This window comes from Acomys minous (assembly GCF_964271855.1).
Source record: "Acomys minous genome assembly, chromosome: 16".
Taxonomy (NCBI): domain Eukaryota; kingdom Metazoa; phylum Chordata; class Mammalia; order Rodentia; family Muridae; genus Acomys; species Acomys minous.
In genome coordinates, this window is record NC_140498.1 from 73,801,764 (window position 1) to 73,873,010 (window position 71,247).

Genomic DNA, 71,247 nt, shown 5'->3' on the forward strand with positions numbered 1-71,247 from the left:
ACCCCGTGTTGGTTTTTGACACCGGGTCTCCTGTAGCCCCGGCTGGTCTCTTAACTCACTCTAGCTGGGGATGACCTTCATCCTCCTGCCTCCAAATCTTGAGTGCTGGGATTATTGGTGTATTGCCACCGTGCCCTGATTAGGTGGTGCTGCGGATGGAACCCAAAGTTTCATGCATCCCAGGCGAGCATTCTGTCCGTCGAGCCATATCATATCCTCAGGCCTGAAACTAGCTAGGTCTTTATTGAGCCGCCCTCGCCAGGACTTGGGTGCCGCCATGCCAATGCCCTTGAGGGGGATTTGTGGAGTTTGCAGCCTACCGTCCCATTTGGTCCTTTAGGCAAACACAACACATACGGGGGCTGTCCGTCCCTCGGATGATTGCTTGTGGCAGGTCACCAGGAGACCTGAGGCCCAGCCCCTGCTGTGAGGGTCAGCTCAGAACTCTGGCCAGAGCTTCTGATAGTGTACTTTTTCAGGACCACAGAGGGTGACAAGACTGGGAACAGGTATGGTGCAGTCAGAAGGCTAAATTTGTCTTCCTGAGTATAAGTCTAAGAAGTCCAGGGCTCTATAGGACATACTTCTGGGGACCCGCTGCCCCAAGAGAGTTGCCTAGCTCCACCCTACTGCCCCTATATGTAGTGTATGTGGTAACTAATCTTGGTTGTTCACTAGATGAGACTGAGGGTCTCGGGTCCTGGGCCAGCAAGATGGTGCGGCTGGTAAAGGTACTTGACACCATGACTGACGGCTGGAGTTCAGTCCCTGGGGCAGGTATTGGAGAGGGAGAAAAGGAACTCCCTTAAATCATCTGTTGACCCCCACATGTTCTCTCCCCCCCCCTCTATTTCTTTCTCTGACACACACTGCATGCACATGCGCACACACACACACACACACACACACGGAGGTAAAGGCAGAATTATCTCTGAGTTTGAAGGCAGCCTAGACTACATATTAAGTTCAAGGTCAACCAGGGCTACATACCGAGACCCTGCCTCTAAATAAATAAATAATAGACTCATGAAAGTGTTTTCAGAGATATTTAACTAGGGAGAGAAGGCCTACCCTGAATATGGGCAGTAATATTTCATGGGCTAGGGTCTCAGATTGACATAAAAACAAACAAGGTCAGGTGGTGGTGGTGGTGGTGGTGGTGGCGCACGCCTTTAATCTCAGCACTTGGGAGGCAGAGACAGGTAGATGTCTGTGAGTTCAAGGCCATCCTGGTCTACAGAGCTAGTTCCAGGACAACCAGGGCTACACAGAGAAGCCCTGTCTCAAACAAACAAACAAAGAAGAGAAAATGGCCTGGGGATGGAACTCAGTGGTGTGCAGGCCTTGTGTGCACAGAGCCCTGCGTTCCACACAGACTGGCCGTGGTGAGACGAGCCTGTGATCATCTCAGCAGGCAGGAGGTGGAGGCAGAAGGATCAGGAGTTACAGGCATTAGAGGATAGCCCAAGCTACACGCGATGCTGTTTCAAAAGATAAAAACAAAGTTATACCCAGTGACTTTCCTCCAACTGGGTCCCACCCTACTTTTGGCAATCTTCTATAATGGCACAGTATGAATGCATTAAATTATTAATCCATTGAGTAGTTCAGCGCCCTCAGGATCTTTCTCTGGAGGCGCCTCACAGACACTCCCAGAGGGATGCTTAACTAACCCGTAGGTTTTCTTTTATTCTCCCCTCCCCGCCCTTTAAAGATTTGTTTTATAGCTAGGTGTGGTTGGGCACATCTTTAATTCCAGCACTCCGGAGGGAGAGACAGGTTTATCTCTTGCGTTCCAAGCCAGGACAGCCAGGTCCACAGAGAGAAATTTTGTCTCAAAACACAAACAACAACAAAGATGTCTTTATTTTATTTGTGTGTGTGTGTGTGTGTGTGCATCTGTGTGCAAGTATCCACAGAGGCCAGAAGGGGGCAGCAAATTCCCCCAGAGCTGGAGTTAGAGGTATTTGAGCCATCTCCTGTGGATGCTGAGATGCAGACCCCAGAACTCTGATAGAGTAGCCATGAGCCTCTCTACTCTTTTCTTACCCGTTACTTTGCTTAATCATTTCCTCCTTTCCTAAATTTTCTATTTATCTAATTTATTATTGTGTGTGTACATATATGTGTGGGTGTGAGTGTGCCATGGCACAAAAGTGAAGGTCAGAGGACAACTTTTTGGAATCTGTCCTATCCTTTTACCAACATGTGGGCCCCAGGGTTTGAACTCAGGTTGTCAAGACGTCCACAGGCAAGAGCTTTTTATCTGATGAGCTATCTCTCCAGCCATGTTGCATGACAAAGTGTCTCGTGTAGCCCAGGCTGGCCTTAAGCCCACTGTGTAGCCAAAGATGACCTCAAATCCCTATTTCTCTGGCCTCTGCCTCCTGAGTGCTAGGATTACAAGGCATGTACCACCATGCTGTGTTTCTGTGACCCTGGAACGGAGCTCAGGGCTTCGTGCATGCTAGGCAAGCACTCTGCCCACTGAGCCACCACCTAGGCCCATCATTTCAGTGCAAAAAAGGAAAGCAAAGGAGACAAAGGTGAAGAGATGTAGGGTGGGTGTGGTCGTGCACACCTGTAACCCCAGCACTCTGGAGGCAGGTCAGGGGCTGGAGAGATGATGGCTCTGTGTTTAACAGCAATGGCTGCTCTCCTAGAGGATCTGGGTTCGATTCTCAGCATCCACATGGAGGCTCACAGGTACAGATAAACCAATAAGGGAAAGATACTAAAAGCAAATCTATGGATCTCTGGCCCATCCATTTATCCCCAGGTTCCATGGTCACCCTCTGTAACTCTGATCAGCAAATATCCATGTAGTCATAACAGTACGTTCTGCCCCAGCCTACCAGATGCTCATAGGGATTGAATGAGATAATAGTTCAGAAGGCATTTTGTAAACACCCACAGCCCTGTAGAGAGCCTTGTTCTTAAATACAAGAGCATAACAACTAAGTCTACCAGCCCTTTGACAAGGAGGATTGTTTGATTCCTAATAAGTAACCTTATTACTAGGAATTACTGAAGTCTAATCGCTATAACACAAGCTGGGCGTGGTGGCGCACGCCTTTAATCCCAGCACTCGGGAGGCAGAGGCAGGTGGATCGCTGTGAGTTTGAGGCCAACCTGGTCTACAAAGCGAGTTCAGGACAGCCAAGGCAACACAGGGAAACTCTGTCTCAAAAAACCAAAAAAAAAAATAGAAATAGAATCCTGTCTTCTCACAGCTCTGGAGGCCAGAAACTGGAAATTTATGTTACTAGGTCACAATCAAAGGTGTTTGGATGAAAAAAAAAAATTGAAATGAAAAGGAAATGACATGACTGCTCCTAGGTGTGGAGGAGGAGAAAATTTATTGTAGATAAAAGAGAGAACATAGCCAGGGGCAGACACATCTGGGAGAGTCCAGAGCGGACATGACCCTGGACCATGTTGAGGAGAGAGGGGAAGGGAAGGGAAGGGAGAAGGAAGAGAGGGGAACCAGCTGCAGTAATTAGGAGGCTCAAAAAGAGCAGCAGATCCAGAGACCAGGTGACCAAAATGGTTGGATTATATAGGCAAGGGTAGCCCAGTGCCTCGGGCTGGAGACTTCAGGGGCAGAGGGCAGGATGCAGGGAGAATCGGATGGCCAGTGTTAAAGAGTCCAGTCACCTCAACCATCTGTCCCAGGTTTGAACAGTGTTGGCAAGGGCTAAAGAAATGGCTCTGCGGGTTAAGAGCGTTTGTTCTTCAAGCATGAGGATGTAAGTTCCAATCCCCAGTGCTTTTTTTTTTTTTTAAAGGTATTGATGCGTACACAGCACTCTGGGGTGCTTGGCAGGGGATTGCTGTGAGTTCAAGGCCAACCTGGGCCATATAAAGTGAGTTCCCAGGAAGAGGAGGAGATAGTAAGACCTTGTCTTTAAAAAGCAGACCCCCAGGGGCTGGAGAGAGGGCACTGTCTGCTCTTCCAGAGGACCTGAGTTCAATTCCCAGCAATCACATGGTGGCTCATAACCATCTTTAATGAGATCTGGTGCCCTCTTCTGGCAGGCAGGCACACATGCAGGCAGAGCATTGTATACATAATAAATAAATAAATCTTTAAAAAGATGGGGAGGCGGGAAGCAGACGCCAGCTGGGTATGGTGGTACACACCTATAATCCCAGTTCCAGGCCAAGGTCTAGGCAATATAGTGCCTGTCTCAAAAAGAAATAAAAATTTAAAAGCATCACCTAAAGTAGGGGTATTTACAGCTGGACACAAAAACATACGCCTTTAATTTCAGCACTCTGGAGGCAGAGGCAGGTGGATCAAGGAGAGTTCCAGACCAGCGTGGTCCGAATAGGAAGTTCCAGGCCAGCCAGGTGTTAATAATAATCTCAGCATTTGTAAGGGAGAGACAGGAGAAACAGAAATACTACATAGAGTATTGTTTTTAAAAAGACTTTGTTTTTTTAAAACAAACAAACAAACAAATGCTGGGCAGAAGCTGCACAGACTTTTAAGATCCTAGCACTAGGGAGGCAGAGGCAGGTGGATCTTTGTGAGTTCAAGGCCAGCCTAGTCTCTAAAGCAAGTCCAGGATAGCCAAGGCTACACAGAGAAGCCCTGTTTAAAAACAAAACCAAAACAACCCAACAACAACAACAAAACCAGAAGCCCACACTCAAAAAAAAAAAAATCTGTTGGGAATCCTTGGACTGTCGACCAATTTCAGGCTTAATGGTTCGCAAGCTTTGTTACCGTTTTCGAGGCAGCATCTTGCGGCTTCCGGCTACATAGCCCAGGCTAACTCTGGATAGCCTGATCCTCCTGCATTAGTGCTGAAATTGCTCACAGGAGCCACCACACCTAGCTCCCTGCACATAACTTCCCCATATAGATTACTCTGATTGAATGCTCTCGCCCCCACCCACCGAAAACCAGCCCCAGCTTTACAGATTAGAGCTCTGATTGCAGCTGGGTGTGGTGGCACACGCCTGTAATCCCAGCACTCCCCGGTGGCCAAGGCAGGTGGATATCTATGAGTTCGAGGCCAGCCTGGCCTACAAAGTGAGTCCAGGACAGGCAGAACTACAAGAGAAACTCAGTCTCGAAAAACAAACAACAACAACAACAAAAGGAATTTTGATGGCGGGGGGGGGGGGGGGGGTGGGGGGGGGTGGGGGGGGGTGGGGAGGGAGGGGCTGCAAGCCTGCTCAGCAGGCTCCTTCCTGTAGGTACGAAGAGGCCCAGGGTCTGCTTACTTCCTGGTAGTGGGCGGGGCCTATCCTTCCTTTTGAAGGGCTTGTCAAACTCATCTTCAGCTACACAGAAAGCTCCATGAGACCGGTCTCAAAAAAAAAAAAAAAAAAAAAAAAGAGGCTACTGCAGGTCCCAGCCCTAGGGAGGTAGAGGCAAGCGGAACTCTATGGATTTAGGGCCTAGTTTATACAGAGTTCCAGGCCAGTTAGGGCTACATAGTGAGGTCATCTCAAAACAAACAAACAAAAAAACCTGTAAACAAAGCCAGGGGCTGGGGAGATGGTTCAGTGGCTGCTCTCGCAGAGAACCTGGGTTCAGTTTCTAGAACCCACACGGCGGTTCACAATCAACTGTAAATCACTCAAGGGAATCCTGTGTAGTCTTCTGACCCCCACAGGCACCAGGCCTGCACATGGTACACGTCAATAAGCAAAGTGCTCACATACACAAAACAACAAACTATTAAATGGGGTGTGGGGGGTGCAGGGAGATGGCGCAGTCAGTGAAGAGCTTGCCGTGGGAGCAGGAGCACTTGAACTCATGTCCTCGGAACCTGTGTGAAAAGCTGGGCATAGTGTTGAGGAAGTGAAGACCAATGTATTCCTGGCACTCACTGTCCAGTCAGCCCAGCCAGATGAGGGACAGACCCTATCTCAAAAAAAAAAGAAAAGGCGGCAAGAAGGCACCTGCTGCCAGGCAAGCCTCACCATCGGCGTCTGTTACCCGAAGAAGGAGAGAGTGGACTCTCTGTAGTTGCCCTCTGACCCCACCACACTAGCGCTGACACCTGCCTGCGCATGTGCACAAACAATCAAACAACAAACAAAACCCCTGGAGGATTCAACAAGACAAGTGCCCTCTGGCTTCCATCTCGCCTCCCTCCCCATGCAGCGCACAGATAAAATTGGCAAAGGTTTTCAAAGCAGGGTGCTCCAACTGCGGAGCGTCTACGGAAGTCCTTTGGGGCTTGGGTGGCATCGTTGGTATTGAGGTTTATTACCAGGGGGCCCAATTCCCTCTCCTCTGGGCCTCGATTTCCTTCCTGTATAACGAAGAGTTGTCCTAAATGGACTGTCAGCTCCCTGGTGTCTTAAATACAGGGCGAACCTTGCTGCCTCTGATTTGGGAGGAGTGAAGGCCAGCTTTTGTCTCCTGGGAAACCTTACACCAAAGGAGCCTAGGCACCAGCTGTGGCTTCTGGAGCCAGGAGGCAGCCAAGGGATTCTCCTAAAGGGTGGCAAGTTGGTGGGGAGCGGCGTTTGGCTGTAAAGGTAGAGGTTCTCAGAGGGTGTAGGCCCCCCAATTTAGAAGCCAATCCATTCAATCTCTCCTCCAGAAAGGAGATGGGGTGGGGGGGGCAGGGGGGGGACAAGCTTTTGGCGATTTCGGAGCCGGAGCCTGTCCTTTGAACGCTGGTATCTTCATTTCCACTTGACCATCTGTTTAGAGCCCCCAGCCTCTTATTGGAAGGCCTCTGGGGATTAGCTTCAGGAGGCCAACCCCAGTCTCTGAATTACCTCTTTGTCCACGGGGGGTGGGGTGGGGTAGCCAAGTGGAGAGGGGACAAGGGGGTGGACCCCTGCCCTCGCTGGAATGTGCCTGCTGGTGGTAGTTGAGGGGGCATCTCTCCCGCCCCTTCTACCACCTCCCCCGCGCATTTCCTGAGCCCCACTGAGCCCTCCACGGAAACACGCGCGCGCCATACATGCACAAACACACACACACACACACACACACACACACACACACATATTTCCTGGCGGCCTCCAGCTCCTGGCTCGCCTGTGATCCTGTCCCATCAGCCTGGACAGCTGCGGAAAGAGACCTTTTGTTATTCAAATCACACCCTCCTCTCTGAGCTCCCAGGGACCTCAGGGTCCCGGAATCCATCGCGGGGTGTCCTCACCTCTTGCGGCGGATCTCGGGGTTTCCCGGGCCCTCCCCTCCACAGCACATTCTCCAGCCCCACCGAGGGACCGCGCCTCCCCCGCCAGCGCCCTTCCCCTCCGGTCCCCTCCCCTTCCATCCCCTTCCCTCTCTGCCCCGCCCCCGCCGTCCTCAGTCCAGCCGCGGTGCCGCCGGCCACCACCAGGGCCCCCGTCGGCTGCCGTTGCCAGCAAGCAGCATGGCACCCCCAGGGCTGCAGTAGCCACCACCAGCTTTCTGTGGAGGGTACCCGGGATCTCTCGGGGAGTGGGAAGAACACCCTACCGCTTCGGTCATGGATGTGAACAAGATGGTAAGTGAGAGCTTTGAGGCTCTGTCCCCGAGCTCCCCGCCCCCACCCGCCTCGCATCCCATCTCTCCCCCTCCCCCCTGGTCTGCAGCGTGATCCATTGAAAGTTTTCTGGATTGTTGGTTCTCCTGCCTGTTGGCCCCGCTCCGCAGAGCGCTGGGAGAAAGGGAGAACCCGGCCAAGGATCTGGAGGCGGCTAGCCCGCGGGGCTGAGGCTCCCAGTTTCCCGCCGCGCCAGCTGCCAGGGCTGCCCTGGGCCGGGCTCACTTTCCTAAATTAGTCAACCTGCGAGGCGGGGGGAGGGAGGGCAGCACTGCAGGAAGGGGCTTCTTGCTGTCTCTTCGGTGCCCCCTACTAACACAGGGCTGGGGGCGGGGGGCGGTCTACTTGGAAGGTTTGTGGGCTGGAAGGTACAGGTGTTCCCGGAGGGTGAGTGAGGAAAACCCTGGCTTTGGCCAAAGTAAGGGGGCAGGAACCAGACGACCCTCACTCTCAGACCCGCGCGCGGGCTCTCGGAGGGGCCGTGTGCTAGACTGGTCAGATGTAAGCCTCAGCTTTGGTGGGCCTGGGGAGCAGCGGCCCCTTTCTTGGCCGGTTAAAATATCTAATCTATTGGTTCCTTTAGAACGGAGGGGTCTGCGCCCTGCCCCCAGAGCAGCCCCGCCCCCACGCCAGATACTGCGGGAGATGCCAAGATTGTTGCTCATTGATTGAGACCCACGAGCAACTCTGAGGGGTGTCATTTTGGGGGATTCTAGAGGGATGGAGGGAGTATCTCAGGAGGGTTTCCCCAGGGAGACCACTACCACTCCGGCTGACTTTAGACGGCGATTTTCCATCTTTGGCGCTCCCCCCTCCCCCACCCCCCAATGGTGGGTTCCGACTTTGAGCGTCCCAAGAATGCAGAGGAAGGAAATAGATTTGGAATCTGTGTGTGACTGCAGGCGACTTGGGGACCTGTAGCTTATAGAGGAGAAGGTTTGAGGTTAATTTTCTCCAGAGGGTTCATTTTCAGGGTGCAGATGTACCCTAGAGAAGGCAAGTCGGTTCTGGTCCCTGCATACATAACCTTTGGCACTCTTATCTTGGTTCCGGATCAAAAGTGGGTGACAGGTGTGAATTCTCTTTCCCTTGGCAGGAGGCTCATTTCCAAGAGGCTGAGTGTCTGCACCCCTGTGAGGTGGTGAGGGCTGTGGGAGGGGGTGGGGGGAGGGCGGGCGTCTCCTGAACTCTGGTTTTCCTGTGAAGACAAAGTTTGTCTGTGGTGGGACAATCCCAAGGGGACTAGACCTTGCCCTCATTCCCTGTGTTTGTACTTTCGAAAACTTAGAACCCTAAAAAAGAAAAAAAAAAAAAAAAAAGAACCTTCCTGAGGGCTAGAGAGATAACTCAAGTTTGTAACGTGAAGGCATAAGAAATAGAGATGAAGCCCTTGAGCCCTGTGAAAACAGACCCAGGTGTGGCGGCACACACTTGCAATCCCAGCTCTGGGGAGGTGGGGCTGGAGGATCCCTCTGGGCTCGCTGATCACCCAACCTAGTTTCGTTTGCAAGTTCCAGGCTGAGGAAAAGGTCTTGTGTCACCAAAACAAAAACAAACAAACAAAACTTACGTGATGGCACCCGCGATCTGGCTGTCTGACTTGCGCCCACGCATCTCCCCCCCCCCCATACACATGCGCAAAAAGAAAGGGGGAAAGCGGGCGAGGTGGCGCTTGCCTGTAATCTCAGCACGCTAGGAGGTGGGGGTGGGGGTGGGGGGAGGGCAGGGAGGGAATCTCTATGAGTTCAAGGCCAGCCTGGTCCACAAAGTGAGTCTGGGCCAGCCAAAGCTACACAGAGAAACCCTGTCTTTTAAAACCGCCCAAAAGAAGAGGAGGAGGGGGCAGATGAAGAGGGTTGATGAGGTGGCCCATCCTGTAAAGCACTCGCCATGCAAGTCTGACAACCTGAGTTCAATCCCCACAACCCCTATGAAGGTGGAAGGAGAGAACCAGCTCCATAAGGTTGTCATCTTGCCTTGACACAGCACTCACCTGCTGCTGCTGCTGCTGCTGCTGCTGCTAAAAACTGAGGAGTGATGAAGATGGCTCAGTGGGTAGAAACACTTGCTGCCAAACTTGATGGCTTGAGTTTGGTCCCTGGGACCCACGTGGTAGAAAGAGAGAACTGACTCCCTCAAGTTGTCCTCTCTCCCGCTAGAGAGGTGGCCCGGTGGGAAACTGGACTGGCTGGTCCTTTCCTGCAGGTGTCATGGCAACACTAAAGAGCCACCTGTCTGAGCTGTAGTTTAGGGTGCCATGGCTGCTACTCCAGGTGGACCTAAGCTTCTAACTGCTTTCATTCAAATTCCTCCCAATTTGCTGGAGTTAGGGACTTCTGCCTTTTAAAAAAATCATATTTATTTGCATGTATGTTTATATGTATGTGTGTGCGTGTATTTATGCATATACCATGGACCATGCGTGGCACTTGCAGGACAGTTTACAGGAGATGGTTCCCTATCTTTTATCTAACGTTCTATCAATGTAGACTCCGGGGATTGAACTCAGGTCTTTAGGCTTGGCGGCAGGCACCCGTACCAATGCGCCATCTTGCCAACCGGCCCTAGTCATATTGCTTCTTCTTTCTTCTATCCCTTCTGAATCTCATGGTATTTATTTATTTCCTATCATTGTTGTACCAACTGTTGGGGTCACAGGCACAAAGAAATAGAGCCCAAGGCTTCCTGCTCCCTGGGGCAGTCAGGCCAGGCAGCAGGTGGCTCTGCAGGCTCTGAGCGGAAGATATGAAGGGCCACAGAGACTCAAATGTAGAGTTCAGATCCTGTGTGGGAAATAGACTGGGGGAAAGTTGGTTTGGAGTGATGAACAATTGTAATCCAAGCACTGGGGGGGGGGGGGGACACGGGACGGGACAGGCAGATCCCTGGGACTTTCTGGCTAGGCTAGCTGAATCAGGGGGGTTCCTGTAGTGAGAAGTCATAAGATGGAAGTTTGGGGGCAGTTCAGTGGGTAAAAGTACTAGCTACACAGCATGAGCACTCAAGCTTGGATCCCCACCAGTCACATAAAAGCTGGGCATGGTGGCATATGTCTGTCACCATGAGGCAGACAGGTCCTAGGAGCTTGCTGGCTAGCCAGTTCACCTAGTCAGTAGGTAGGCACTGGTTGCAGTGAGAGATCACGTTTCAAAAAATAATGTAGAGCCAGATGTGATCATGCAGCCTTAAATCCCAGCCCTGGGAGGCGGAGGCAAGTGGAACTCTCTAAGTTCGACACTAGCCGGTCTCTACATAGTGAGACGCTACTTTTAAAAAACAAAAAGTAGAGTTAGGCATGGTGGTACATGCCTTTAATCCCAGCACTCGGAGGCAGAGGCAGGTGGATCACTGTGAGTTCAGGGCCAGCCTGGTCTACAAAGCGAGTCAAGGATACACAGAGAAGCATTGTCTCGAAAAACCAAAAACAACAACAAAACCACAAAAAGCAGCAAAGTGACTGAAGAATGTCCTAATGTCAATCAACCTCTAGCCTTCGAATGCATCCACATGGATGGGCATACACACTAAAACACATACGTTTATCACACACCACGCACGCACGCACGCACGCATGCACGCACGCAAACTGGATGGCTTCTGAGGACCAGCATCAAAGGTGGCCTTCACACGCACATGCACCCAGTAATAAAATAAAAGGGTCATGGCTGCCTGTGTCTGGAGGGCTGGGTGGAATTGGCTATTGTAGTGGAGTCAAGGATATTGGTCATTGGCAGAGGAATGGGCAGAGCCCACTGGGTGAGGCTGGGCACAGAGATTGTAGATCAGGAAATGGCTGGCTGGTTGGTTGTGGCCGGGCCAGGAAGGCCTTAAATGCCAGCCATGGCTCTCGGCCTGTAGGGGCTGGCAATGCTCTTGGGAACTGTAAGTGCAGAGGCTGTGTATTGATGGCCTCTCTCCCCTTTTAGCCTGGAGTCTAAACAAAAGTGATATTTGATTCTCATTAATCATTGAGCAGCCCAGTGCCCAGCCCAGAAGCCATTGTCCCCGATTCTTTGTGAGGAACACAGATCCTGGACTGTGTCGCTAAGAGAACCTTCCCAACCCCGGGCACTTGGCGCCCGCCTCCCATTCCCGCAGGAGGCCTGGGTTGCTTTCTATTCTGACCTTTTCCTACACACACACACACACACACACCCTCGTTCCCGTCTTTGGTTTGACTCCTCACAGTGGTAGTCTAGAGTTTTAGGGTTGACCCCCCCCAAACCCATTATTCCAACCACATACCTGACAGAACCCATCATTACTAGCCTTGAGGGTTTCAAACCCCGGGGTGGTCTTTGTTGAAAAAGCCAGGTTAAAGTTCACCTGACTCCCTGCATGATACTAAGTGATGATGATGATGATGATGATGATGATATTTACATATATGAATATGTATGCACATAAACATATATATGGGGGTAACAACCCGCAGGAGTCAGTTACCCCTCTCCTTCCACCATGTGGGTCCCATGTAGACTCGGGTTTCAGGCCTAGAGGCAAGCACCTTTGTATATGATCTTATGAATTGTACTTGGGTTGTGTCCTGGTTAGGGTCACTCTTGATGCGATGAAACACTATGACCAAAGCAGCTTGGCATTTATTTGGCTTACACGTCCATATCACTGCTCACCATTAAAGGAAGTCAGGACAGGAACTCAAGCAGTGCAGGAACCTGGAGGCAGGAACAAATAGAGAGGCCATAGTGTGTGTGTGTGTGTGTGTGTGTGTGTGTGTGTGTGTGTGTGTGTACACACACGTGTGTGTATGCGCGCACGCGGCTTGCTCAGCCTGCTTTCTTATAGAACCCAGGACCACCAGCCCAGGGATGGCACTGCCCACAATGGGGTGTGCCCTCCCCCATCCATCACTAATTAAGAGAATGCCCTGCAGGGGCCGGGCGTGGTGGCGCACGCCTTTAATCCCAGCACTCGGGAGGCAGAGGCAGGCGGATCGCTGTGAGTTCAAGGCCAGCCTGGTCTACAAAGTGAGTCCAGGACAGCCAAGGCTACACAGAGAGACTCTGTCTCGAAAAAAAAAAAAAAAAAAAAAAGAGAATGCCCTGCAGCCTGATCTTATGAAGGCGTTTTCTCAATTGAGGCTCCCTCCTCTCTGATGACCCTAGCTTGTGCCAAGTTGACATAAAACTAGCCAGCACAGATTGCTTCTGAAACTTTTTTTTTTTTAAAGAAACAGGTCCCTGGATATGGCGGTGCACTAGGCACCCTAGCACTAACTAGGGAGGCAAAGCAGGCAGATCTCTGTGAGTTCAAAGCCAGCCTGGTCCTATATAGTGAGTTCTCAGACAGCCAGAGCTACATAGCAAGAGCTTGTCTCAAACAAAACAAAGGCAAATAAGAAAAACAAAACGTAACAAAAATAAACAGCTGGCCGTCACCGGAAATCATTCTCTTGGTTCACTTTTTGCTGTGCTGGGGGATGGAACTCAGAACCTTGCAAGTGTTAAACAAATGTACCTTGGAGCCATGTTCCTCGGCTCCCTCATTGGGGGATTCTAGGCATGTGCTCTACCACTGAGTCGTGCACTAGGGAATTTCTGGGCAAGTGCTCTACTACTGAGCTATGCCTTCAATCTTTTTTTTTTTTTTAAATTCAGATCAATTCTCACCTTATAGTTGAGAATGTCCTGGAACTCCCAATCCTTCCCTGGCTTCCCAAGTGCTGGGATTACAGGCATGTGCCACCGTGCCCAGCTACACCTGAAATAGGAAATATTTTTTTATACGCTGGTTATTGTGACGACGTGATACCCAAAGCCTCGCCGGAGCCTGAGGTGACTGAGTCTCCCCGCAACCCTTTAGTCCCCCAATTGGGCTGAAGAGCAGAGTCTCATCTGTGTTTCAGTCGACAGCTCTGGGAAACCGATTTTCCCAGGTCTCGTTATCTCTCTGATTGAGGGTACAAATGAGCGGGGGACAGCAGATTCGCCAGCTGATGCCACTGGTGAATATTTGATGACATCAGATGTCTGCCCATGGGGGGAACCATCAAAGGCTGAGCTTGGGGCTGAAGTACATGATTTATTATTATTGTGTGGGGGAAATGGTTCCTTGTGGAGTGGAGGTTCTCAACCTGTGGGTCTCGACCCCTTTGGGGGTCAGATAACCCTTTCACAGGGGTCACCTAAGACCCATTGGAAATATCAGATATTTACAGTATGAGTCATAGCAGTGGTGAAATGGCAGTTAAGAAGTAGCAAAGAAAATAGTTTTATGGCTGGAGGGTCACCACAGCATGAGGAGTTGTGTAAAAGGGTGGCAGCATTAGGACGGTTGACAACCATTGGTGTGGAGGGTGTGCATGCCTTGGTGTGCATGTGGAGGCCAGAGGGCAACTCCGTGACGTTGGCTCTCTGTCCCAGTCCACCTTTTTCATGGGTTCCAGGGATTAAACTCACGTCATCAGGTGGCCCAGCAAGCACGTTCACCTGCTGGGCCGCCATCTTGCTGGCCCTCGTTTCTCTGAGTTTTTTTTTTTTTTGTTGTTTTTTGTTTTTTGTTTTTGTTTTTCGAGACAGGGTTTCTCTGTGTAGCCTTGGCTGTCCTGGACTCGTTCTGTAGACCAGGCTGGCCTCGAACTCACAGCGATCCACCTGCCACTGCTTTCTGAGTGCTGGGATTAAAGGTGTGCGCCACCACGCCTGGCTTGTTTCTGTGTTTTTGAGGAGTCTGTTGTGTGGCCCAGGCTGGCCTCGAACTCACTGTATAGCCAAGGATACTGTGAACTCTTAGTCTCCTGCCTGTAATTCTCAAGTGCTGGGGCCTTCCCTGCGGTGGTTACAGAACCTTCCAGGACGGATGAATCTGCTCACCAGAGTCTGTAAAGTCATTTAGACCAATGCCTGGCACAAAGCAGGGACTTGGTGACAAGTCAGGGAGGGCTGTAGTATATCCAGCGGGGCTGACGTGACGTCATTCTATCCTGAGTCTTCTGTGAACGTGGGTCCCACTATTGCTTTGAGGTCTTTGTGCATATATCAAAGACAAGTGTGTGTCCATTTACTGCTTCTTAAGATAGGGTCTCACGGTATAGCTCAGACTAGCATCAAACTAGAAATCCTCCTGCCTCAGCCTCCCGAGTGTTGGAATTATAGATATGTGATACCATGTACAGCTAAAATTCACTTCTTTATTTTATATATATATATATTTTTTTTTTTGAGACAGTGTTTCTCTGTGTAGCCTTGGCTGTCCTGGACTTGCTTTGTAGACCAGGCTGGCTTCGAACTCACAGAGATCCACCTGCCACTGCCTCCCTAGTGCGGGGATTAAAGGCGTGGGCCACCACGCCTGGCCCCACTTCTTTATATTTTAAGGACTTGGGCCATAATGCTTCAGCTTGTGCGTGCGTGCGTGTATCTCTGTGCCTGTGCATTCAAGGACAGCCAAGGCTACATAGAGAAACTCTCGGAAAAAAACAAAAAAACAAAAAACAAAAGCCAATCAACCAACCAAACAAACAAAAAAATACATGACTATAAAGAAAGAATTGGTTTTATTGATCTCTCGTGAGCTGGGTAGCCGAGGGACAGGAGCAGTCTCCTGTACTTTGCCCTGTAACCTTATAAACTACGTTTTCTAGTTAGTGTTAGTTCATTCCTGCTGCTATGACAATAACACTTCAGGTGGGTTGATTTGTAAGTAATAGAAGGTTTATCTTTCACAGCACCAGAGACTGGTTAAGTCCAGGATCACAGAGGCAGCAGATAGGGCATCTGGTAGGGGCCACTTGTATTATGGCATTTTCTCATGGCATCCCCCAAACACTGGAAAAGAGAGGAGAGATGTTTGCTGTGTCTGAAGAGATGGTAGGACCAGGCTGCTCTCTAAGCCTCCTTGATCAAGGTTTTTATCCCAACCATGAGGGCAGAGTTCACATGACTTCATTACTTCATGGAAGAGCTTGCCTTCCTATCCATATAGTTCAAGGCTAGCCTGGGCTACATGAGATGCTGTCTGAAGAAAAAAAAATAAGGATTTGCAAAGAGTTAAGGAGAGCTAGGTATACAGCGCAGTGGTACAAGACTATCGTTCAAATTCTAGTACTGAAAAAAAAAACTATATTGTCACAAGAGGTAAACAAAACCTTCAATAAAGGGCCTTTGAGAAACGCTGGTCTAAGCCGTAGCACATGCTACTGTTGGAGTAGTGCTCTGCATGTTTGTAAGTGTGCCTTTATTTACTTTGTGCACATGTGTTTGGGTGTGCCAGAATCTAAGTACAACGTGGGGGAGTCAGTTCTCTCTTTCCATCGTGTCGGTCCCGGGGATCGAACTTATGTCATTATGGCTTGGCGTCAATCCCCTTTCCCCAGTGAGCCATCTTGCCAGAACTATGCTTTAGTAAGATAGTTCTGAGCTGAGCATGTAGCTGGGCTAGCATGCTTGAAGCCATGGGTTCTGTTCCCAGCACTTGGAAGGTGTATGGTGAGTTCGAGGCCAACCTGAGCTATGGGAGACCTTGTCAGAAACAAGGAGGGTGTGTGTGGGGGGGGGTGGAAAGAGAGAGAGGTCAAAAGATGAATCTGATGGTGTTGCCACCCTGAGCCAATAACCAGGGGTCCAGGTGGGGGTTGCCCTGCCCTGGCGCTTTGGAGCCTGCTGCCTTGCATCTCACTCCTGACCCTTCTCTTGGCTCCTCCTCCTCCCTCCCCTTAAGGAAGCCTTGCCCTTGGCCCTGGAGACACAGAAGTGAGCGGTCTTTCGTTCTTGACGGCTTTGCTTTCTGAGGAAGTCAAACCTTAGCCCTGCGGCTGATGACATCCACCTCCAAAATTAGCAACTCCCCCCACCCGCCCTCTGCCCCTGCTTACGCCAACACCCTGTGGTCAGAGCAGGGAGGATCCACCCTGCCCCCGGCCTTGTTGGTGTGAAATTTCCTGGCCTGCCGAGGGTGACCATACCCTTTACTACTGGTTTGCTTTGTCTCCTGCTTGTGCGTCTGTGTGTGTGTGTGTGTGTGTGTGTGTGTGTGTGTGTGTGTGTGTAGATATGCTGGCACATGTGTGTGGAAGCCAGAGGACAGCCTTAGATGACGTTTGTTCCTCATCCACCCCATTTCTTTGAGACATGGTCTTTCACTGGGTTGGAGCTCTCCAAACTAACTGGCCAGGGAGGCCCAGGTACCCACCACCTCCATTTCCTCCATGCTCGGATTACAAGTGTATGTCACCATCCTATCCTTTTAAATGGATGCTGAGGACTAAACTTGGGACCTCATGGTTTCCCCGCTGAGCCATCTCCCCAGCCCTTTTTTTCTATGCTCCACCCACCTCCCTTTCCTACCCCGACTCTTGACATACAGGTCTTGAATTCACTGTGTAGCCGAGGGTGGCTTTGAACTCCTGGCACCCCTGCCTCCACCTCCTCAGTGCTGGGATGACAGGCGTGTGCGTCAGTACATCCAGGTACAATTTTAATATCAGTGAGGCCTGCATTTTCTGTTGCCTGGTTATGTTGGGCCCCAAACTGGGGGGCATTGGCATTAGGCAGCATGTTCTCATCTGAGGAAATGACTGTGCCCTCCTTCCCAGGCATCTGGTTTGCTTTCTGTGATGAACACTGTAACCACAGAGCAGCGAGGCTTACCATAGAGGGAAGACAGGAACCCAAGGCAGGAACTTGGAGGCAGGAACTGAAACAAAGGCCACAGAGGAACACTTCTTACTGGCTCGTTCTCCTGGCTTTCTCTTGTTCTTCCTTCTTTTATTTTTAATTTTAAATGTATGGGTGTTTTGGTTATATTTGTAATATGTGTGCCACATCCGTGCTTGCTGCCCAAAGAGAGCCAGGAGGGGGCATTGGATCCCCTGGAACTTGAGTTCGGTGCTGGGAACCAAACTCTGGTGCTCTGGAAGAGCAGCCAGTGCTCTTAACTGCTGAGCCATCCCTTCAGCCCCACTTTCTTGTAAACCCAGGCCCACCTGCCTGGGCCCACCTGCCAACAGTGGGCGGGGCCCTCCCACAGCAATCAAGGAAAAGCACGCCCACAGGCCAATCTGCTGGAGGCATTTCCTCAGCTGACTGAGGCGCCTTCTTCCCAGGTGATTCTAGCTGAACTAAGCTGCAGACAGCCAAGTAGCCAGGAAGGATAGAGGGAGGATCGGATGAACTTGGTGCTCTGTAGAGATCTGGGTTCAAAGTGTGACTGCTGTTCACAAGCTGGGCCATCTCATTAACTTTTGCTGTGACACACTACCTGGCAAAGGTGCTTCGAAATGAATGGTTTGTTTGCACATCACAGCCCATCTTGGTGTGTGGGGTGGGGTAAGTCAGGGTGGAGCAGCTGGTCAGATGACATCCGCAGTCAGGACGCAGGGATGCCGGTGAGGGTTAGGGAGGTGCTGGTGCTCAGCTCACTTTCTCGTTTCTGTTCAGCTGGGAGCCCCAGCCCATGGGCTGGTGTGAACCGAATCCAGGGAGTGTCTTGTCTTCCCACCTTGATTAACCCAATCTATATATTTCCTCACAGACATGCCCGGAACTGTGTTTCATAGTGATTTGAAATCCAGTTGTGATGTTATGTGCCTGGTCTTACTGTAGCTTGTTATGCTTTGTTTGGTGGTGGATCACGGGAGTAGAGGGGAGAGGCTGGGGGAGGGGAGAAAGGGGAAACTGGTCAAGGTGAGGACCCTTGTGCTTCCCTACATCCCTCCCCCCCTCCCGCCCCCTCTCCCGCTCCCCTAGCTTGGTTTCCTCTTTGCCCCTGAAGATGCTGTCCCTGGAAGTTTGCACAGCCCTTACTTTCTGAGCCACCCGTGCCCATCCACTAGACCTGGTGACTTCCAAGTGTACAAACACATTATGAGTGAAACAAGCCAACTCTGACCCACCACGTCTTTCCAGCTAGGTCCCCTTTGCTCTGCCTCAGGAAAGCAGCAAAAATACCGCCGAGCCCTAGGGAGCCACGGGCAGTTCCTTCCTCCTGGTCTTTCACGGCCTCTAAGAGGGACCGTTCTATTTAGTCCTTGAAGGGACCCAAGCAACCCCAGTTGCATTACACGCATTAAAGAAATGTGTGGGTGAATGCAGAAAAGACTTGGCACCGCTTCTCCGAGTTTGAAGGAGACCAAAGACTTGGGGTTGCCCCCTGCAGACTTACTGAGATTGGGATTACTCCTCATCTTGGGTGAGAGTGGTGTTGAGTAGCTGCCTGGGCTGTGCGGGCTCCATAGTTAGAGGCCACATGGGAGGGCAGCTCTTTTTCTGCGCCTTATGTAACAGATGTGGTTTTGTGTAAATCACACTTCTGTAAATGCAACCCAATTTTAAATGTACTAACGGAGATTGCTATTTAAAGGCATGTGATGCAGTCTCTTTTGTAAGGTGAATAAGTACTCTCTTAGTTTTCGCTCGGTGTCAATTCCTATTTTCCATGAAGAAAAGTTACATTTACTTAAAAAAAAAAAAAAGAGGGTGTGCTCATACTTGTTGAGTTTTTTCCCCCTTGAGACAGGGTTTCTCTGTATAGCCCTGGCTGTCTTGGGCCTCACTCCATAGATTAGGCTGGCCTTGAACTCAGAGTTCTGATTAGAGGCTTGCGTCACCACCGCCTGGCTGCTTCTTGTCAGTCTTTAGCTGGGGTCTTTCCTCACGTGTGGAATGTTCTTCTGTGGCATGGGGGTACATGCCTGTAACCCCAGCTAGTTTAGAGGACGAGACAGGAGAATGAAGAGTTCCAGACTGGGCCGGGCGTGGTGGCGCACGCCTTTAATCCCAGCACTTGAGGCAGAGGCAGGCGGATTGCTGTGAGTTCGAGGGCCAGCCTGATCTAAAAAATGAATCTAGGACAGCCAGGGCTACAGAGTTCCAGACTGTGGGGCTGGGAATGTGGTTCAGTTGGCAGAGCGCGTGCATGGTTCTGGGCACGATCTGAAAGGCTGCACTCAACCAAGCATGATGGCGGATGCTAACAATCCCAGCATTCATTCGGGAGGTGGAGGCAACTGGAGGATCAACAGTTTGAGGTCATTCTTGGTTAAGCATAGCAGGTTCCAGGCTAGCCTGAACTACATAGCAGTGTGAAAGCCAGAGAAGAAAAAATAAATAAATAAATAAATAAATAAATAAATAAATGGAGGTGTGACATGTGTGGTGTCCCCTGGACACCCCCTCGTCATAGACTAACGAGACCCCAGGAGCCTCTGCTTTGTTACGTTGTAGAATGTGACTGCTGTGAATGTGGCCGTGGAGGGTGACAAGACTGGATGAGGTGACAAGACTGGATGATGTGACAAGACTGGATGAGGTGTATATGGGAGGGTGGGGGCTCGAGTTTAGGCCTCTGGAATGTTCCCCTCCCAGCGTGTCACCTATCGTGATAATGCCTTAAATGGGAGCCAGGTCATCCAGCTACTACCTGACTTCCTAAAGAGTAGCCTGCAGAGAATGCCACCTCTGTAGGCATCACACTGGGGTGGGTCTGTGTGAGGGCCCGTTCTTACTGAGGGCAGCAGTGCATCCTAGGGGCCTGGCAGATGGTATCTGAGCAGCCAGTACAGACTGTTTCCCTGAAGACAAGAAAGAGGTCAATTTGTTTGGAAGCTGTTCGGGTCTATGTTGTCTTCATTGAGTTCTTGTTCTCGGTTGTCTGACAGGTGTGTCCTTTTGACTCTTGACTGGGTCAAAAATGACCAGACATCTGCTAGTAGGAAGAGTTGAACTCTTCGTTCTTTGTGGTGCTGAGGGTGGAACCCTGGGCTTGGCCCATACTAAGAAAATGCTCTCCAGCTGAGCCACGCCCCAGCCCCTCACTGGGGGATTCTAGGCAGGTGCTCTACCACTGAGCCACACCGCCTGCCCCTCACTGGGGGATTCTAGGCAGGGGCTCTGCCACTGAGCTACACACCCCAGCCCCTCACTGAGGGATTCTAGGCAGGTGCTCTACCACTGAGCCACACCCCAGCCCCTCACTGGGGGATTCTAGGCATCTTTCCTACCAGAAATCTTTTTTTTTCTTAGACAGGGTTTCTCTGTGTAGCCTTGGCTGCTGGAACTCTCTTTGTAGACCAGGTTGGCCTCGAACTCACAGCAATCCACCCGCCTCTGCCTCCCGAGTGCTGGGATTAAAGGTGTGTACCATCACTGCCTAGCTCAATAATTTTGTTGTTGGTGGTGGTGGTTTTTCCAAGACACAGTTTCTCTGCATAGCCCTGGCTGTCCTGGAATTCTCTATAGACCAGGCTAGTCTCGAACTCAGAGATCCACCTGCCTCTGCCTCCTGAGTGCTGGGATTAAAGGCGTGCGCCACCACGCCCGGCGGCAATAATTTTATTTTCATACAGGTGATTTTTCTCCTGCTCCAGTGTTTTCGCCTCACATAACACAAAAGTTTTAGAACTTGATCACTCGCTTGGCCCTTTCTTTCTTTGTCTCCTCCCAGTTCAAAAATGCTTGTCTCTCTTAAGGGCCAGCGTCCTCTTGCCTCTGCGTTAGGCTCAGCACACTCAAGCCTGAGCACTGGCTTCACGTGGTTGTGGACCTCTTTCAAGAAATTGGTTTGGGGCAGGGGTGGGTGGTGGCGGCAGTGGCGGCAACGCAAGCCTTTAATCCCAGCACTCCAGAGGCAGAGGCAGGGGGAATCTCTGTGAGTTCAAGGTCAACCTGGTCTACAAAGTGAGTCCAGGACAGCCAGGGTTACACAGAGAAACCCTGCCCTGAAAAACATTAAAAAAAGAAAAGAAAATGAAAGAAAGAAATTGGTTCTGTCTAGCTATCAGACTCACCTCCCATCTCACCACAGCTTTCCCTCCTCCCCCCACCCCCATTTTATTTTTTATTTTTTTTGGTTTTTTTGAGACAGGGTTTCTCTTTGTAGCCTTGGCTGTCCTAGACTTGCTTTGTAAACCAGGCTGGCCTTGAACTCACAGCGATCCACCTGCCTCTGCCTCCTGAGTGCTGAGATTAAAGGCGCGTGCCACCACGCCTGGCTAGCCACCCCTCCCCCCTTTTTAAAGAGATTAATTTTTACTATTTTATTTATGTGTATATATCTGTGTGTATGTATGCCATATGTTTGCATGTTTGTAGAGCCCAGAAGAAAATGTTGGACCCCCTGGAGCTGAAGTTACAGGTGGTTGGGAGCCTCCCAACAGGGACGCTGGGAGCTGAACTTGTGTCCTCTACAAGAGCAGCACATGTTCTTAACCACTGAGCCATCTCTCTAGTCACTCACCACAGCTGTTCTTATACTGGGTCATTTGTGAGGCTGACACTTGCCACACTTCGTGGAGAAGGTCCTTTGGGCGTTAGGCACCTTGTCCATCTTTGCAATAGAGATACCTGTCGGATAAGAATGGAGAGCCAGTGCCCATGATTGTAGCCTCAAGCAGAACAGGAAAAGCCCCACCCCACTCCCAGTGTCTCACTCTGTAGCCCAGGCTGCCCCTTCAACTTGCTGTAATCCTCCTGCCTCTGCCTCCAAGATATTGTGAGCAGAGGTGTGAGCTACCTCAGACCCAACTGAGAAGCCAAGACTTATGGAGCAAGCCAGATCCCCTGCCCCTATGGCGTTCTGCCTACTGGGGGGCTCAAATGACTCATGACACCTCTGAATCTTACTTCCTTCATGTTCAATAAACATGCTGCCTAACCATAGTGATGTATGCCTGTGATCACACACACACACCAAACACACATACACACACACATATATACACCACACACACATACAAACATATATACACACATATATACCACCCCCCCAAACAATACACACATATAACAAGCACATACACACCACACATATATCACACATTCCACACACTACACAAATACACCATATACACACATATATGTAAAAGAAATCAATTATTCTACATAAATTAATTAAACAGGAAATTATTATTTTTGTTTGTTTGTTTGTTTTGTTTTTTGAGACAGGGTTTCTCTGTGTAGTCTTGGCTGTTCTGGACTCACTTTGTAGACCAGGCTGGCCTTGAACTCACAGTGATCCTCCTGCCTCTGCCTCCCAAGTGCTGGATTAAAGGTGCACGCCACAGAGCCAGGTACATTTGGGTTTTTTATTTAAGATGTATTAATTTTTAGCTGTGTGTGTGTGTGTGCATACACACGTATAACCTGTGTGCACATGCACTTGGGGGCCAGAACAGGGCATCAGATCCTCTGAAAGTGAAGTTACAGGCAGATGTGAGCCACCCAGCACGGACAACCTGCTTTCCACAGAAGCGTGGGGAATCTAGCAATGTCCCCAAGCCCAGAGGAATTTGCTGTTCCCTTCTCCAGCAGCCATCAATTGCCAGTAGCTCCCTAACTAGGGGTGGGGCCTTAGCTCCTCCCCTCTCTATGTTGGAAGGTGAACTGGTGTGACCCAGTCTAGGTAGCCACAACTCCTGTGAGTTTAAAGAGAGCAACGGCCATGTCTTATCTGGAAGTCAGCATTTCACAGCAGTCTTCCTTACACGCCTGCCAGCTCTTAAATTCTTCCTACCTTCTCTTCTGAGATGTTCCCTGAGCTGGGGGGAGGGCGGGCTATGGGGGCGCTGACAGAGATGTTCCATTTCGGGCTGAGCATTCAACAGTCACCTATTTTCAGCACTTGACCGGTTATGATTTTCTGCCTCCTCTGGCCAAGGTCAAGAGCAGCATTGATGCCGGGTGGTGGTGGCGCACACCTTTAATCCCGGCACTCGGGAGGCCACATAAACTATACAGCAAAACCTATGCAACATAATAAACCCTATCCAAAAAAAAAAAAAAATCAAAAGCACCAATGAGAACTGGAGAGATGGCTCCAGGTTGGGAGCAATTGCTGCTCTTCCAGAGGACCCAGGTTCAAGTCCCAGCACCCATATGGCGGCTCACAAGTGGCTGTAACAACTCCAGTTCCAGAGGATCGGACTCCCTCTTCTGTCCTCTGGGACACTGCTTCTTTTTCAGTTTGTATTTTATTGTATTTACTCATTCACAATTCCATACACATATAATGCACTTTGATCACACCCCCACATCATCCTCTTATGCCTCTCCCCTTCCTGCTGAACCCCCTTTTTCCCAATGATGTCCCATCCCACTAAAAATCTAGTTTTAATAACCCCCAAATCTGCTTTATATTATATCATCCTGAAGTTCTTTTCATAAAAATATTTCAGTGCATGTCTGCTGGTGTGGATATGCACCATGTGTGTAGGCATACATGCGTGGGCAGGTACATGAGCACATGTGTGCATATGTGCAGAGGTTGGCAGTGGGTGTCTTTCTCCGATGTCCCACATCTCATGTTAAGGCAGGGTCATTCACTTGAGCCGAGAACTCATTAATTCTGCTAGCCTCGCTGACCGCCACCTCCCAAGGGCTGGGATGACAGACTGGCTGCCAGGCGGCCCAGCATTTATGTGTGTCCTGGAGATTCAAACAGTGGCTTCACACTGGCAAGCATTTTACCCACAGAGCCATCTTCCTAAACAAAAAAAATGTGTGTGTCCACAAACTGTGTACATGTGTGTGGTGTATGTACATGTGTGTGTATGTGCACACAAACTTGTGTACATGTCCATGTGGGGACTATAGGTACGATCTCTCTGTGTGTCTATCTGTCTGTCTGTCTGTCCGCCGCCCCCTCTGTTGATTTTTCGAGACAAAGTTTGTCTGTATATCCGTGGCTGTTGTGGAACTCGTTCTGTAGACCAGGCTGGCCTTGAACTCAGCGAGCCACCTGCCTCTGCCTCCCGGGTGCTGGGATTAGAGATGTGCACCCCCATGCCACCCGTTTAGATGTCTTTCTCAATTGCTCTCCACCTTATTCTTATTTGTTTGTTTGCTTGTTTGTTTGTTTTTTCAAGACAGGGTTTCTCTGTGTAGTCCTGGCTGTCCTGGACTTGCTTTGTAGACCAGGCTAGCCTCGAACTCACAGGGATCTGTCTGCCTCTGCTTCCCAAGCACTGGGATTAGAGGTGTGCGCCACCGCACTGCCCATCTAGATGCCTTTCTCAAATGCTCTCTGCCTTATTCTGGAAGACAGGGTCTGTCACTGAATCTGGAGCTTGCCTATTGGCTAGACCATCTGTCCAGAAACACCCTGGCATCCTCGTTACCCACTTTCCCAGGGATGGGGCCTTACAAGCATGTGCCACCACACATGGCTTTGCTAGGGATCTGACCCCAAGTCCTCTTGGGCCACAGGCATTTCACAAACGGAACCATCTTGCCCAGCCCCTGCAGCAAGGACAAGGATCTGGCTTTACGTGAGTAGAGGTCCCTGAGGAGTAAGGGAGTGCCTCCAGCTGCTGATTGCAGGCTGTGTCCCCTGCTAAGCCACTGCTGACAATCCCACTGCCATGTTCACAGGTGGCTCCTTCAGGAGTGACTAGATGATGTCATTCAGGAGGGGCATACATGACTAAATCCTGGTGAGTCTGTAAGGAGAGAGACAACGTAGTCAGAGGTACATCAGCATTGCCATCAGGCCTGATGAAACCCTTGCCACACCCTGTGCCACGCTGTGTGGATTCCTGGACTGCCAGGATGTGAGCTAAACATGAGCCCTATGAAGGCACCTGACTCAAGCGTTCTCTTGTGAAAGTTTGCTTTTCTCGTTTTTGTGTGTCAGTGCGTGTAAATGCAGGTGCCTGCAGAGGCCAGAGATGTCAGACCCTCCTGGAGCTCACATCTGTCTATAATTCCTGTTCCAAGGGATCTTCCTCCCTCACAAACACAGGCAAAACGTCAATGTATATAACATAGAAAAGAAACAAATTATTTATCTATTTTTAAAGATTTATTTTATTTATTTATTGGTTTGGGTTTGGTTTTTCTTTTTCTTTTTTGGGGGGAGGGGTTTGGTTTTTCAAGAGAAGGTTCCTCTGTGTAACAGCTCTGGCTGTCCTAGACTCCCTTTGTAGACCAGGCTGGCCTCTAACTCACATCAATCTGCGTGCCTCTGCCTCCCAAGTACTGGGATTAAAGGTGTGCGCCACCATGCCTGGCTATTTATTTATTATTATGTATACAGTGTTCGGCCTACATGTATACCTGCATTCCAGAAGAAGGCATTGGATCTCATTACAGATGGTTGTGAGCCACCATGTGGGAATTGAATTCAGGACCTCTGGAGGAGCAATCAGTGCCCTTAGCCTCTGAGCCATCTCTCCAGCCCCCAAATAAATTATTTATTAAAAAAGTTCAAAACTTGTGGTGGTGCATGCCTTTAATCCCAGCACACAGGAGGCAGAGGCACGCAGATTGATATAAGTTCGAGGCCAGCCTGGTCTACAAAGTGAGTCCAGGACTACACAGAGTAGGGTGTAGCCAAAGTTACACAGAGAAATCCTGTCTCGAAAAACAAAAACAAAACAAAAGTTCAAAACTAAACATTTAAAAGATTCATGTGCCCAATAAGGCTGAAGACATGAGGGTCTTGACTTCAGCGATAGCCTAGTCTACCTGGCAAGTTAGGACAGCCTGGGCTGCATATCAGACTCCCCCTTCCAAATTTATTTATTTGTTATTTTATTTATTTATTTTTGGTTTTCTCTGCATAGCCTTGGCTATCCTGGACTAGCTTTGTAGACCAGGCTGGCCTCGTACTCACAGCAATCCGCCTGCCTCTGCCTCCCGAGTGCTGGGATTAAAGGCATGCGCCACCACCGCCCGCCCCCCTCTCCCAAATTTAAAAACAAGCCCAAAAATCTCATGGCTGTGCAGTCTGTAATCCCAATACTCAAGAGGTAGAGACAGGAGGATCAGAAGTTCCAAAGTTGTCCTCAGCTACATAGGGAGCTTGAGGGCAGCCAGGAGAGAGAGAGAGAGAGAGAGAGAGAGAGAGAGAGAGAGAGAGAGAGACGGACGGACGGACGGACGGACGGACAGACAGACACAGAGAGACAGAGACAGACAGACAGAGAGAGAGATAGAGAGAGAGAGACTCAGAGAGACACATACACAGACTGGAGGGGGGCAAGCCTGGCCAACACATTTTAACAAATTACCGATGACAATACCTTCTTTACAGATTAGGGGGCTAAGTTCTCATTCAGAGTCCCCAGAATTCGAGGCTGGAGTGTGTCCTTGCCAGTTCCCACTGTCCAATCCTATGGCTCCCTTTCTCACTCCAAATCCTGTCCAGCCTTCACCATGGTGGCCTCTGGTATGCTTGCCTTCCTGTCCTGGCCCCATAGTCACACTCGGTGCTCTCATTCGGCCGACAGCCGCCCTAGGGCAGACACCTTGGCACGGTCCATTCTCAGGAGGACAGACTGGGAACAGGCCCCCAGGCTCCACGGCCATGCTGAGGGTTTTTTAGGCTGAGACTGCTGGAGTGTGGCCTAGATGTAGGGAAACTGGGTTTGGGACATGAATTTCCCCTTGGCTCTGAGAGGACCTGAGGTCAGGGCAAGAAACTGTTCATGTCCTGGGATGGGCTCCACAAAGCCACAGGCACAAGGAGGAACTGGGAGGGGGGTGACACAGAAATCGTGTTACTCGCCTAGAATCCTCCCACATAAGTACACATGTACACACACACATATACACACACACACACGCGCACGCACACACACGCGCGCACACACACGTGCATGCATCCACTTCCTTGCACTCAGATTGGTCTAACAAAGTAGCTTTTCACATCCAGCTCCCAGCTCCTGTGTGACTCTCCCTGTCTTGAGCAGTTGCTTAGGGGTCTCTGCATCTCTCCCCCAGAACTTCTATCCAGCCCGTGTCCACTGAAGGGACATTATTGCTGGTCACTGTAGAGGATGGACCAGGCCTGGGAGGAGGACGAGATCCCTCTTGTACCCCAGCAGCCCGGCTGAGTGGTCTGGAGCCAGGGCTAGCGCTCTGCCATCCGAATTCCATCCCCACTGCAGTGTGTTGCTTTTTGTTTTGTTTTGTTTTGGGGTTTTTTTTTTTTTTTTTGGTTTTTTGTTTTGTTTTGTTTCACTTGTGAGACAAGACACTTTCTTTCACTATGTCATGGCTTTTAATTTATGTTCCTCTCAGGTGCTGAGATTACAGGCTTTGTGCCACCACACTCCACCATTTCTCTGTGTAACAGTCCTGGCTATCCTGGACTCACTTTTGTAGACCAGGCTGGCCTTGAACTCACAGCAATTCCCTTGCCTCTGCCTCCTGAGTGCTGGGGTTAAAGGTGTGCGCCATCATACCAGGCACACCACACTCCATTTTTATCATACCTCCACTTACCCCCAATATTAAGGATTGTATCTAGGACCTTGAGCATGTTAGGCTAGTCAGCTCTACCACTGAGCCACACCTCAGCTCCTCACTGGGGGATTCTAGGCAGGAGCTCTACCACTGAGCCACACACCCCAGCCCCTCACTGGGGGATTCTAGGCAGGGGCTCTACCACTGAGCCACACCCTGGCTCCTCACTGGGGGATTCTAGGCAGGTGCTCTACCACTGAGCCACATCCCAGCCCCTCACTGGGGGATTCTAAGCAGGGGCTCTACCACTGAGCCACACCCCAGCCCCTCACTGGGGGATTCTAGGCAGGTGCTCTACCACTGAGCCACACACCCCAGCCCCTCACTGGGGGATTCTAGGCAGGTGCTCTACCACTGAGCCACACCCTGGCTCCTCACTGGGGGATTCTAGGCAGGTGCTCTACCACTGAGCCACATCCCAGCCCCTCACTGGGGGATTCTAAGCAGGTGCTCTACCACTGAGCCACACCCCAGCCCCTCACTGGGGGATCCTAGGCAGGTGCTCTACCACTGAGCCACACACCCCAGCCCCTCACTGGGGGATTCTAGGCAGGTGCTCTACCACTGAGCCACACCCCAGCCCCTCACTGGGGGATCCTAGGCAGGTGCTCTACCACTGAGCCACACACCCCAGCCCCTCACTGGGGGATTCTAGGCAGGTGCTCTACCACTGAGCCACACCCCAGCCCCTCACTGGGGGATTCTAGGCAGGTGTTCCACCACTGAAAATATCACAGAAAATTTTTCACTTTTTATTTTGAGACAGGGCCTCACTGAGTTGTCCAAACTGGCTTTACACTTGTGGTCCTCCCTGTTTCAGTCTTCCCAGTGCTGAGATCACAAGGGTGAGCCGCTATGCCCAGCTTAATCCTCACTGTGTGTGTGTATGTGTATTTTGTGTGTTTGCATGATGCATGTGCATGTGTGTGTCCTATGCACATGTGTGGAGGCCTGGGGAGGCCATCAGGTGTCCTTCCCTATCACTGTCCACCCTGTTCCTTCAAGACAGGGTCTCTCACTGAGCCTGAAGCTAGGTTGGTGGTCAGCAAGCCCCAGAGATCTGTCTGTCTTTTGTTTGTTTGTTTGTTTTTTCGAGACAGAGTCTCACTGTGTTAGCCTTGGCTGTCCCGGACTCACTTTGTAGACCAGGCTGGCCTCGAACTCACAGGGATCCACCTGCCTCTGCCTCCCAAGTGCTGGGATTAAAGGTGTGTGCCACCACGCCCGGCTCTGTCTGTCTTTTTGTTTGTTTTCTTTTTTTGAGACAAGGTTTCTCTGTGTAGCCTTGACTGTCGTGGACTCACTTTGTAGGCCAGGCTGGCCTCGAACTCACAGCAATCCACCTGCTCTGCCTCCTGAGTGCTGGGATTGAAAGTGTGCGCCACACCATGCCCAGCCATCGGCCTGTCTTAACCCTTTAGTTCTAATTCTGGGTCGACATGAAGGCAGAACACTCGTAAATAAGTAAATCTTAAAAGAAAGAGCCAGAGCCGTGCTAGACACTGGGAATTAAGATATGAATGAATTAAAGGCACTGGTAACACAGATGGTCCCTTTGTGTGTGTGTGAAAAGAATTAACAAAGGTGTTAGGAGGAGGCAAATGCTAGGAGAAATAAAAGAAAGCGGGTGTGGTAACACACACCTGTAATCCTAGCACTTGGAAGACTGAGGCAGGGGAATCTCAAGTTTGAGACAACAAGGCACACCTTGTCTTAAAATCAGATGAATGTGGACACTGCGAGGGCTAAGCGGGCAAAGGGGCATGTGGTCAAATTGCGTTCTTTCTATATTCTGTCTACAGAATGGTACCGCCTACAGGATGGTACCGCCCACTTTAGGGTGGGTCTTCCCACCTCAGTAAACTCAATCTAGTCAAACCCTCACAGAGGTGCCCAGAGGTGAGTCAAAATTAAGTATCATGGAAGGCATCTCTGTTGAAGGTACAATTAAGCTAAGAGCTGAAGGAGCCAAGGGTGTGAGCCCTGCAGACACTGCAAAAGCCTCTGGGCAGGACGAGTCGCATGTGCAAAGGTCCGGAGGATAAAGCCCGCTCCTCTCCGGCTTCGCCTGAACCCTGGCTTCAGGAGCCCACCAGGAAAGATCCAGGTTTCTCTGCAGCCAAGGAGCTGGTTCCTCTCACTTTTCTCCTTATATAACGGCCCCTCGTCTATCTGGATGCGACAGCTCACCTTCCCTCCTGGGTACTCGGGAATGGTGTTGGCTGGCTTTCTCAGGTGTCTGACTCTCAGAGAGGGGTTGGAAGGCGAGGACTCAGTGTACCTGCCATCAGTGACAAAGCTGGAAAACAAGGAAGCCAGAGGACGCCCCGTCACAGGCCACTGGGGTTGCCAGCCTTCATCCTGGCCCCAGGAGCCAATACAGTAACCCCATCCACTGCAGAGAAGTCACTGGGACTTCCTCTCTCCCAGGCTAGAATCCAGAGGGCTCCTCCCGAGGACACAGAAGGTTGCGGGGTGGGCAAGCTGCGGCTCTCTGTCTGCAGACGGGAATGGGCCCCTCACTCCCCGGTGCCAACTCAAAACCACAGACTTCACCTCAAAAAGGGCAAGAGATTATTTACTCCAGAGCCCAAATGTGAGGGGGCTGGGAACACATTCTTTTTTGTTGTTGTTTTGTTTTGTTTTTCAAAATAGAGTTTCTCTGTGTAGCCTTAGCTGTCCTACACTTGCTTTGTAGACCAGGCTGGCCTCGAACTCACAGCGATCCGCCTGCCTCTGCCTCCCTGAGCGCTGGGATTAAATGTGTGTGCCACCACTGTCTGGTAATTGAAATTTTTAAAACAAATAAACAAACAAAACCCTCTCCTTTTCTTTTGGCCAGGATGGACATTGAACGTAGGTTCTCACACGTACTAGTCACGCACATGACCACGGAGTTGCCGCCACCTTGGACTCCCTTTTCTGAGGCTCGAGAGGAGGAAGGGCACCGTCCGGCTCTGGAAGGCCTGCTCTGTTATCCAAACCCAGAGCTTCCCAGGCTGAGCTGCCACTTGAGCTCCAGGCCTCTCTCTCTCTTGCAACCTGACTCTCAAGTCCTTGGTTCTCAGGAAACCAGAGCCTGTCCCAGGTGCAGAGCTCCTGGCCAAGAAGCTGGGCTTTTATCCTGCCTTGGGCTGCTGGCAGACAGGTTTGCCCCCGGCATCCTGCACTCAGTATGCTGGGCCACATTGGGCAGAGGGTCCAGGCTGAACTAGGGTTAAAGCCATGTTGATTTTCTCTGTTGGAGGAGGGCTGGTAACAAATTTTTCCCCCTTGGGACCCTGGCTAAGCCTGCCCTGGGAGGGCTCTTTATTGCAGAAATATTTTCTTTCTTTCTTTCTTTCTTTTTAAACAAATTTTAAGAATTGCATTGTGCGTGTGTGCATGTACACATGCGCGCACACATATGCCCATACGTGCCACAGCATGTGTGTGCAGGTCATAGGACAACTTCTGCCATGTGGGTCCCTGGAACTGAACACAGGTAATCAAATGTAGCAGTCTGCACCGGGTGAACTGGTCTGGTCCCTGCCAATGTAAGACTTGGCACTGTGAACTGAAGTTTCCAGGAGAAAGAAAGGGAGGGAGGGAGGAAAGGAAGGAATGAAGACAAAGGAAGCCTGCCATCTCACTGGCTCCAGAAATGATTTCTAGCCTAGCTTGTTGACGCAGGCCTGTCATCCCAGCTACTTAGGAGGCTGAGTCAATAGGATCACAGGTTCAAGGCCAGCTTGGGTTACAGAGTGAGATCAGGGATAGCCTGGGCAACTCAGTGAGACCCTGTTTTAAGATTAAAAGTGAAGCAGGCATGGTGGTGTACACTTTTAATCCCAGCACTTGGGAGGCAGAGGCAGGTGGATAGCTGTGAGTTCGAGGTCACCCTGGTCTACAAAGCGAGTCTAGGACAGCCAAGGCTACACAGAGAGACCCTGTCTCAGAAAAAAAAAAAAAAGATTAAAAGTGAAGCCAGGCAGTGGTGGTGCACATCTTTGATCTCAGGTGGATTTCTGTGAGTCTGAGAGCAGCCTGGTCTACAAAGTGAGTTCCAGAACAGCACAGCCAGGGCTACACAGAGAAACTGTGTGTGTGTGTGCGTGTGTGTGTGTGTGTTGGGCATGGAAAAAGAAAGAAAACAACAACAACAACAGCAACAACAAAAACATATGCAGCCCCAGGACAGGGGAGAGAGGGAGAGAGAGGAGAGATAGGGCTTTGTTTCTTTGGCATTGGCCACATACTATTGTCAGCCCCCCCATGGCACACACTGAGCACGACATAGTTTATACCCACACTCTCTCCTTAGCATTCCTGGAATCTCCTGGAAGGTTGAATGGGACCTCTTTTTTTTTTTTTTCAAGACAGGGTTTCTCTGTGTAGACTTGGCTGTCCTGGACTCACTTTGTAGACCAGGCTGGCCTTGAACTCACAGCCATCCACCTGCCTCTGCCTCCCAAGTGCTGAGATTAAAGGCGTGTACCAACACGCCCAGCCCTGACTGGGACCTCTTATTAAGTCTTTGCTCCCTCTCTTCCAGTCTCCCCTGGAAAGTTCCAGAGCCTTCCCTTCTCCCTCCTTCCATCTCTGCCACCAGGTAAGGAGAGGGGTACACACGGGCAGGTTGCATGCCCATGGCCCAGAAGACTGGCAGGGAAGACAAGACACAGGCTCCATGTCCCCAGCACGGGACTCAGGAGAGAGCTGTGCTTCTCCAGCAGGAACCTCAGGAAGCTGGGACTGGAGACAAACTCTTGGTTTGTTTGTTTTTTGAGGCAGGGTTTCTCTGTGTAGCCTTGGCATGAACTCACAGAGATTTGTCTGCCTCTGCCTCTCGGAGTTTTGGGATTAGAGGTGTGCCCCCACCATGCCTGGCCCCAAACCGTGTTTCTTGAGAGAGGGGTGGTATGTATCCCCTGAAGTCTGTCCTTCGTGGCCTCTACTGGAAGGCTACCTTTTATCCGCACCTGGCGCTTTGGGAGGGAGCTGATGGGTCACAGCTGGGTGTGGGAGGCAGGGACGAACAAACAGGAGGCATAAAAGCCTTGCCAACCACAGGAATGCCTCTGGTCATTCACCAGGGCAAAGGAGTGGCTTTGTCACATGGTAAGCACACCGCGCAGGAGGCCAGGCTCACACCTCCCCCCCTTTGGAAGTGTTTCTGAGTGTGAAGACTAAACTACCTTTAGTTCTGCCTTCAGTGGGTGACCCAAGGCTTTAGACAGCCACAGGAGAGACTGGGTTCTTGTACTGTCCTCTGGCACCCATAGGGTGCTCACCAGGCAAATGGAGAAACCTCACCATGGTCTCTGACACCCAAGGGATCCAGCCTTGACCCTTGGGCTGGCCTTCAAGGCCTCCTGCCTTGGGCTCTATGCATCCTTCACTCTTTGCTGGCCCTGTGTAGTCTCCTGTAGCCCCTCAGGTCAAGCCTGGCTGAGGGTATCTGCTCTAACATGCATCTTCTATTCTGCCTTGGCCACATTTCAGTCTAGAGAGGCCTAGAGGGAGTCCAAGCCAGGGCCAGGGAGCACCACCCCGGGTATATACCTTGAATCTAAATAAACAAACATCCATGCGTAAAATAAAAATGCAAGAAAGAAACTCAGTGCAGACCACTGAAATGAGTGTAAGGCATACAGGGCGGCCACCGTAAGGTAGGGTAGTCAAAGAAGGCTTCCCTGAAGAGGTGAGCTATCTGCTGAGATCTGGAGGAGCCCAAGGATCAGCTATGAAAGAGGCAGGACACTGAGTCTAGCTGGCAGCTCCCTCTGCTGTGTTCAGCAAGGTGTGGATAAAGACTTCGTCCAGAGCTAGAGCTGTTGGCTGTCCTGGAACCAGACCTTGGTCAGCTGGGGCTTCCCAGGCCCTGCGGCTCTGTATCTGCTAGATGAAAGAACCAGGGAGGGGATGAATGAAATGGTGAGTGTGGGGTGTGTGAGTGTGTCAAGGATGTGCGGAAGAATGAGTGAGAGGGGGCCGGAGAGATGGCTCACACTTTAAGAGCACTGACTGCTTTTCCAGAGGTCCTGAGTTCAATTCCCAGCAACCACATGATGGCTCACAACCATCTATAATGAGATCTTCTGGCCTGCAAGTGTACATGCAGGCATAATACTGTAGACATAATAAATAAATAAAACAAACAAATCTTTATTTAAAAAAAAAAAAACAAATTAGAGGGTGAGGGAGGAAAAGGGTGTGGGACTTTTGAAAGATGGAGGGCCGTCTAGACAGGCTTCAGGCTCCTGGGAACTGTGGCTCTTCACCTGGAGTCCCTTGTGGTCTGTGTGGAGAGCTCCTGTGGGCTGAAGAAACTTAGCCCGAAGCAAAGGTATACTTTCCCAAGCTTAGGCTATCCCAGTTGCTAGGACAACAAGCACTTAGTGTGCACCTGCTGTGTACATGCTCTGCCAGTTTCTCCTGGCCACTCCATTAGTTTGTTGACCCCACCGAGTCTTTTCCCACCTGGCTGGCAGCCCTGGTCATTTCGTCCTCTGCAGGACCCTTCTCTCATTTCAGTGATCTGCACTGAGTTTCTTCCTTGTACTGTTTTGTTTTGTCTGGTTTGGTTTTTCGAGACAGGGTGTGTAACCCTGGCTGGCCTGGAACTCTTTGTAGACCAGGCTAGTCTCGAACTCAGAGATCCACCTGCCTCTGCCTCCCAAGCGGTGGGATTAAAGGCGTGTGCCACCACTGCCTGGCATGACTTATTTTATTTTTAAATTTTTCGTTTTTAAATCGTGTGGGATTTAATGCAGGGTTTCTTGCATGTTAGGCCAGCACTTCACTATCAGAACCACATCCCCAATCCTCCGTGTGAATTTTGTAGAGTCAAAAATGTTCGTGTAGAGCTCTGTGCGTTGGCACACCCCTGTAACCCCAGCACTTGGGAGGCAAAGGCAGGCAGATTGCTCCGAGTTTGAGGCCAGCCTGGTCTACAAAGTGAGTCCAGGACAGCCAGGGCTGAAACAGAGAAACTCTGTCTCCAAACAAAACAAAACAAAACAAAACAAAACAAGTTTATGTATGTGTTCCCATGCACCTGTGTAGAACATGAATGCGCGTGCAGGCTCTGGCCGTGTTTTCGCCTGCCTGGGTGCACAGCGGAGACGGGGCTACCTTCGTGATTTCCGCAGGCAAGAAACTCTGATTTCCCAATGAAGCTCAAGACAGTTTGACCCGTGGAAGCTGCAGCTCCGGCCCCAAAAAGAGCAGGAATCCCCCCAGGAGGCCACTTCCAATGGAAGCTGGTCAAAGCCCAGGGCAGGCATACAGCGGCAGAGTGGGAAAAAGGCGACCTGACGCCACTTGAGAGCTGCAGAGCAAGCCTGCCCCATCCTTCATATTGTAATGTCTCAGCTAAGGGTTCTATTGCTGCAACGAAACACTGCAACCAGAAAGCAAATTGGGGAGGATAGGTTTTCAGCTTACGTTTCACAGCACTGTTTATCACTGAAGGAAGTCAGGACAGGAACTCAAGCAGGGCAGGAACCTGGAGGCAGGAGCTGATGCAGAGGCCATGGAGGGGTGCTGCTTACTGGCTTGTTCCCCGTGGCTTGCTTTCTTATAGAACCCAGGACTACCAGCCCAGGGAGATGGCACCACCCACCACGGGCTGGACCCTCCCCCATTGATCACTAACTGAGAAAATGCTTACAGCTGGGTCTCATGGAGGCATTTCCTCACCTGAAGCTCCTTCCTCCCTGATGGCTCTAGCTTGTGTCAAGTTGGCACAAAACAAGCCAGTACATATAACAACAACAATAAAAAGAAACAGCACAGGCTTGGCCAGCCTTTAGAGACGTCTTTCCTGAGATTCGTGGCCAGAGGTGTAGGGAACTCTTGAGTGGGGCTGTAAGTCCAGCATGTGCACCACAGTTTCCCCAGCACTCACCAGCCAAAGCAGGAGGATTTTCTGTCCCAAGTCAGCCTAGAAAGCACTGTAAGACTGTCTCATAAAACCAACGAGGTCTCAGGTGGCCTTGTCACCTGTTCTGTAGGTGGCACTGAGTCTCTCAGGCTTCAAGTCCAGCTTAGAGTGTTCCTATTGTAGCTGGCAGCTGGCCAGTCACAAGGGGACACGCCACCGTGGGCACTGGCCCCTGGTCCATGCTTCCCGGAACCCCATTTTACATACTCGATACAGCTCAGTTGGTGGAGTGTTTGCCTAGCATGCACAAAGCCCTGGGTTCTATGCCTGGTGCCATAGAAACTGGCACTGGCGGGGGCGTGCTTGAAGTCCTGGTACTCAGGAGGCAGAGGCAAAAGGAACAGAGGTTCAAGGTAATCATGACTCAGCTACATAGTTTGGGGTTACCCTGGGCTACATGAGACTGCCTCCTTCCCTGATGTAAACCTGCAATTTTGCAGAAACTCCATCTACGGTAAAAGGGTGTTTCCTGCAGGACAGTGGTGGCACACGCCTTTAATTCCAGCACACAGGAGGCAGAGGCAGGCAGTGCCAAGAGCCACCCTGTTAAGGGAGCTCACCAGGCATGTGGGCTGTCTAGGCGATCTGGTGTTTGCAAGGTCTTGTACCACGATGCACCCTCAAACTGCTTCCAGCCTTCTGACATGCTGTCAGGAGCCATTGATTTGGGGAAGTCCAGGATGCATGAGAGATCTCTGGAGGTGATCCAGTATTTGAAAGGTCTGTATCGTGATGTACCCCAGAATTCCTTCCAATCTCTGACTACCCTGTCAGTTGTGCTTTGCTGCATCTCTATAAATTCTGGCATTAGAGCCAGGCATGGTGGCACATGCCTTTAATCCCAGCACCCAGGGAGGCAGAGGCAGGTGGATCACTGTGAGTCTAAGGCCAGCTTGGTCTACAAAGTGAGCTCAGGACTACATTCATGGCCAGCCCGGTCTACAAAGTGAGTCCAGGACAGCCAAGATTACACAGAGAAATCCTGTCTCAAAACAGATGTAAACTGTTATTTTCTGGGTACTGACCAGCTCTGATTGAGAAAACTTCCTACAGGATCTTATTGAAGATGTACCATTTGTTATTTAGATGAATTAATCCCTGATTATGGAATTCCCAATTTGATTCAAATAGTTTTAAAAGTTAAAACTAGTTTATGGCTGTAATAAATACCTTTGTGGACCTCCAGATGCCTCACTAAGGATAGCCTTGTAGCGGATTTGTGGCTTCAGATAAGCCTCCACTGCACATGGCACCACGAATCTTGGTATTCCACCATAAATATAGGCAATTTTGTTTAAACTTCACATGAACCTAAGTGGAATGAAGTTGCCTAGAGATGTCTGAATTTACTGTTTCTTAGAATAAAAGACAGATAAAATTATTGTCCTGAGCTCATAATGAACTAAGAGATAGCTGGATAATGTATAGTCAGGTCCGTCCTAATTGATAAGTCGTATACTCTTATAAGTTTCAGACCAAATTAACCTTAGACCCTGTTGACCTTCGTCATTCTGAACTCAGTATGAGCGTATGTAATGGATACATAGATAAGAAATGTTTAGATTTAGACTCCATCTGTTTTTGTGATTAATTGTACTCTTTTGACTATGAAGTAATTCCCTTTTCTCAAAAGTCCAAGTATGGCCATCTACAATAAACGGGGCTGAAAACTGACAAGCTTGACTTCAGTTGAAGTTAAGATGCCTGACTTCACCTTTTCTCTTGAATGCATGTGTGTGAATGGTTTGTTTTCTCTCTCTTTCGTATTTCTTGTTTCCCTGTAGATTCCCAAATAAGTTAGCAGACTCAGGGCCATCAGACTTCTCTGGCTAATGAGCCTAAGTCTACACTAGCTTACTGGAGATCTCCACAAAGAGGCCTATCCACAAATCAAAGAACCTCCTTTTACGACACCCCTAGAGAAGAAACCTTGGGCTCTTTTCCCCCTTCCCTCCTTTCTCTTTCAGTCCTGATTGGTTGCCTGAGCCATCAGCCAGGAGATGAAGCAAACTGGAAGGGCATCCACATCCAGCCCCAGAGAACTCTACCCTGGACCCCTTCAGAGCAGCGGCCGGGCATTAACAAGGCAGATCACTATGAGTTGGAGACCAGCCTCGTCCACAGAGTGAGTTCCAGGACACCCAAGGCTACACAGAGAGCCCCTGTCTCAAAAAACAAAAAGACATGCCGGGTGTGGCGATGCATGCCTTTAATCTCAGCACTCGGGAGGCAGAGGCAGGCAGAACACTGTGAGTTTGAGGTCAGCCTGGTCTACAAAGCGAGTTCAGGACCGCCAAGGCTACACAGAGAAACCCTGTCTCGAAAAAGCAAACTGACCAACCAACCAAAAGGGCAGTTCTTAGCCTATCCCAGGTTCTTGGTCTCCTCCTCCTCCTCCTCCTCCTCCTCCTCCTCCTCCTCGAGATCAAGGCTCACTGTGTAGTTCCGGCTGGCCTGGATCTCACTATGCATGAGATCCATGTAGAGAGATCCATGCTGGCCTTCCATGTAGAGAGACCTGCCTGCTTCTGCCTCCCAAGTGTTTAAGGTATTAAGGACATGCACCACAAGGAGTGTTTTTTGGTTGGTTGTGGGTTTTTTTGTTTTGTTTTGTTTTGTTTTGGTTTTGGAGATAGGGTTTTTCTGTGTAGCCTTGGCTTTCCTGGACTTGCTTTGTAGACCAGGCTGGCCTCGAACTCACAGTGATCCACCTGCATCTGCCTCTTGAGTGCTGGGATTAAAGACGTGTGCCACCACACCCAGCGACTGGTTTTATCTTAACAAGATTGTAATCTCATCCAGGGTACCTCTGGAATGACTCTAATCTCAATTCTGGAGACAGACATTTAAGTACGACTGTCCTATACTGACCCAGTGTATCTTATACTTTACCCAGGTAGCTTTCTATTAACATGGTGCTTAAGATCTATGGTAAAGGGGCTGTGGCTGTAGCTCAGTGGGTAGTCTTTACCAGCACGCACAAAGCCTTGGCTTCCCTCCTTAACCCTGCATAAACTGGACACAGTGGCACAAGGCAGTAATCCTAGCACTCGAAAGCTAGGAGTAGGCAGATCAGAAGTTCAAAGTCATTCTCAGTTATATAGTGAGTTCAAAGCCAGCCTGGGAAACAAGAGACAAGGCCTCAAAACAAAGAAACAAACAACAAACTATGTTTAAAACATCAGGGCTGAGTAAGATGGTAAATGCTTCTAATTCTAGTACTTGGGAGTCAGAGGCAAGCTGATGTCTCTGCGACTCTGGGGAATGCTTTCTTTTTGTTTGTGTTTTGTTTTGTCTTGGTTTTTTGGTTTTTCAACTAGCCAAGGCTACTCAAAGAAACCCTGTCCTGGAAAAAAAAAATCCTGCTGTCTCATTCCCCCTATCAATGGGATTAAGAATCCCCCAACACACTAGTTGATTTTTTTCCCCTTTAGTGCTAGGATGGAACAGAGCTCTTTAGATAAGTCCTCTACCACTGAGCCACACCCTAACCCCATGACAATTCTTTTAAAAAATTTATTATGGGGGCTGGAGAGATGGCTCAGCAGTTAAGAGCACTGACTGCTCTTCCAGAGGTCCTGAGTTCAATTCCCAGCAACCACATGGTGGCTCACAACCATCTATAATGTGGTCTGATGCATACTGTATACATAATAAATCTTTTAAAAAATTATGTATACTGTGTTCTGCCTGCATGTACACCTGCACACTAGAAGAGGGCACCAGACTTAATTATAGATAGTTGTGAGCTACCATGTGGTTTCTGGGAACTGAACTCAGGACCTCTGGAAGAACTTCTGAGCCATCTCTCGAGCACCCTCCCCCATGACCGTTCTTTAGTACCTGGGGATGTGGGGTTGTGCATGCATTTGTGGGTGTGCTCCCCAATGTGGGCACTTGAGGTCAGAGGTTGAGATGGGGGTTGCCTTCGATTGATCTTCACCTTGTTTTTGGAAACAAGGTCTCCCACTGAATCTGGAGCTCACGATTCTGTCAGGTCCTCACATTTGAACAGCAAGCACTTTACTCATCTCCTCAGCTCTCAGCAGTTTTAAAAATTTATTTATTCATTTCTCACTGATCTGAGCAACCCAGGGCAGGGTCATCCAGACTTTCTTGTTTGACAAACATTTATTGAGTGGCCGGCCTGCACTCGTGTCCCTGTACATATTTTCATGACATTCTCTCTGACCCCAGCCTGGGGCCAGGTACAGACTCAGCCAGGGCTTGCAGACAGGGCAAATGGGAGACGGATCCGCTAGGCCCTAGTGGGTTTTGTGGAATACATGTAGTTGGAGGCTATCCACAGAGACAAGTCATAGCTCAGGCTGGTCTGCACCATCCTCCCCGCCAGGGAAGGTCATGCTCTGGGCCTAGAGGAAAAGGAGTCCACACTCTGAGATTCTAACTCAGGGCCCCAAGGGAGGTAGATTTGCAGTCAAGTCAGATGAAGGCTGCTTGCAGGCAGAGGGACATAGCTAGTTCTACTCTGGCCTAGCCCCAGGTTGCCTATGCATTGGTTCCAGATCACGGAAAAGAACAGAAAATGGAGATCTAGGGGCAGTCTGGTCAATGTGGGACGCTAGGGTCCAGTTCTGATGTTGTCTGCTATTGATTCCTCCGCATCTCTGGAACCAATCAGTAAAGATACAGGATGGCCTGAGAATTCTCACAGCCCAGCTGCCAGGGAACCTGAGTGCTTGGTGTTCACAGCTCTGGCCTGTGAGCCACCTACAGGCCAGAGAAACCAGAGACACACAAGCTTACGCACACTGAGAATTAGCACCCATTTCTGGCCCCCCACACTGGAGTGGATCTGTATTCAGGAAGTGCCACTACAGCTAAAATGCCAGGTACGGCCGGAGCCCAAGGCCCCAGGTCCCGTCTTATTCCAGCTGTGTCCCTACTGAAGCCTAGATGCCACCTCAACACCTGGTTCCTTGGCTGTGAACTCAGTTTCCTAATCCAGGTCTGGTGGTTTCATCTTCAGCCATGTCATACTGGCTTGTTTGCTTGGGCTTCAAAGGTCACTTGGGGCCAGGTGTCATCTGTACTGGAACACCTAGGACCTCTTAGAGGAAGCCCAGAGCCAGGCCATATAGCTCCCGGAAGTGAAGGCCACGAGCCACATCTAAAACACCTGTGCAGAGAGCACGGCCCCTCCCCTCAGTACCAGAGATGGAAGCCAGGGCCACCTGTACACTAGGCAGTGTGTGCTCACTCCACCACCGAGCCATACCCCTAACCCTGGAGCCGGTCATGTAAACCCGCTGACCTTAGAGACCTACTTAAGTGCTGTGACTCTCAAGTGCTGGGCTTATAGGCAGGTACTACTGGCATTCTTTTATCTTTGGAGACAGGGTCTCACTATGTAGTTTCAGACATCCTGGAACTCGATACCTAGACCAGGGTGACTTCAAACTCAAGAGTACTGTCTCTGCCTCTCAAGTGCTGAGACAGAGCCTCATTAACTTGCTGTACCACCTCTGGGTTGATGAAATTCCTACCTCATCTTTTCTACCAACTTTCCAAGTCCGGCCCTCACTGAAGACCCCGGAGCACAGGCTAGACTTGACATGATTCTGGCTCCTCACACCTTTTTATCATCACGCCCATTGCTGCTCAAGTAAGCCATACACCACTGGCAGTTGGAGGCTGGTTTTTATACAAAGGCAATGTGGCCCACCAGCACACTGCTGCTGTGACTACCATCTGGCACTAGGGACGAGGATGGCTGTGGGGACTATGCTGTTACAGACACACCTGACACAAGCAGGGTCCCACAGGCACTGAGCAGGGTGGGAAGGGTAGGGCTGACCAGAGTCTCAAGCAGAGGATGACAACTGTGCAGGACACTGAATTAGAAACCAAGAAACTCAGCAGTGCCTTTGGAGCCCCAAGACTCCGTGGAACCCCCAGAACATCTTTTGTTTGGTTGGTTTTGGGTGTTGTTTTTTGTTTGTTTGTTTTTTGTCTTTTGAGACAAGGTCTGTGTTTGCCTTGGTTGTCCTGGACTTGCTTTGTGGGCCAGGCTATCTTCGAACTCACAGCAATCCACCTGCTTCTGGCTCCCAAGAGCTGGGATTAAAGGTGTGTGCCACCACGCCCATCCACATCTGGGCTACCCACAGTAGCTGGCCTCAAGCCCACTGTGTAGCTGGGGATGACCTTCAACCTCTGAGCCAGCCTCGATCATAGCTGAGGCTATAGGATGTCTCATCATGCCCAATTTTATTTCCTGCTTCTGACAGCTGGGTCAGTAAACTTTACTTTCTAGAGCTGCCTCTAGAGATATAGGGACATTTATCAAAGCACTAACTCTGTGAGCTGGCAAGGAGGTATTTAATAATTCTTTTTTCCTTTATTTTTTTGTGGAGCTGAGGACTCAGGGCCTTATATATACTAGTTAACCCTACCATGGAGGCTCAGTTTCAGCCATTTTTAGTAATTCTGAGATAGGGTCCTGTTATAGATAGCCTAGGCTGGCCTTGAACTTGCTCTGGAGCCCAGAAAGACTTTGACCTTTTGATCTTTCACCCTCAAGCTTCCAAAGCCAGCATCCCCTGGCTTTGATCATTTTTTGTTGTTGCTGTTGTTTTCCGAGACAAGGTTTCTCTGTGTAGCCATGGCTATCCTAGACGCACTTTGTAGACCAGGCTGGCCTCAAACTCACAGTGACCCGCCTGTGTCTGCCTTCCGTGTGCTGGGATTAAAGGTGTGCGCCACCACACCCAGCAATAAATAATTCTTAAGAAATTCTCAGATAGGACCTTTCTCTGTCCAACATGACAGGAGCCTCCTGCTCAGACAGACTAGGGCATGGCGACCTTGGAAGACTCCTTGGAGCCTATCGTCCCTGGGGTACCCAGGGTTCCAGAATACACAGAGCCAGGACAGCTGATGGGGGAGGGAGGCTGCACCCCCTGAGAGGTCCCTGCAGAAGCTGGGTAGACACTGGAGGCACCAGGGTTTGGACCCGAGTGGTTCTGCACATAACATAGGCCGGAAGCGGGCTGGTAGGGAGGCAGGCTGGGCATGTGCCCCGGAGGCCAGGCGGCCAGTGTCTGGCCATTGGCATGCTGCATCTGGGTGACAGGATGACTTGGAGTCAAATGAGGGTGGCAACTCTGTGTCGGGTAGGAGCCAGGTGCAGGGTTCAGCCTAGAAAGGAGTAAGAGAGAAGACAGTCACTCTACTGGCAGGGACAAGGTACACAGTGTCATTTAAGAGTGTGGCCGGGGCCATAGCTAGCACTAGGGTTTGAGGGAGATGAAAGACTAATGTTGTGAGGTGGGGGACAGGCTCAGGCTTCCTCCTGCTAGTGCCTGCAGAGCATCTGGATCCTAGGGATGGTGGGGCCACCTGTGTAGTGCTCAGCGTCAAGTCTAGGCACTAATGCACAGGAGGCCAAATGCATATGCGTCAGTCCAAGAATGGAGTCATGTGAGATTTCTGATTGTGACCTCAGTTTTTTCAAAACACAGACTTGTTCTTGGAGTGTGTTTTCATGCTCCTCCCAGGTGTAGAGGACAGGAGTGAGTTCACTTCAGCTGTTGTTTTTCAGCTGCCTCTACGGAAAAACATGTTTTTGCCACATGCGGCCCTGACTAGACTGGTATGTGTACACACACACACACACACACACACACACACACACACACACACACACACACACTATTTTCCCCTGAGTTCACTTCAGCTGTTGTTTTTCAGCTGCCTCTACGGAAAAACATGTTTTTGCCACATGCGGCCCTGACTAGACTGGCATGTGTACACACACACACACACACACACACACACACACACACACACACACACACACACACTATTTTCCCCTGGGGGCTGAGAATGGCTCAGTAGCAGAGCACTTGCTCAGTGTGTGTCAAGCAGAGTCACTTCTATCCCCAGCTCACTAGGCCACTCCTGCTTCCGGGAGTACTTTTTTCCTTTTACTTTTTTGAGACAGGGTCTCATTATATAGTCTTGACTGGCCTGGAACTTTCTATGTAGGACAGGCTGGCCTCAAACTCAGAAATCTGCCTGCCTCTGTCTTCCTTGTACTGGGAATTAAAGATGTGCATTATAATACCCACCCAACCTGCTTATTAAGATTATTTTCCATTTGTGTTTCTGTGAGACCTTTCAGGAGTCAGTTCTTTCCCGCTACCCTGAGGTTCCAGGGATGTACCTTAGGTCCTCAGACTTAGTGACAGATGTCCTTATCCACTAAGCCATCTTTTCTTGCCTTCTAGTAAACTGTTTCTATTCCCCACCCGACCCCAAGACAGGGGTTCTGTGTGTAGCCTTGGCTGTCCTGGACTTGCTTTGTAGATCAGGCTGGCCTCAAACTCACAGCGATCCACCTGCCTCTGCCTCCCGAGTGCTGGGATTAAAGGCGTGCGCCACCATGCCCGGTCCCTCTATTTTTATTATAACAAACCACCCAACCTCTAAGCCCAATCAACCTTCTGAACAAGAGCAATCACAGTCAGCCACGTGGTAGCTTACTAAAATAAACAAGGTGTCCCGTCCCAGTGCTCTGGGTGACTCTTGAGACATCATGTTCTGTTCTGATACCTTGGCAACCAGTGACTACCAGCCACGTGAGGAAGAGAAGGAATTCCACAAAGGGCCACACACCCCACATGAGTCCAGGTCAAAGCTGCTTTCACCAAGAGTGTGAGCTTGTGGCCCCATCCCATTGCTGAGGGGGAAGTCTGTACCTCTGAAGCCAGCCAGGCTGCTAGGAGAATCTTCTGTACCAGGCACACATCTGCCCCTGAGCCACACGCCCAGCCAGCCCTTAGCTTCTTTAGATATGGTGAGCTGAGCTGGGGTTGCACTACATAGCTCAGGCTGGCCTCCAGCTCCCAATCCTCCTGCCTCAGCCTCCCCATGGCCCGCTTCTTCCTTGGAGCCTGGAAACGGTGGCTCAGTCAGTAGAGTGCTTCCCCAGTGTGCACAGAGCCCTGGGTTCTACTGCCTGCCCCTCATGAACTGGTCATGGGGGGTACATCCCAGTGATCCCCAGAACTAAGGTGGAAGTGGCAGCAGCAGCAGTTTAGGGTCATCTTGGCTACACAGCTATTGAAGAATGTCAGGGCTGTTTGAGAGCCTGTCTCAAAATAAACGAACAAAACACGCACACAATAAACAACTAGAAGAGAACCCAAAGCCAAAAGTGGAGTAGAGGAAAAACACCTCACAGCTGGGAGAGGGCGAGATAGACCAGGGCTGGCTCCTCATTTCTCAGGAAGACCCTTCTCTGGGAGGCAGCACAGACGGGGACGTGCTGGGATTGTAGAGTCTCCGAGGGGACACAAGGTGGAAATAACACAAACGGCAGAAGCAGTGTGGGAAAGGAGGACGTGTAGGCAGGAGACCCCGGCCACAGCAGGTTCTTCCCTGGACTCATCTTACCTGCTTTTATAAAATGTGCACGAGGCCCATAAGCTCTGGAGGCTTGCCTAATTGTTTGGGGGTTTTTGTTGTTGTTGTTGTTGTTTTTGTTGGTTTTTTTTGTTTTTTTTTTGAGACAAGGTTTCTCTGTATAGCCTTGGCTGTCCTGGACTCACTTTGTAGACCAAGCTGGCCTCGAACTCACAGCCATCTGCCTGCCTCTGCCTCCCGAGTGCTGGGACTAAAGGAGTGCGCCACCAGGCCTAGCTTGCCTAATTGTTTTCAACAGCAGACAAGCCCAGACTTGAAAAACAGTCAGCCTCAGCCTCATTTGCTCTTGTGGGGGAGGCAAAAATCTCCCCTTTTAGGTTTCCTGCCCTGTCACCTACTGAGCAGACTGTCTAAGCATGGCTAGCTGCCACAGCCCACAGAGTGTTTGCTGACTAAGCAGTGTTAAAACTATCATCACTATCGGCCGGGTGTGGTGGCACACACCTTTAACCTCAGCACTCGGGAGGCAGAGGCGGTGAGTTTGAGGCCAGACTCGTCTACAAAGAGAGTTCATGACAGGCAGGGCTACACACAGAGAAACTATCTCAAAAAACAAACAAACAAAAAAGGACTGAATAGATGGTTCAGAGGTTAAGAGCACTGGCTGTTCTTCCAAAGGTCCTGAGTTCAATTCCCAGCACCCACATGGTGGCTCAATGCCATCTATAATGTGATCTGATATCCTCTTCCCGCCTGCAGGTGTACATACATGCAGTGCACTGTATACTAAACAAACAAACAAAAAAATAAATAAATCCATCTTTAAAAAAAGAAAGAAAACAATATTACTATCTACAAATCACTCAGCATTACATGAAAGTGTCTTTGGCCAGTCATACTTGGTTCCTTTTCACACAGGGCAGAGGTTAGTGTTCAGAAGGTATTTGTGCATAGATTTTCTTTCCTTACTTGTAGTGCTGGAACCCAAGGCCTCAGGTGAATTAAATAGGTACTCTACCACTGGGCCTTACTGGGGGATTCTAGGCAGGTGTTCTACCACTGGCCCTCACTGGGGGATTCTAGGCAGGGGCTCTACCACTGAGCCACACTCCAGCCCCTCACTGGGGGATTCTAGGCAGGTGCTCTACCACTGAACCACACCCCAGGCCCTCACTGGAAGATTCTAGGCAGGGGCTCTACCGCTGAGTCACACCCCAGCCCCTCACTGGGGAATTCTGGGCAGGGGCTCTAACGCTGAGCCACACCCCAGCCCCTCACTGGGGGATTCTAGGCAGGGGCTCTACCACTGAGCCACACCCCAGCCCCTCACTGGGGGATTCTAGGCAGGGGCTCTACCACTGAGCCACACCCCAGCCCCTCACTGGGGGATACCAGGCAGGTGTTCTACCACTGAGTCACACCCCAGCCCCTCACTGGGGGGCATTCTAGGCAGGTGATCTACCACTGAGCCACACCCCAGCCCCTCACTGGGGGATTCTAGGCAGGTGCTCTAATGCTGAGCCACACCTTAGCCCCTCACTGGGGGATTCTAGGCAGGAGCTCTACCACTGAGCCACCCCCCAGCCCCTCACTGGGGGATTCTAGGCAGGTGCTCTAACACTGAGCCACACCTCAGCCCCTCACTGGTGGATTCTAGGCAGGGGCTCTACCGATGAGCCACACCCTAGCCCCTCACTGGAGGATTCTAGGCAGCTGCTCTACCACTGAGCCACACCCCAGCTCCTCACTGGAGGATTCTAGGCAGGGGCTCTACCACTGAGCCACACCTGCAGCCCCTCACTGGGAGATTCTAGGCAGGTGCTCTAATGCTGAGTCACACCCCTGCCCCTCCTTGGGGGATTCTAGGCAGACTCTATGCTAAACTAGAAGTACAACCCTTAGCTACACATAGCTGAGGAACTGTGTTCCCCTTCCTCTACGCTCCAAGGCTGACCAGCAACAACCTTTACTGGGTCTGCAGTAGCGCTGGAATGAGACTGAGAGCCAGCTGTGCGATTATACCTATAGCCTGGTATCTGAGAGGAACAGACAGGAACCTCCTGAGTTCAAAGCCAAGCCTGGCCTTCTATGACACAGACTTACAAAACCAAAGGCAGGGGTGGGTGGCAGCACAGCGGCAGAGCACCTGACCAGTGTGCGGAAGGCCTTGGATCCTACCTCCCAGCACTGAAACCAACCAAAAAACCAAAAAGGTGAAGGAATCCATCACTCACCTCCGGCTCTGGGCTGCTCTTCTTTCGGCAGAAGAACCTGAGATGTACTTGAACAGTGGAATCCTCCTCATGATGCTGAAGGGGAACTTCTGGTCAAGCTTCAGGGCTACTCGCTCAGAGAGGTCCAGGGAGTAGCAATAGGTGAGGCCGTCTGAGGTGGTGCATTAAGTAAAACTGAAGGCAGCAGGAGGGAGGGAGGCAGCTGACACGCCCTAGAGGACCCGGGCCCTGGAGGCCACAGGTCTGTGTCAGCCTCCGCAGAGAACTGAACAGCCCCATCCATGTACCTCACAGGGACAATGCCACGTGTGGTGTGCGTTGGAATTCACACATAAACCTGAGCCTTCCACCACAGCCATCATCACAAGCCAGCCTGAATATAATGTGAACGTTTGCTCCACATCGAAGGCGCTGTACCTCAGTGCCCAAGCAAACTTCACAGGGCCTTTTGTTGGGGGAAGAGCCTAGTCTAGCCTCACACTTACACCCCGCCTACCTCCAACTCCTGAGGGCTGGGATTAAGAGGCGCCACCACCCCTACCACGGCAGTTTCAACGTGGCCTCTCTGGAAGCATTTTCTCCATGTGGTCACCATCTTTGTTGGTCCATCACTGCCTGTATAGCCACAAAGGTACAGCCTGTTTCATATACCTTTCAACAAATATTAATTACACTTGTTCTCTATGTGTGTACCTGCATATGGGTGTGAGTGTGCCAGTGCATGTGTGTGTCTCTGTGAGGGAACTTGGAGAACAACTTTACGGGGTTGGAGTCAACTTTCCTTCCACCATGACAGTCTCAAGGATCAAACTCAAGTTGTCAAGTGTGGCAGCAATCACTTTTACTCACTGGGCCACATTACTAGCTGCCCTACCATAAATAGTGAGGATCTAGTTTATGCCTGCACCAAGGGGTGAGCACAGGTTGAATATTTCTTAGGCCAAAGTTTAAGTGAAGTACCCCAGGTCTATGAATGCTTGCATAGGCATGACAAAATCCATAGGTGTCACCTGCGCCTCAGCAGCCTGAGGTGATTTCACACGGATTTTGGGTGCGTCCATGTTCTTATTTCAATTTAGTCAGGTCAAGTGCAGAATGTGCCACTTGTGTCATGTTAAAGGTCAAGACATTTCAGATTTTAAACCAGTCTGGAGCTCAGAACTCCTAACTAGGAAGGCTTAGACCCTAATAGATGCCAGACAGGGCAGTGCTGCCTGTGTAGCTCCGTGAGCAAGGCCAGGCTGAGGTTCTAGAGGGCCTAGGTTGCATCCCAGCCCTGCCTAGAATAGAGAATCAAGGTACCAGGCTGTAATCCCAGCTATTCCAGAGGGCACTGGAGGATTAGGACTGTAATCCTCCGCCTCAGTCAGCTCCAGGCCCAACTGGACTATCTCACACCTTACCTCAGGACTACAAGAAGCAAGCCGGGACTACAAGAAGCAAGCTGGGAGTGGTGCACACCTACATCTTTGATCCCAGCACTCAGGAGGAAGAGATGGGCCACCTCTGTGAGTTTGAGGCCAGCCTGGTCTCACTAGAGTTCCAGGCCATCAAAAACTACATAGTGAGACCCTGTCTCAAAAAGAAGGTACGTTCTGAGGGCAGGAGATCTAAAGATGGCTCCACAGTTAAGAGTGCCAAGTGCTCCTGTAGAGGACTCAAGTTCAGGTGCCAGCACCCACATGGCAGCTCACCACCATCTGTAAAGCCAGGGGACCTCAAGCACCAGCATGCAGGTGCACATACCCACAGACTTACCTATTAGTAAAAATAAATCTTTTTGTTTTGTTTTGTTTTTCGAGGCAAGGTCTCTCTGCGTGTAGCATTAGCTGTCCTAGACTCACTTTATAGACCAGGCTGGCCTCAAACTCACAGCGATCTGCCTGCCTCTGCCCCCCAAGTGCTAGGATTGAAGGAGTGCGCTACCACACCAGGCATCTTTTTTTTTAAGGACACACTAACAAAAATTTAACTGGGGTGTGGTACCAGGTGTGGTATCAAGTGCCCATAATCCTAGCACTAAGGGGGGGGGGGGGTCTTGAGTTTAAGGCTAGCCTGGGCCTTACAGCAAGATCCTGTTACAATGCCTCTCCCTCTGAGAGAAAGAAAACCAAGAGCTGGGATGTAGCTCAGTGGTAGAGTCCCTGTCAGTCACACACACTGCCCTGGGTTTGATACTCTTAACCCTGCAAAAACAAAACAAAACGCCAACGAGCCCAGGTCTGTTTCTTAATGTTTCCATGACCATCCCCAGGTGACTGGCATCTGAGATTCGTCCAACGAGCACTCTGTGTGAGCGCATGTTGTGTGGAGGCCAGTGGCAAACCTTGTGTGACCCTCAGGAATTAGGGTCTCTCTCTTGATCTGGAACTCACCAAACTAGGCTAAGCTGGCAGGCCAGTAAGCCTGAGGGACTTACCCGTGTCCACCTCCACAGGGCAGGGGTTAGAGCTGAAGTTCCAGGCTATGACTTACGTTCTCAAGCTTTCACAAATGCTTCCCTCGTGTAGCCATCTTCCTAACCGTCTTCCAACAGAACCTCACACTATAGTTGGCTGAGTAGATTACATCTCAGTTTACAAGAAAAGTCAAGTCAGGCCGGTACAGTTAAGCTCAAATTGCTAACTGGCTGTGCTGAGCTGGCCTGGGCAGGCAACCGTATTCGAAGTTTCCAGAGTGGGGAAGAGAGCTGCCCAAGGCTCTCGGGTTTGCCAAGCTGGAGCCCAACCCCACACGGCTTGTGTGGAGCCTAAGACTGTACCTGACACCCCACACTCTGCAGTGGGTGTGCCCTCTACCGCGGCTTCATTCTGCGGTTCGCTCCCAGGAAGGATACATGATAGGCCAATCAAAAGGCCAGACACGTTGCTCAGGAAGGAGGTCTGAGGGATGAGCCAGGAGGCCCCGAGCAGCAGCCATGGCACGAGGACAGAAGGCACCACCACGCCGAACACCAGGGCCCGTCTCATCCGAGAGCGGACCGAGGTGACCCCCAGCATGGCAAAAGCCACAGGGGTGAAGCCCCTGGCATCCTCCACCTCACCCAGCTTAGACAGCGACGACACAGACTCAAATGACAGGTAGATGATGGCGGAGAAGACGGTGAAGATCAAGGTGAAGAAGCAATGGCGGACGGTGCCCACGGTCCTCTCGAAGTTGCCAGCAAAGCGCCAGATGATGATGGCCCCACAGAGGAGGGAGACGGGGTTCTCGTAGACGAAGATGTAGGTCACCAGCCTGTAAACTAAGGGTGGCTTCAGGTTAGTGGCCCAGTGCAGTGCTGGTCCAGCCAGCGGCAACCAGGTGCCACGGCAGCCAGGGAAGGGAGAGCAGAAGCTGGGCTGTTGGCAGGGCGCTTGCCTGGCGTGCCCAGAGCCCTGGGTTCCATTACTAGCACCACATACAGGAAGTGGTGGTGCGCACTAGGACACCAGCACTCAGGAGGGGAGACAGGAAGATCAGGAGTTCAGGGTCATTCACCAGCCACACTGAGTTTGCAGTCAGCCTGGAACTACGTGGGACCCTGTCTCAAAAGTGAAAAACAAAAACACAACAGGAAAGTGAGCATAGTGCCCATGACTCGAGGCATAGTATGTAACAGTCTCCGTTCCTTCCTGGATTCCCACGATTCAAAGCATGAGCACATAATGAAGTCTCCGTTCTTTCCTGGCCCTGGGGGCAGACGCTATCAACACCGGTTTCTATGTGTGAAAAAGGTAGCTTGAAAACTGGAGTGGGAGCTGGAGAGATGGCTCAGAGGTTAAGGGCCACTGCCTGCTCTTCCAGAGGTCCTGAGTTCAATACCCAGCAACCACATGTTGGCTCACAACCATCTATAATGTGATCTGCTGCCCTCTTCTGGCCTGCAGGTGTACATGCAGGCAGAGCACTGTATACATAATAATAAGTAAATCTTTTGCTGGGCATGGTGGTGCACACCTTTAATCCCAGCACTCAGGAGGCAGAGGCAGGCGGATGGCTGTGAGTTCAAGGCCAGCCTGGTCTACAATGGGAGTCCAGGACAGCCAAGGAGATACAGAGTAACCCTATCTCCAAAACAAAAACAAATACAAAAAAGAAAAAAGAAAAAAAGAAAGAAAACTAGAGTAGTCTCTGAACTTGTCAAATGACTCAATACTGTTTTAGGCTTTCTTTTAAAGACTGTTTTTATTTTTGTGTATCTGCATATGCCACTTGTGTGCAGGCGCCTGTGGAGGCCAGAGGAAGACACTGGATCCCCTGCAGCTGGAGTCACAGGCAGCTGGGAGCTGCTCCAGGTAGACCTAGTGCTGGGAACCAAAAGCTGCAAGCTCTCTTGGCCACTGAGCCAGCTCTCCAGGCCTCCTCTTTTAGGTTTGAATACTGGCCTACCTCACTGGGCAGTGTGAGGGTTAGTTAACTGTACCAGCTTCAGGGTTGAGTGGGTGTAACATAACACTGTGTGCCCGGCTGCTAGCTGTAATTCTGGCCTCTCCTTCCACAGAGGCTGTTCAGGAAAAGAGGAAAGGAACCAGGAATTATCTTGTGGCTTATGCAGACTATAAAGTTATCCTTAGTAACATTAATAATACTATTAGAATATTAAAAGTCTTTTTTAAAGAGTGCTTTCTCTCTTTCTCCGTTGTGAGGTTTCACTATTGCCTGGCCTATAAACTCCTACATAGACCAGGCTGGCTCCTGTTTCATGAGGGCTGGGATTATAGGTGTAAGTCACCTCACCTGGGTTTTTTTTTTTTTAAAGACTAAGTTACATTACTTATTCCAGGCTGACCAGGAACTCAAATCTTCTTGCCTCCACCTTTTGATTGCTGGGACGACAAGTGTCTGCCATCCTCCTTGGTTTAATACTTTAATTTTTTTCTAAATATAAGTTGTCACTAAGGTACATGACTTTTTTTTCTCCCCAAGACAGGGTTTCTCTGTGTAGCCTTGGCTGTCCTGGACTCACTTTGTAGGCTGGCCTCGAACTCAGAGATCTGCCTGCCTCTGCCTCCCAAGTGCTGGGATTAAAGGCGTGCACCACCACTGCCCAGCTCGGTTACATTATTTTTAAAAATGATTATTTATTTGTGGATATAAGAGGGTGCATGGAAGTGCCGCCACACCCCTGTGGAGTTCAGAGGAAAACCTGCAGGAGTCAGTTCTACCATGTGGGTCTCGGGGATCAAAGTCCAGCTCTCATGATTAGTGGCACGTGAGTTCACCTGCTGAGCCGATTTACAGGGCTCAATCTAACGTGCTTGTTTGTTTGTTTGTGATTGCTTGTGACAGGGTCTCACTAAGCAACCCTGGCTGGCCTGGAACTCACAGAGATCTGCTTGCCTCCAGCTGCTTCTGCCCGGCCAGTGATGGGATTAAAGGAACACATGGCTCTCTCTAATGTACTTTTCTATCTCTGTGGGCTAAAACCTTAACATGAAAGAGAGAGATGAAGTGACGGTGTCACTTAGAAGGTAAGTAAGGGCTTGCTTAGGGCTAAGTAAGCACGGTGATGCACGTCTGTGTCCTAGTGCTCAGAAGGCTGAGGCAGGAGGATCATGGGTCTGAGGCCAGCCTGGGCGACATAATGAATTCTGGCCGTTCTGGCGTAAATAAACAACAAGACCCTGTTTCAAAGGAAACAAAACAAAAAAGAGGATGTGTGCCTCATCTAGACTGGCATTTTGCTGATTATAAGAAGTGCTACCAACTGTCATGGTGGCGCACACCTTTAATCCCAGCACTCGGGAGGCAGAGGCAGGTGGATGACTGTGAGTTCGAGGCCAGCCTGGTCAACAAAGTGAGTCCAGGACAGCCGAGATATCACAGAGAAAACCTGTCTTTAAAAAAAAAAAAAAAAAAGGCTTGGTTCCTCTCAATACTATGATGTATTAGCTCTGTGATTCTGTGTAGTCAGCCTCAATTTCTGGTAAACAGGCAGTGTAATATGGCCTGTCATGAAATCTCTGTGAGAATTACATGGAATGAATGCACGAGCCTCTGTTACACTGGGAGCGAAGCGACCAGGATTTCCCAGGAAAGAATGAGGAAGAAACAAAGACTAGGACTCCCGTCTTTTACAAAAGGATGATTACAGACTTAGTTGGCCTGAGAAATTTCTCTCCCCGGGAGAAAATAAACACTTCACCAGAGGCTCCTTCTGTGAGCTGGAATTAAGAGTTGGGATTAAGGTAAAGACCACGGCAGAAAATTCTAGACTCAAGACGAAAAGCCGTTCTTAGGGGTGTCAAGAGACGAAGTTCAATTGTCACGATGAAAGTGAGAGGCTTGTTTTGTTCTTGTGGGGCCCAGGCCTTCAGAGAATGGAGTCTGTGTTTATAAAAAACCGGGGGGGGGGGGGGGGCGGAGAAGGAAGGGTAATCAATCACCTTCGAGATCAAACAATGAATGGATCTGGGGGGACAAAGAAGGGGGCAATTTTGGTTAAGAAAGGAACTGGCGGAAATGATGATGAGGTTTTGGGCACGAGATGCTGGAGCTAGGTGATGGGCACAGAGGCTGGGGTTAGGGGGTCCCCGGGCTGAGGGAGCGCGACCTCCCGGCCCCGCCCCTGCTCACCTTGCCAGTTGCGCAGGGCCTCGGAGCGCAGAGACAAGTTCGAGGGTGCCAGAGGCGGCTGCAGCAAGAACAACCGGGGACCCGATACCAGCAGCGAGACCAGGGCGGTGAAGAATGTGGCAGAGGGCACCTCGGGACAAGAGCACCAAAACCGACGGGCGGGCCCCATGGCCGCCATGGCCACGAGACCTTCCCGCGCGCCGCCCCTCTCACCAATTTCCGCATCCCCGCGGCGGTCTCCCGTGGCAACAGCGGAAGACTGGCCTCTCAAGCCCCGCCCTATGGAGGAAGGCCCAATCCCGTGGAGCTACTCGCCCAAAGGAGGCCGGGAGTTGTAGTTCTAGCTTGCTCACTGTAGGTGAGCAGGCTGGTTCTTCAGTACTCTCGCCCAGGCTTCAGCTTCCTTCTTCTTGCTCTTTAATTTTTGAAAACATTTAATTCCATCTGCGGACAGACGACAACTTCAAGGAATTGGTTCTCTCCCTCCACCTGTGAGACCCGGGTATTGAATTTGGATTATCAGGCTTGGCCTTTACCCACTGAGCCGTTTCTCTGTCCCTTTTTATTTTTTGCTTTTATTTTAGATTTTATTTGCTATTACCTCATGAGAGAGTGTGTATAGGTGTACACATAAGCTTCTTTACTCTCAGCCATCTTGAAGGCCCTTTAAACTGATTTTTAGCAGATATTAATTATACATAACAATGGTTTCATTTTGACATTTTCTACACGTGTATAATTATTTTGATTATATTTTGTCACAGCTCCATTACCCTCTCTCTTCCCTCCTAGTTTCCCTTATGCACCCATCTTACTTATTTCATTTTCTTTCTTTCCTTCCTTCCTTCTATTTTTTTCGTGTGTGTGTGTGTGTGTGACCCAAATGAGTTTCATTAAAGTCACTTACTGAAGCAAGATGGGGTCATTTATGGAGTTTGGGCACTTAACCGAGAAAAGCTACATCACTGAAGAAAGCTACACCACTGAAGAAAGCTACACCAATGGTTTCCCAGCAACCATTAACGGCCAGCAGATCCTCCGAGAGGGAGTGGGACCTTGAGAGCCACTCCCTCTTGCATTTTTCTTTGTTATTATTATTATTTTTTTATTTTGTGTGTACGTGTCTGTTGTGTGGGTGTGTGCAGGTGCCCATGGAAGCCAGGGGCTGGAGTGCCAGGCAGTTGTGAGTGTGGATGCTGGGAACTGAACTCTGGTCCTCTGCAACAGCAGTGGATGCTCTTGAGCGCTGAGCCACCTCTCCAGCCCTTGCTTTAGTTTTTTTAAAAAGACGATCTCACTTAGCCCAGGCTAGCCTGGACTCACTCGGTGGCCAAAGTCAACATTGAACTTCTGACCCTCCACCTTCAGAATGCGGGGGTGGGGTGGGGGTGGGGGTGGGGGGTGGGAGGGTAGGGGGGCGAGGATTTAGGCATGCACCACCTCCCTCGGTTTATGCAAAACTGGGAATTCAAGCATGCTACTAACTGGACTACATTCTCAGCCTGTCCTTCCTACTGTAATGATTATGGCATCTTGCGATCCACAGAGCCAGACATCATTTGTGTTTGTCTCTGTTGCGCGAAAAGGGAAACTGAGTCTAGGAGGGTCCCTGAGTGATACAGTTAAGTGGCAAAGAAAGGATTTGAACTTGGGTATTCCTACCTGTATTGGCTGAGCAGGGGGTGGGAGGGAGAAGTGAGTCGGAGGAGGGGAAGTGAGTCAACTGAAGGAGTGGGGAAGGGGGGGGCGGTCTCAAGAGTTACACATGCGCTATGTCGCTTTAGCCTTTTACAGTTTGAAAGGCGCTTCCGGAAGAGGAAAAGCCCTTTCGGAGCTACACGTGCTTTAGCAGATGAAGTCCCCGGTGGGAAGAGAGTCTGGAATTAAATCCCAGTTTGCAGGGTCCCAGGGGACGACTTCAGATAGTCCTTTACCAGGATGTTTTGTTTTGTTTCGACAGTACTGGGCACTGAGCCTACAGCCTCATACATGAGAGGTAAGCGTTCTGCCACCGAGCTGCAGCCCCCATCTCTCCTCCTCAGCATCTGTATATTTAATAGCAGACTTCTTTTTTTTTGTTTTGTTTTGTTTTGTTTGAGACTGGGTTTCTCTGTGTAACCTTGCGTGTCCTGGACTCACTTTGTAGACCAGGCTGGCCTCGAACTCACCGACATCCGCCTGCCTCTGCCTCCCGAGTGCTGGGATTAAAGGCGTGCGCCACAACGCCCGGCGCAATAGCGGACTTCTGAAAAACAATCAGAGGTAACCAAGAAACCATCCACTAAAGCCCAAATGAATCCAGCCAGCCAAAGAAACAAAAACGTTGCTCACATAACACCTACCACTAGGGGGCAGTAAGGGCTACAGACACAGGCTAGGAATAATGAGGTGTTTGAAAAGGGAAGGTACCCAGCCTGGGGACCTGAGTTTGACCCCCTGGACTCACATGGTGGATCAAGAGAACCAGAGAGCTGACTTCTGAAATCTGTCCTCTGACCTCCAGGCAAGCACCCACATACCCTGACACAAACAAACAAGTGAACATCATAGCCTGGAAAACCCAAGGGAGGGGGGGAGGGGGGAGGGGGAAGGTCAGGCGTGGTCTTTCTTTCAACACAAACCACAACTCTCATTTCAAAGAGTTTATTCTAGAGCTAAATATAAGAAATGGTTTCATCAAGACCCTTGTGGGCCTTAGGGATCAAACCCAGGTCATGAGACTTAGCAGCAAGTTCCTTTACACCCTGGGGCACCCCCCTCACCCCCCCCACCCCCACCCCCAGCTCTCATATGTTAATCCTGTGTTTTCTCCCTACTCTTCTGATGTATGTTCATGGTCTGCCATTTCCAGTCACGGTGTCTGGAAGATAGCCTTGAAGGGAAGACTATTCATGTTGCCCTTAGAGGTGAGGGGAGCCCCGTGCTAAGGTTGAGGCAGCAAAGAAGGCAGAGGCAGCATGAAGAGATGTATGTAGGCCACGCATCTCACCCTGTTTTGGTCTCCGATGAGACATCTACAGACCCAAGACCTTTTCTGGTCCCTAACCTAAGCATCTGTATCATGACCCAGGCAAGGCACATGTCACCTACTGCAAAGCTGGTGGGGCCCTATAGTCTTCACTCGTTTTTCGAGACAGGGTTTCTCTGTGTACCCCTGGTTGTCCTAGACTCGCTTTGTAGACCAGGCTGGCCTTGAACTCACAGCGATCCACCTGCCTCTGCCTCCTGAGTGCTGAGATTAAAGGGGTGTGCTGCCATGCTCAGGTATAGTCTTCACTCTTAAATAATTAAATAATTAAATAATTAGGTTTTTAGCCGGGTGGTGGTGGCGCACGCCTTTAATCCAAGCACTCGGGAGGCAGAGGCAGGCGGATGGCTGTAAGTTCAAGGCCAGTCTGGTCTACAAAGTTAGTCCAGGACAGCCAGGGCTACACAGAGAAACCCTGTCTTGAAAAAAAAATAATAATAATAGGTTTTTTCCAGAAAGGGTTTCTGTGTGTAGCCCTAGCTGTTCTGGAACTTACTCTGTAGACCAGGCTGGACTCAGAGATCTGCCTGCCTCTGCCTCCCAAGTAGTGGGATTAAAGGTGTTCCTTTCTTCTTTTTCTTCTTCTTCTTCTCCTCTTCTTCCTCCTCTTCCTCCTCCTCCTCCTTCTTTCTGAGACAGGGTTTCTCTACGTAGCCCTGGCTATCCTGGACTCACTTTGTAAACCAGGCTGGCCTCAAACTCACAGCGATCCACCTGCCTCTGTCTCCCGAGTGCTTGGACTAAAGGCGTGCGCCACCACGCCCGGCTCTGTTCCTTACTTTCTGGATGCTGTGATAGTAACGACTTATGGAAGGAAGGGTTTGTTTGGGCTCTCGGAGTGAGGTCACAGCCCGCCCACAGTGGCAGGTGTGAAGTGAAATAGACGCAAAGCAGCAGCTGTCGGTTTGGAAAAGAAACAGACTCAGCTCCTTTCAACCGGGCTCTTTAGAATAAGGGCTGGAGAGATAGCTCAGAGGTTAAGAGCACTGACTGCTCCACCAGAGGTCAGGACAGCCAAGGCTACACAGAGAATCCATGTTGGGGCTGGGGGAAGGAAGCACACTATCAACTGAACCACATTCCCAGCTCCACAACTAAAAACATTTTTAAAAAAAATATTTATTTACTTGTACTTTAACGTGCATGCATGTCTGTGTGCCTCATACTTGCAGTGGGTTCTCGGGGAATGGAGTTACAAGCATTTTTGAGTTTCCATGTTGGGTGCTAGGAACTAACTCTAAGTCCTTTTGAGGAGCATTCAGTGCTGGGGACCACAGAGCCATCTCTGTAGGCACGCCGCAACTCACTCTCTCTCTCTCTCTCTCTCTCTCTCTCACACACACACACACACACACACACACACACACACAGAGAGAGAGAGAGAGAGAGAGAGAGAGAGAGAGAGAGAGAGAGAGAGAGAGAGAGATATGGGATTTTACTGCCTTCAATCTGGTTGGCCTCTAACTCTTCGGGTCAAGTGATCTGTCTTCTATGCTCGGACTACAGGCATGAGCTGATGTGCCCCAACTTAGATTCTTACCGCCTTTTTTGGTGGTACTGGGATACCTCATATACACCAGGCAATGCTGTACTGCTGAGACACACCCTAGTCTTCAGCTTGTATTTGATATTTTCCTTTCTTTCTTTTTCTTTCTTTCTTTTCTCTCTCTCTCTCTCCCTCTCTCTCTCTCTCTCTCTTTTTTTTTTTTTGAGAGAGAGAGGGTTTCCCTGTGTAGCCTTGGCTGCTTGGTATTTTTCGCAGTTAATTTTTTTTTCCTTTGAGGCAAGTAATAGGTTTTCTTTACTGACAAAATAAGCCAATTCAAGTCAGATCAAAGCATAAAGGCAGCTTTATTGGCCGCAGCTCACTGGTCCCAAGGAAAGAAGCCAGAGGAGTGGCCATGGGGGCGGGGGAGGGGGGAGACAGAGAGGATGAGGAGGCACACTCAGGGTGAGAGAAAATTCAGAAGGGGGGGAAGAGGGAACCAACATGTCTGGATTATACAGGGAAGCCCAGCCTCAGGGCTGGAAAGTTCAGGCTAGAGGGCGGGGCAGGCCAGCCATGCTCTGTAACAGGTAGGGACTGAGGGATGCTGGGAGAACCTGGAGGCCAGGTCCACTCTAGTATGTTAAACATGCACCTCAGCTCCTTGTCCCGGATCTGGAACCCAACAGCAAGTTCCCATGTACTCCTTCTGTCCCCACACACTGGGACTTCAAGCATGTGCCACCATGTCTGGCTTGAGGTTGCGTCTCGACACGACAGTCCTCCAGGATGTCTGTGCTTCACACCACACTCCCCTCACAATCCTCAGGCTCTCGTCCCTGACTCCGTGAGGCAGCGCTTTGGGCAGCGCGCCCTTGGCCCTTCTGGTTTCCTATGTTGCTTTGGTGTGGAGCCGTTCACATGTCCGCTGTCTGTTAGTGGGTTGATGGAAATGGTGTGGGCGGCTGCTTCTGCTCCCCGTGGCTTCAGCCGATTGTGGATTTCTTCAGAAGGGGACCTCCGGGAAGTAAGAAGGGAAGGGACCAAGGGGAGAGGACTGTCCACACCTCCAGCTGAAGTGGTAGCTATGACAGCTTTTTTGTTGTTGTTGTTTGTTTTGTTTTTTGAGACAGGGTTTCTCTGTGTAGCCTTGGCTGTCCTGGACTCACTTTGTAGACCAGGCTGGCCTCGAACTCATAGTGATCCGCCTGCCTCTGCCTCCTGAGTGATGGGATTAAAGGCGTGCGCCACCACGCCGGGATGCAATGATAGCTTATGTTCACATGCCTCGTGCTATGGGGATCCTCCAAGGAAGCCCTACATGTAAAATAATGTAGCACTAGCGAGGTGGTGGTGGCGCACGCTTTTAAGCCCAGTACTCTGGAAGCAGAGGCAGGTGGGTCTCTGTGAGTTTGAGGCCAGCCTGGTTGACAGAGGCAGTTCCAAAATTGCCAGGGCTACGCAAAGAAACCCTCTCTTGAAAAACAAAAACAAGTGTGTATGTATGTGTGTGTGTGTGTGTGTGTGTGTGTGTGTGTGCGCGCGCTCGCGTGCACAGGCACGTGTGCACACTCACTGGTAAGGCGGCTCATCAGGTTAAGGCACTTGCTGCCAAGTCTGAGGACCTGAGTTCCATCCCCCAGACTCACACAGTGGAAGGAGAGAACTGATTCCCGCAAGTCATCCTCTGACTCCACATTTGTGCTGTGGCTTGAGAGCGCGTGTGCACACCAATACAAGACACATGACATTTATTTATTTTTTTCTAAGTAGTGGGCAGACTAGCAACAGGGAAGGGAAGCCCAGGACTTGCTTCCTCCTCGCCACCCCTGGACTTGGATAACAGCAGCTCCAGTTCCTGTTTCTATTTCCCTCCTCGTCACCAGTCTCCTGACTCATATTTTGCTTCCTGTTACGTAAAACCTTAATCACGGTTCAGGCTCACTGTTGCATCATCCTCGGTGTTAATTTAACATCTGTGATAATCGAGCGTGGTGGTCCCCCAGTCAGCCCAGCATCTGGGAGGTAGAAGCGGGAGGATTGGAACTTCGAGGCCATCCTTGGGTACACACACACAAACACACACACACACATACACACACACACACACACATACACACACACATACACACACACGAGCTGGACTTCCATTTCCATGAGTTTTAAATCCAAAGATTCAGCCAGCAGTATACGTACATTATTCAGCGCCAGCCGTGGTTCACACCTGTGATCATGCGCTTGGGAGGCAGACATAAAGATCAACAGTTCAAGGTCACCCTGTTTTACATACGGAAGCTGACGGCCAAATGAAAAAGAGAACGCTTGTGGCGGAGGGATTGCGTCTTGACTAAGCATGTAGAGACTGCGCGCGCATACTGGGTGTGTATACATGAGCATAAATGCCCAGTGATGTAGGCCTTGAACTTTTTTTTTTTTTTTCAAGACAAGGCTTCGCTGTGTTAGCCTTGGCTGTCCTGGACTCACTTTGTAGACCAGGCTGGCCTCGAACACACAGTGATCCACCTGCCTCTGCCTCCCGAGTGCTAGGATTAAAAGCGTGCGCCACCACGCCTGGCTTGCTTTGAACTTTTTAAAGCCTACTTTATTTGGATTTCTTTAATGCTTGTGCCTCCTTTCTAACCCACCTGCCCTAGATAGGAGAGAGACGAGGTTACTGGGACCAGGAGAAGTAGAGCTTTTCAGACTCAGTTCCTTGGAGCAATTCCACTCTTTCTCAGCAGGATTCCAGCAGCCCCATAAACAACAAACCAGCAAGTCAGCAAAGGTGACTGCAGCCACAGTAGCGGGAATCTGGGGCAGCAGCCAGAATCCGGAACCTCGAAGCGTTCTCTGTAGCGGTTCTCTCTAGGAGCCTCTGGAAGTGGACCGATGGACAGGAAATGATGCCAAGACCAAAAAAACCCCACCTCTTGTTTTGGGCTCATATATATATATATATATATATATATGTATGTATGTATGTATGTATGTATGTATATGTATATATATCTCCTCTCAGAGTCCATACTAGGATGTTTATCACTTGGCAAAGACCACGCCCCCACAAGAGGCGGTTCCTCGTCCAGCGGACACCACCACCTGTTCTCTCACAAGTCTGTTTCCAGTTGACAGACACCGCACACCCTCACACGAGTCTGTTTCACATCCCACGCTTGGGATCAAAATGAAAACGGCGTGTACATCCACTACACGACGCGGAGTCCACAAAGGGGCATCAGATCCTCTAGATCTGAAATTACATGTGGTTGTGAACCACCGGACGCAGTACTGAGACCTGAGCCAGGTCCTCTGCGAGCACAGCAAGCACGCCTCGCTCCATGCCAGCCCTCCGGCTCCTCTGCCTCCTTTCTGATCATCATTTCTTTAATAACACTACACGCCAGCCATGGCTCTGCACTGACACCATATTAGCTATTACAAGTCCAGACAATATCAAAAGCATATGAGGAAGTGCACAGATTCTAAGCTACTGCTACACTTTATTTATTTATTTATTTATTTATTTATGGGCATGGTGGCACAGGCCTTTAATCCCAGTACTCTGGAGGCAGAGGCAGGTGGATCTCTGAGTTGGAAGGCAGCCTGGTCTGCAGAGCGAGTCCAGGACAGCCAAGTCTACAAGAAAAACCAAATAACCAAACCAAACCAAACCAAACCAAAATGAAGAACAAGACAACTTGAAGGAGTCAGTCTTCTCATTCCACCGAGGGGGGGGGCACAGGGGTCAAACTCAGGTCATCAGGATGGGCAGCAAGTGCCTTTACCCACAAAATCACCTCGCTGTCCCCAAACCATTTTTGAAGAGGCCTCAGTATGAATTGTCACAGTTGGAGAGAGGGATAAATTTTCTATCCACTCCCAATAAAATCATGATGCAGGCAACTAATTAGCAACCCATAATAAAAAAGGGCATCAACAAAACAAAACAAAACAGGAATAGCTGCCAGAAACGGCGGTGCAGACCCGTAATCCTAGCACTTGGGAGACTGAGGCAGGAGGATCTAGTGTTCGAGGCCAGCCTGGACCACACGGTGAAAGCCTATCTAAAAAGAAACAAATAGATAATAAACAATAGCAAAAAGACAAACCCATCCAAGCAAAACGCCTGCTATGGGGCTGGGAATCAGCCTGGGCTGGTTGGCAGAGTGTTTGCGCCAGGTTCCATCCCTAGCCCCAGATAAACTGGGCATGATGATAAACACATTTAATCCCGGCACTCTGGCGGTAGAGGCGGGGGAGGGGGCGGGGGGGTTGTCTCTGTGAGTTCAAAGCCAGACCGGGGGGGGGGGGCGGGGGGGGCTACACAATGAGTTCCAAGGCAAAGACCTTCCTGTCTCAATAAAGAAATGAAGCAACTTTCAGTGACTCCTTCTTCCTCTACAACGCTTGTATTTGGGATGGGGAAGAGAGGGGTAGGGGTGGGGTGCACGAGAGGGTCTGAGGTAGTAATTAATGAGCACCAGATAGCACACTTAGACAGCTGAGAGCGCTGTGCTTGTCCCAGCCTGGGGTGGTTCTTGAGTGGACCCACCTTGACCCCCAATGCATGTCTTTAGATCCTCGGGGAAGTCGCAGAATGACTCCCGGGAAGGTCTGGAGGACACAGTGGGGTTTAGGCTTCAACTCCCTTGTGGATGCCGAGAGTCGGGGTGGGGATGTGGGGAATCAGGGGTCTGGGGCAGCGCGGTAGCGTACAGGACATCAGGATCCTATGGCGCCCCCTGGTGGTTGCAGTCTCTCCAGGCCCAGCTGCTGGAGACAAATCTTGGACCGCTGCTGGGTCTTCACTGCCACCTAGCGGCCAGCTCCATGCTGTTTCCTCAGGCTTTATGGATAAATGGTCCAGCATTTCCTGGACCCTCTTGGCCTGAGCCCAGGGATCTGCAGCGGTCTTAGAATTGCCCAATTGCTTGGCTCCAGGGAAGCAGCAGAAGGCTGACAAGAGGGAGGTCAGGAGCTCAAGGGACCCCTTGTAGGCCAAACCGAGCAATGTGGGAGTTAATCCTAAAAAATCTAGGAAACCTTGAGAGCTAAGCTTTCGAAGGGCAAGTTAAAGGTGAGCTCTTGAAGTGTTAGGACCTTCTGATGGTTTAGAAAGTGTGGGAGAAGGCCGGGTGGTGGTGGCGCACCCCAGCACTTGGGAGACAGAGGCAGATGGATTGTTGTGAGTTCGAGGCCAGCCTGGTCTACAAAGCGAGCCCAGGACAGCCAAGGCTACACAGAGAAATCCTGTCTCGAAAACCAAACCAACCCAAACCAAAACAGAACAAAAGCTGCGCCTGGTGATGTATGCCTGTAATCCCAGAACTAGGGAGATAGAGTCAGGAGGATCGGATCTCTGTGAGTTCAAGGCCAGCGTGGTCTACAAAGTGAGTACAGGACAGTCAAAGATACACAGAGAAACCCTGTCTGGGGGGGGGGGGGAAGAAAAGAAAAGAAAGAAAGAGAAAAAAACCCTGGGAGAAACAAGCCCATTCAGACATTGGTGACAGGGCTGGAATTCCATTCTTGTCCCTTCCCTCTGCGTCCCCTAATGTCCCCCTTCCCTCTCTCACTTCCTCCTTTTCCTCCCTCTTTCCTTTGCCTCAAACTTGCTGAGGCAAATAAATAGAGGGTGACCTCCTAATCCCCTTGCTTCTGCCTCTGGAAAGCAGAGATTATGTACATGGGCGTGTGCACCCCACATCTGGCTCTTGTATGCATGTGCGTGCGCACCTGTGCGTGCATGTGTGGAGGCCAGATGCAATGGCAGGTGTCTTCCTCGGTTGTGCAACACTTTAATTTTAATTCTATTTGTGTGTGTGTGTGTGTGTGTGTGTGTGTGTGTGTGTACACATGTGCACATATATGGGAATTGTGGGGAGGCCAGAAAACATCTTCAGGAAACCATCCACCTTGTCTTTCTTTCTTTCCAATGTCTCACTATGTATTCTTGGCTAGACTAGTACTTGAAATGTAGACCAGGCTGGCCTGAAACTCACAGAGCCACCTGGCTCAGCTTCCCAGGTGCTAGGATTAAAGGTGTGTAACCACCTTGCTTTCTTTTCCTTTCTCTTTTTTTTTTTTTTCCGGTTTTTCGAGACAGGGTTTCTCTGTGTATCCTTGGCTGTCTTAGACTTACTTTGTAGACCAGTCTGGCCTCGAACTCACAGTGATCCGCCTGCCTCTGTACCACCATGCCCAGCTTCTTTCTGGTTTTTCGAGACAGAGTTTCTCTGTGTAGCCTTGACTATCCTGGACTCACTTTGTAGACCAGGCTGGCCTCGAACTCACGGCAATCCACCTGCTTCTGCCTCCTGAGTGCTGGGATTAAAGGCGTGCGCCACCACACCTGGCCTTCTTTTTCTTTTTTAATTTAACGTGCATTGGTGTTTTGCCTGCACGTATGTTTGCGTGTTGGTGTTGGGTCCCCTGGAACTGGAGTTACAGACAGCTGTGAGCTGCCATGTGGGTGCTGGGCATTGAACTTAGGTTCTCTTGAAGAGCAGCAAGTGCTCTTACCCGCTGAGACATCTCTCCAGCCCCACACCTTGCTTTTTGAGACAGAGTCTCTCCCTTTGACCTGGAACTAGCAGTCATGTGAGGCCACCAGTAAGCCTCAGGGATGGTCCCATCTCTGTCTGCGCCACCCCTCTCCCCCCCATCATGCCAGAGTCTTCTTACATGGGTTCTGGGGGTCAGACCCAGGTCCCCATATGTCTTAGCAAGCACTTTACCCACTGAGCTTTCTCCGTAGCTGACGCTTTTTTTCTGAGTCACAGGAGATTCGCCTCCCTTCCTGTCTTCAGTGAGTGTTTGTGGAGTAACTGAGTTCGTCTGGAGTTCACCCAGAGTGGTGTCTTCCAATAAAATATTTGGACCAATTGTGGACCAACCTGAAAGCTGTGTGCAAGACACCCCAGCCAACAAGAGAAGACCATGTAAGTTTCCCAAGGGCCCATGGGATGCCCGCCAGGGTAAACAGGACTTGTATCAATCAATAGGAAAGGATGGGAATCGAAGTATGTGCTCTGAGCCAGGCACAGTGGTGCACACATGTAATCTCAGCACTCAGGAGGCAGAGGCAGACAGATCTCTGTGAGTTCGAGGCCAGCCTGATCTACACAGCAATTCCAGGAAAGCCCTGTCCTGTTCCCTTGACATCAAGTCTCTCTGACCTCAGAAATAAAATTAGCCAATGACCCCAGCAATCCTCCTGCCTCTGTCTGCTACTAGTACTGGTCTTACCGGTGTGGTGTGGCCACACCCAGATTTTTTACATCAGTGTTGACTGTTTGAACTCAGGTTCTGTAGGGAAATTTTAATTCAGAACATGGCTTCTCTGGCAAGAAATCATATCCAAAATGATCTTCTAGGTCTGTGTGATCCAGCTGGAAACAGACACGCTTTTAACCCCAGGAGACAGAGGCAAGCAGATCTCTGGGTTCAAGACCAGCCTGGTGTTGAGCAAGTTTCTAGTAAAGAAAAGCTTAGGTCTAGGCATGGTGGTGCACGACTTAAATCTCAGCACTCAGGAGACGGAGGCATGCGGATCTCTGAGTTCTAGTTAATATTGTTCAGGCCACTTGCTTGAGAGTGCGTTGAGAGGCAGTGCAGTGGAGTTGAGTTGCAGCACTTCGGTTCATGGAATCCAGAGGCAGTTTTTACCAGGAGAGTTTTACAGGGGCAGGTTGAGGGGAGAACAAGCTAGGCACAGGTGAAGCCAGAATGATCCAGAGAAAGAGAAGGAGCCACAAGATTAGAACAGACTGCTAGAGTTAGTATAAGGCCAAGCAGAACAATTCAGTGAGAAACTGAGAGAAGCCAGTCTGAACCAGTCAGCTGGGAGAGGAGTTTGAGGCAGAACAGCTGAGTTGAACCAGCCAGCCAGAGCTCAGAGAGAACTAGACGGTAAGTCTAGAACTAGCAGCAAGTCTCAGAGACTGAGCACATTCAAGGCCTAGGTTAGATTGTACGGAGGCTAGAAGCTTCCAGGACTAGGCCTAGGTTAGCAGATGTGGGCAATAAGCCTCTGAGATGACAATTACCTCAGGCAAATAAAAACTCCGTTTACAAGGTTATAAAGTTTGAGCAAGCAAGCTCTCTGACCCACTGAATGAAGCCCCAGCCCTGCAGCAAACCTCTTCCCAGCCAGTAGGTCAAAGAAGCAGTCGCACTGCAAAGGAGAAAACATTTCACAAGACGCCTGAAAACAAAGTATGGACTGCAGCTACAGCAGGACTCAGAGGGCCCTTTATATCTGTGAAGGCCAGTGGCAGTGCAGCAGCCAGGTACGGCAGCGCACACCTGGGATCCCAGCACTCAGGAGGCTGAGGCAAAAGGATTACCAGTTTGAGGCCTTCTTAGGCTACACAGTGAGACCTTGTCTCAGAAACAAAACAAAACAACTTCAAAATACTAATATAGACTTATACCTTAAGAAACATGAGTAAGGGCTGGAGGAACGAACAGCTCAGCAGTGAAGAGCACTGTTGGGTCTTACAGAAGACCCAGGTGTGCTTTCCAGTACCCAGGGACCTGATTACATGCGTGCGCGTGCACACACACACGCACACACACACGAGAGAGAGAGAGAGAGAGAGAGAGAGAGAGAGAGAGAGACTTAATTCTAAACACCAAATCTCTTTAAAAAGAGCAAAAGAGTAAGAGCCTAGTAGAGTATTAAGGTGCACGTATGAGTGTACTTTTGAGGGTATTTGCATAACTAATTAAATCAATAAGGTTATGACCCAGTGAGTTGATTATTCAAGAGAATTAAAAACATAGGTCCCAACAAAAAGGTGTGCAGAAAAATGCATAAGAATTATGCCCACCTTAGTCCTTTTTTTGTTTGTTTTGTTTTGTTTTTTGGTTTTTTGAAACAGGGTTTCTCTGTATAACAGCTCTGGCTGTCCTCCAACTCCCTCTGTAGACCAGGTTGGCCTCGAACTCACAGAGATCCACCTCCCTCTGGTTTTGTTTTTATTGCTATTACAGAACACCAGAAATGAGGGAACTGATTTGTTTTTGTTTTTCTTATTATTTATACATTATTCTGTCCTCGTGTGTGGATGGCACCAAATCTCATTATAGATGGCTGTGAGCTACCATGTAGTTGCTGGGAATCAAACTCAGGACCTCTGGAAGAGCAGACAGTGCTCTTAACCTCTGAGCCATCTCACCAGCCCCTTTTTACTCTTTTTTGTTTGGCTGGTTTTTTTTGTTGTTGTTGGTTTTTTTGTGTGTGTTGTTTTTTGTTTTTTCAAGACAGGGTTTCTCTGTGTAGCCTTGACTGTCCTGGACTTGCTTTGTAGACCAGGCTGGCCTCAAACTCACAGCAATCCACCTGCCTCTGCCTCCCAAGTGCTGGGATTAAAGGCGTGTGCTACCCCTGCCCAGCTAAGGGAACTGATTTTTTTAAAGAAGGTTTACTTTGGTCCGTGGTTCGGAAGCTGGGAATGGTCAGGGAATGGCACCAACACGCACTTAGCTTCTAATGAGACTGGGTGTGGGCAAGCCTTGGCACCTTTGGGGTAGTGGCTTCTCCATTCCCACAGCCCAGTGCTGTGAAGGTTCCCACGTCTCAGTGACTGTCAACTGTGTAATTGCTGCTAGGGCACTGTGCCCTAGATTGCCATGTTCTGAAATGTTCGCAGCTGACCCAGGGCACTACCCTCTATGCTTTCCAGAGAAACCTCAAGCAGCACTGCAGCTTCCACCCACAATGTCTGGCAGTCTTATCTAACTTCCTCTGTCCCCAGCAAGCGTTTCCATAGCCCTGACTTTTTTTTTTTCTTTTAGGTTTTTCTAGACAGGGTTTCTCTGTGTAACAGTCCTGGCTGTCCTAGACTCGCTTTTGTAGACCAGGCTGGCCTCAAACTCACAGCGATCTGCCTGCCTCTGCCTCCCAAGTGCTGGGATTAAAGATGTGCACCACTATGCCCAGCTCTAACTTTCTTTTTATTGGGGGGGGGCAGGTAATGTCTCATTGTGTTGCCCTGGCTGGCCTAGAACTCTCTATGTGGATCAGGCTGGCCTTGAACTCACAAAGATCTATCTCTGCCTCTGTCTCCAGAGTGCTGAGATTAAAGGTGTGCGCCACCATGCTCTGCTGATTAACTATTTACTTGATTGAATTTAGAGTCATCTGGCGGCTGGGCTTCTGGGTGCGCCTGTAGGAAATTGCTTTGGTTATGTTAACTCACATGGGACGCCCCATCTTTAATTTTAAAAAATTATCTATTGTACTACATTTGTCTGTGTATGCAGAACAGGGAAAGTCTATGTGCCACAGCACACATGGGTAGAGGTCAGAGGATAACCTTGGGTCGCTCACTTCACTCTTCCATCATGTGGGCCCTAGGGATGTTGAACTCAGGTCATCAGGCTTGGTGGCAAGTGCCTCTACCCCCTGATTATCTGGTGGCTCAGGAAAACTGTTTTCACCATGGAGGGCGCTATGCCGTAGGCTGCGGTCCTGGACTGTATGTGTAGCGGAAGTGAGCCGAGCACCAGCACTCACTCCCCTCTGCTTCTTGACTGTGACTGGGATGTGACCAGTCACCTCACACACACTTTTCACACCATGATTTTCCTGTGGATGCACACTGTGCCTTTAACAGTGAGGGGTACCAAACTCTGTCTCCTGTAAGCGGCTTTTGATCAATCAGACTGTTTTATTATAGGAACAGAAAATAAAGCAACACAGAGAGAGAAAGAGAGACAGACAGACAGACAGACAGATAGACAGACAGACTGACTGACTGACTGACTATTGGAACCAGAGTTGCAAGCTGGGATCCTTCACTCATCCCAGTTTGCCAATTACAGAGATGAATAGTGGTGAAAACCAGAACAAGATTCACTATTCATTCATTGGTGTGTTTGTACGGATCACATGTAAAGGTGCACATGTGTGTGCATTATGTGGAGGCCCAAGGGCAACCTCAACTGTCAGTGCTTTACCACCAACCACTTTAAGTTTTTATTTATGTGTCTATGAGCACATGAATGTAGTGCCATCGGAGGCCAGAAGAGGGCATCAAATCTCTTGGAGCTGGAGGTACAGGTAGTTGTGAGCCTCCTGATGTGGATGCTGGGACCTGAACTTTGGTCCCCTGAAAGAGTATCAAGTGCTCTTAACCACTGAGCCATCTCTCCAGCCCCATCATCCACTTTATTTTTTTTTAACATTTTGTTTATTAATTTACTTATTGTGGGGTGTGTGTGTGTGTGTGTGTGTGTGTGTGTGTGTGTGTGTGTGTCCTTCCACTAAGTGGGTCCAGGGGTCTATTGTCGGGTTTGATGGCAAGTGCCCTCACTGAGCTATGTGGCCAGCCCACTTAAAGAAGCAACATGCAAACTTTATTATTTTTAAAAAAATTTTCTCAGCTAGTATCTCTTTACTAACAGGCTCAAACTTTATTTAACAAAGTTAACAGAGAAAGTCAAAAGCGTTCTTGTGAATGACAACAACGACAAAAAAAAAAAATCAAAAAACAAAAACCCTGAGGCTGGGAAGATAATTCACCGTCTAGAAGACAGCTTCAGTTCCCACATGGTGACTCACAGGCATCTATTACTCCGGCTCCAGGGGAGCTGGTACCCTCTTCTAGTTTAAGACATCAGGTGCCACAGGGTGCACAGATGTATATGTGGTCAAAATGCACACACACCATAAAATTCAAAAAGAAAATATGCATAAGGTATCTGAGGAAACAGGTGACCTGTAGGTGACAGTTATTATTATTGACCATCTCACAGAACAGGTTCTGATCTCTGTTCTGTTGCTGTGACAAAACCAAGAGCTACTGGCTGGTGTCGTCCAAAGAAACAGAACTGAGCTGGGCGGTGATGGCGCACGCCTTTAATCCCAGCAAACTCGGGAGGCAGGCAAATGACTGTGAGTTCCAGGCCAGCCTGGTCTACAGGGTGAGCCCAGGACAGCCAAGGCTACACAGAGAAACCCTGCTGTGAGAGGGTGTAGACCAGATTTAGGGTTAAATCTCCCTGCTTCAGATAATCTGATCAAGGAAATCCCTCCGGGGAGCATCCAGAAGCCTGGGTTTTAGTTGATCCCGAAATGCGGTTTTACTAAGGCATGGTTAACTATTAAACTGAAACTATTAAATGAGGAATTCTAGAAATAAAAACTCATAATTTAGCCCGGAGGTGGTGGTGCATGCCTTTAATCCCAGCACTTGGGAGGCAGAGGTAGATGGATCTCTTAGGTTAAGACCAACCTGGTCTACAGAGCAAGTTCCAGGACAGCCGGGGCTACAGAGTGAACCTCTATTGCCACCCTGCCCCCCAAAACCCTAAAGTCATACCTTAAATTTTTTGAAGGCCGCTGAGGTGACTCTCTGGGGAAGGCTCTTGTTGCCCAACCTGGCAACCTAAGTTTAATCCCTGAGACCCGCATAGTGGAGAGAGAGAAAAACTCCCACAAGTCGTCTTCTGCATGCACACTTGTTGGGGGTCGGTCTGGTTGCTGCCCAAATGAACAGGCTCACGTACCAAAATGTTTGTAACCTTTGGCTCCGAACTTATTCCTGTTTGACCAATAGGAAGCCATCACACCTGGGCAGGGCAGACGGGGTAGGCGTGGCTAAGGTTCCGAGGGCCCGTTGGGAGGGGGAGCAGAAGAGAAGGCAGGCTGGCGCCATGGGTTAGGTGGAGGAGAAGCACAGCATGATTTGGCTCAGATGACGATAATTAGCAAGCATCTGGGATTCAGGATGGGAGGTAGCTCAATAGAAATTACTAGAAGCAGATGGCATGGGATTGGGACAGGTATCCCATACTTGCCTCATTATGGGAAGTAGTTTAGAGGATTAATATCAGCCCCTGCCCCAGGTTAACTAAGGCTATTTTAAAATCTAACAGGTGTCTGTGTCTTGATCGATTGCTGGA

General features: G+C 50.1%; 1 protein-coding gene across 1 annotated transcript; it reads right to left on the reverse strand.

The window, feature by feature from the left end:
- Positions 1–41,281: 41,281 nt before the first annotated feature.
- LOC311587606 (rhomboid domain-containing protein 2) lies at positions 41,282–54,059 on the reverse strand. The gene is made up of 4 exons (XM_084764644.1): positions 53,822–54,059; positions 50,100–50,507; positions 47,264–47,414; positions 41,282–42,800 (listed from the first exon to the last, which is right to left on the reverse strand). Exons 1-4 carry the CDS (start codon positions 53,997–53,999, stop codon positions 42,452–42,454), a joined length of 1,086 nt encoding a protein of 361 aa, XP_084620770.1. The 5' UTR covers positions 54,000–54,059; the 3' UTR covers positions 41,282–42,451.
- Positions 54,060–71,247: the final 17,188 nt, after the last annotated feature.

Bases quoted from the DNA above. Each gene is read 5' to 3' on its own strand.
- LOC311587606 (XM_084764644.1), bottom strand. From the start codon at position 53,999: ATGGCGGCCATGGGGCCCGCCCGTCGGTTTTGGTGCTCTTGTCCCGAG. The intron at 50,508-53,821 runs GTGAGCAGGGGC...AGCCACCCTTAG, and splicing joins GGCCCTGCGCAACTGGCAAG to TTTACAGGCTGGTGACCTAC. The intron at 47,415-50,099 runs GTATCCTTCCTG...GCACCACCTCAG, and splicing joins CCTTTTGATTGGCCTATCAT to ACGGCCTCACCTATTGCTAC.